This window comes from Apium graveolens, chromosome 9 (assembly GCF_009905375.1).
Source record: "Apium graveolens cultivar Ventura chromosome 9, ASM990537v1, whole genome shotgun sequence".
In the NCBI taxonomy this organism is placed as follows: Eukaryota; Viridiplantae; Streptophyta; class Magnoliopsida; order Apiales; family Apiaceae; genus Apium; species Apium graveolens.
Genome location: NC_133655.1, coordinates 123,560,636 through 123,632,724, shown reverse-complemented (window position 1 = coordinate 123,632,724; position 72,089 = coordinate 123,560,636). Strand labels below are relative to the sequence as shown.

The 72,089-nt window shown below is 35.3% G+C and overlaps 4 protein-coding genes, 1 long non-coding RNA gene and 1 other non-coding gene across 6 annotated transcripts; 5 read left to right on the top strand and 1 right to left on the bottom strand.

Moving 5' to 3' along the window:
* The first annotated feature begins 13,555 nt into the window (after positions 1-13,555).
* On the top strand, positions 13,556-13,662 carry LOC141688355 (small nucleolar RNA R71). Its single transcript, XR_012561801.1, has one exon. It is a non-coding gene; the product is annotated as a small nucleolar RNA R71 (small nucleolar RNA).
* Positions 13,663-40,361: 26,699 nt separating this feature from the next.
* Positions 40,362-44,128, top strand: LOC141685544 (uncharacterized). The gene is made up of 4 exons (XM_074490638.1): positions 40,362-40,401; positions 42,673-42,711; positions 42,791-43,702; positions 43,806-44,128. Exons 1-4 carry the CDS (start codon positions 40,362-40,364, stop codon positions 44,126-44,128), a joined length of 1,314 nt encoding a protein of 437 aa, XP_074346739.1.
* Positions 44,129-45,651: 1,523 nt separating this feature from the next.
* Positions 45,652-46,506, bottom strand: LOC141685543 (uncharacterized). The gene has a single exon (XM_074490637.1). The coding sequence runs from the start codon at positions 46,504-46,506 to the stop codon at positions 45,652-45,654; it is 855 nt and encodes a 284-aa protein (XP_074346738.1).
* Positions 46,507-50,969: 4,463 nt separating this feature from the next.
* Positions 50,970-51,770, top strand: LOC141685542 (uncharacterized). Its single transcript, XM_074490636.1, has one exon. It carries the CDS (start codon positions 50,970-50,972, stop codon positions 51,768-51,770), a length of 801 nt encoding a protein of 266 aa, XP_074346737.1.
* Positions 51,771-51,773: 3 nt separating this feature from the next.
* LOC141685541 (uncharacterized) lies at positions 51,774-56,429 on the top strand. The gene is made up of 6 exons (XM_074490635.1): positions 51,774-52,104; positions 53,748-54,141; positions 54,414-54,486; positions 54,966-55,099; positions 55,254-55,378; positions 55,516-56,429. Exons 1-6 carry the CDS (start codon positions 51,774-51,776, stop codon positions 56,427-56,429), a joined length of 1,971 nt encoding a protein of 656 aa, XP_074346736.1.
* Positions 56,430-60,347: 3,918 nt separating this feature from the next.
* On the top strand, positions 60,348-62,756 carry LOC141683158 (uncharacterized). Its single transcript, XR_012560139.1, has 3 exons — positions 60,348-60,925; positions 62,433-62,542; positions 62,620-62,756. It is a non-coding gene; the product is annotated as an uncharacterized LOC141683158 (long non-coding RNA).
* Positions 62,757-72,089: the final 9,333 nt, after the last annotated feature.

Sequence of the window (72,089 nt, the reverse complement as noted above, 5' to 3'; positions counted from 1 at the left end):
TACCCTGCTCACAGAGTTTAAGGAGAGAGCTGGCCCAAGTATTACTTTTGGAGATGACAGCAAGGGTTATACTGTGGAATATGGCTTGATTTCGAAAGATAATGTCATCATTGAGGAGGTTGCCTTAGTGGATGCTCTCAAACACAATCTGTTGAGTATCAGCCAGCTTTGTGACAAAGGCAATTCAGTAACCTTCAACAAAGAAGCCTGTGTTGTGACTAATAATCAAAGCAACTAAGTGGTTCTCACTGGTGTGAGAAGAGGAAATGTGTACCTAGCTAATTTCAACTCAACCAAAGCAGAATCTGTAACTTGTCTTCTCAGTAAAGCAAGTCAGGATGAAAGTTGGCTATGGCACAAGAAGCTATCTCATTTAAACTTTAAGACCATGAATGAGATGGTAAAGAAAGAATTGGTAAGAGGTATTCCTCTAGTGGAGTTTTCAAAGGATGGACTATGTGATGCCTGCTGAAAGGGGAAGCAGATCAAAGTATCATTCAGGAAGAAACTTGATTTAGCAATTGAAGAGCCTTTACAACTGCTTCACATGGACTTGTTTGGACCAGTCAATGTATTGTCAATCTCAAGGAAAAGATTTTGCCTAGTAATTGTAGATGATTTCTCAAAGTTCTCTTGGACATATTTTCTAAAGTCTAAAGATGAGGCTAGTGAAATCATCATCAATCACATAAGGCAAGTCAACAATCATCCCGATTTCAAAGTTAGAAGAATCAGGAGTGACAATGGAACTGAGTTTAAGAACTCTATCATGAGAGAATTCTGTGAAGAAAATGGGATACTGCATGAGTTTTCAGCAGCAAGGACTCCACAACAGAATGGAGTAGTGGAAAGGAAGAACAGATCACTTATTGAAGCTGCAAGGACAATGCTTGAAGAATCTAAACCCAACATATTTCCGGGCTGAAGCTGTAAATACTGCATGCTACACTCAGAACATTTCTCTGATTAATCAAGCAAGATGCATGACTCCCTATCAATTGCTCAAGAACAAGAAGCCAACTCTAAACTTTCTTCATGTCTTTGGCTGCAAATGCTATATCCTGAGAAATCAAACTGATTAAAATGGGAAGTTTGATGCTAAAGCAGATGAAGGAATTTTTGTTGGATATGCTGTTGGTAAAGCATATAGAGTCTACAATCTAAGAACCAACATTGTTGTGGAATCTATACATGTTGTGTTTGATGATAAAAAGATTGAAGGACTGGAAGATGGAGATTACCATGAGAGCCTCAAATTCGACAATGTTGAGATGGTTAGTGATGAAAGTGATGATGAGAGTGATCAAGAAACAGTGTCTAAGGATAATGCAGACAAATCTACCACCAATGAAGCACAAAACTCAAATCCTTCGAGTTGCATAATGCTTCATCCGTCGGAAGGCAATCTGTGTTATCCGTCGGAAGACAACCTGCCTCATCCGTCGGTACTCAAAATTCACCATCCGTCGGGTTATCAAAAGGAGCAGGAGGTCAAGACAGATCACCTACAGAAAATTCTCCTTTCTCAAATCAAAGATCCACAAACTCAGGGGGAGTTTCTAGCAATCAAAACTCAATCACACATCAAGACAATCATGAGGCCTCTTCATCTAGAGCTAATCTACCTAACAAAGGAAATGGATAAAAGATCACCCCTTTGAGCTTATCATTGGTGATGTTTCTTCTAGAGTTCAAACAAGAAGAGCAACTCAGGAAGAATGTCTATACATCAGCTTTCTGTCAAAGGAAGAACCAAAGAAGGTTGGATTTTAGCTATGCAGGAGGAGCTAAATCAATTTGAAAGGAATAATGTATGGAAGCTGGTACCCAAGCCTAAAGGAAAGAATCCAATAGACACCAAGTGGGTATTCAGAAACAAGATGGATAAAAATGGCATAGTAATTAGGAATAAAGCTAGATTGGTTGCTAAGGGTTATTGTCAGCAAGAAGGAATAGATTTTGATGAAACTTTTGCTCCTGTTGCAAGACTTGAAGCCATCATAATCTTCTTAGCCTATGCAGCCCATGCCAATTTCAAGGTCTATCAAATGGATGTCAAAAGTGCCTTTCTAAATGGAGATTTGGAGGAAGAAGTGTATGTTAGTCAACCTCCTGGTTTTGAAGATCCAAATTTTCCAGAATATGTCTATTATCTACTGAAAGCACTTTATGGACTGAAGAAAGCACCTAGAGCCTGGTATGACACTTTATCAAAGTTCCTTTTGGAAAATCATTTCACAAGAGGTATTGTAGATAAAACTTTATTTTTCAGAAATGTTAATGGCTCTAGTATACTTGTTCAAATTTATGTAGATGATATTATTTTTGGCTCTACAGATGAGATATTTTGCAAAAAGTTTGCCAAATTGATGCAAAGTAAGTATGAAATGAGTATGATGGGAGAACTAACTTACTTTCTTGGTTTGCAAGTTAAGCAAGTTAGTGATGGAATATTCATTAGTCAAACTAAATATATTTTTGATCTCTTAAAGAAGTTTGATCTAATGGATTGCACATCCGCAAAAACTCCCATGGCCACAGCAACTAAGCTTGAATTAAACACTACTGAAAAGTCTGTGGATATTTCAAGTTATAGGGGCATGGTTGGCTCACTTCTGTACTTAACAGCTAGTAGGCCAGATATAATGTTTTCTACTTGTTTATGTGCTAGATTTCAGGCTGATCCTAGAGAATCTCACTTGATAGCTATTAAAAGAATTTTCAGATATCTCAAGGGAACACCAAAACTTGGCATTTGGTACCCTAGAGATTCTGGCTTTGATCTAACTGGTTATTCAGATGCAGATTATGCAGGTTGTAGAATTGATAGAAAGAGCACAACAGGAACCTGTCAATTTCTAGGAAACAAGCTTGTGTCCTGGTTCAGTAAAAAGCAAAATTCAGTTTCTACTTCTACAGCTGAAGCTGAATATATTGCTGCTGGCAGTTGCTGTGCACATATTTTATGGATGAAAAATCAATTGCTAGATTATGGTTTGCAAGTTGAAAGGATTCCTATTTTCTGTGATAACGCAAGTGCAATTGCCATCACTGAAAATCCAGTGCAACATTCAAGGACAAAGCACATAGATATCAAATACCATTTCATAAGGGAACATGTAATGAATGGTACTGTGGAGTTACATTTTGTTCCAAGTGAGAAGCAACTTGCAGATATCTTTACCAAGCCACTGGATGAATCCACCTTTTCAAGGTTGGTAAGTGAGTTAGGTATGCTTAATTACTCTTAAATTTATCTGAGTTATTTTGCAAGTTGTAATGTAGCCAGAAATTTAGTTGATTTTTAAGTCTTGGATGAAATTTTGGCTAAGTCAAAATTTGCATCTCGACGAATGACCCTTATCCATCGAGTTTAGTCATCCGTCGATATACTACTTGCTAATAAAAGTCAATTATTTTTCTGGAATACTTTATGACTCGACGGATATCAGTTTATCCTCATCCGTCGAATTGTCTAAATCTCAGCCGTTAATTGCCTGAGCATTATCCATCGAGTATACTTACAGTTTGTAAGCATTAAACGACGGATAATGGGTGAAATTTTTACAGTTTACTTTTAAACGGCTATTTTAGGCAATTTCTATTGGATAATTTACTTTTCTTTATTATTGTTGTCAGTTATTTTTGAGATAGTATAAAAGCTTATTTCATTCCAATTATTATCTTTTATCATTCTCAAATTCAACTGCTGTTATTTCATTCTCTCTCAAGCAAATATTCTCTTTCTCTTCAAGCTTTCATTCTCTAATAATGGCACCTGTAGTAAAGATTATGTCTCAAACTGGGTTCATTTATGAGAAGAACAACTTCACTGCATTGGTCAATAAGGGTATTCAGCAATCAGAGGACTATCACAAGATGATGGACTTTGTGAAGAACTGCAAGCTAAATTATGCCATGCTGGAATCACCCACAATCTTCTGTGAAGTTGTTGAAGAGATGTGGACCACTGCAATCTACAACTCTACTGACAAGACCATCACTCTAACCATCAAAGGTAATGAGTTATGTATCAATAGTGATGTAATAAAAGCTTGTTTCAAGATTCCTAATAATAATGTGACTTCACCACACAATGACACTGATATTATCAATATGCTTAATTTCATGCATTATGCACTTCCTACTTCTAAACTGAGTGATATTAGAAGAATGGGTCTTAGGAAGGAGTGGAGTTTCATGTGTGATGTAGTTACTAAGGTTTTCTCTGGAAAAGTCAGTAATTTTGATTCTGTGAACATTTCCATGCTTAACATGCTATACATGCTAGTTACAGATAAATTATACAATTTCAGTGACCTTGTCTTGTTTGAGTTAGGTTTTAAACTAGGTGAGTTAGCTAAAAGAGAAAAGAATGTGTATTATGCTAGATTTTTCATGTTATTGGCTAACCATATATGTCAAGAGATTGTACTTGAGAACCCAAACAATAAACTGGCTTTTTGGGTTCAAGAGAGAAGACTCATTGCAGATTTGAACAGAGCCAACCATCACAGGGATGTGCCAATGTTCTATTTTCCTGTAATGCAGGCACCTTAGGTAAGTGAGGTAAGTTCATTCATCCCTACAACTGTTCCAACCTCCTCAAATTCTTTGAGTTCAGGAGTAGCTATGGTAACTGTGACAATGACCAAACGGTTGCCTACCAAAGCTGCCAAAACTACTGCTATTTCTACATCCAAATCAAAGAAAACCCCCTCTGGTATCTCTCAAAAGGTACCAGTTGAAAAATCCACCAAAGCAAAAGAGGGGAGTGTCAAGGAGGGTAAGTTAGGTGAGGAAAGGGGTGAACATCAAAGAAACCCCAAGAATAAGGATGGAGAGTTGAGTGAATCCCAGCCTAGCCACACTGCAGTTTCCCAACAAACTGCAGTGCTTTAAAAGGATAAAAGCTCACTTCTAGCTACATCCTCCCAAAAGGATGCAGTTATTGAACAAAGCTCTCAGCCAAGAGCACAGGCCAAAAGGGTTAGGGACACAAGCTCACCCCAAACTTACACAAGAAATAAGAAATCTAAAACCTCTGGGGATACACAGGGCACACACACAGTGCAAACTGGTGCTAAAGACACAGTCCCTGCACTCTCTCAAATTCAGTTTGATGTGGCTCCAATAAATGTGGAGTCACAGCCAAAATCTCTATTTATAGAAGCATCTGAAACACCATACTCACCAACAAACTCTCTGGAAGTGGATATGATAAACACTTCAATCCCTGATTCCCCTTCTTTAACTCTGTTGGGGAAGCCAACATCTATTGCAAGTGAGCATCATCTTTTAGATGATTTGTTGGCTCACTTGCCAATTCTTTCAGATTCTGTTGTGACATCTGTGCCCCAAATATCTTCAATCAACACAGAGTCAACAATAGTTTCTCTTCCCACCTCATTCATTTCTACTCTCTCGATGGATATTGCTCATCCGTCGAGTAGTGATTGTATCCCGACGGATAAGCCTAACAGCAGTTATCCGTCGGATAACATTACCACTCACTCGACGGATATCACTTATCCGTCGAGTATCTCTACACAACTTCAAACTTCAATTATTTCAAGTGCATAAGATTTAGTGGTTGTACAGTCACTCTTAGGACTGAGAGAGGAGAGTGTATTGAGTGAGAGGCTGGGTTGCTCCCAGGCAAAAGGAGAGGAAAAGAGTGAAAATCAGCAATCCATTTATTCAGGATTGGCAAAAGTGAGTGAGAGGAGTCCCACCTTAGTAGGTGAAGGTGAGGGTGTGAGGGTGGGGAGCCAGGGTGAGACCCTGATGCAACAAAAGAGAGATTATGAGAGAAAAGCAGGTACAGAAGCCATAAGGGTGGATCCAGCCATTGCTAGTGAGTCAGTGATTGTGGATGATGCTGAAAAGGAAAGACAATTTCAGCAACATTACAAAGCTGTAATTGATAACATTTCCTTGGATGCTGACACTTTTACTCACCCTGTGTCAGCCTATCAATTGTTGGCTTCTCAGGGCAATGTGGAGGCAGAACAGACTTTGAACTTAGTACACACCTCAGAATCTCTTCAAAGAGATAAAGCTGTTGTCAATAGGATGCCTTCTCAAGCTGGTGAGCCATCTGAAGAATTTGAAGTAGATTCTAATGATGATGACTCTATTTCTTTGGATGGAAGCATGAACTTAGGGGGAGATGAAGGCCCAAGTTCTGTTTCAAATTTACCTGAATGGGCATGGACAAAGGAATCTACACCAGGACAATATGGTGTATCTTTAGTTAAGCAAGTTATAGCTATTCAAAAGGCCCTTCAGGAAACTTCAGATGCTGGTACCAAGGCTATTCTTCAAGCTCACCTAGACTCTCTACATCTCATGAAGATCCAGCAATTAAGACAGAATCTGAGTGTGGATGAACTCAAAAAGGGTATAGCTGACTTGAAGACCTATAATTCTGAGAAGCTGGATTCAGTCATGCCATATGGTACCATGCAGGATCTATTACTAAGACTGAGGAGAGAATCAGATTCTAAAAAGAAGCTAGCCAAGGTGGAAGATAGAGTTCAAGTTATTGAGAATTCAGTGGCTACCCTTCTTCAAAATCAACAGACTCAGACAAATTTTCTCATGCAACTGGCTAAAGCACAAGGTCTAACTCCTCAACTTGATGATAACAAAAAGGGGGAGAGAGAACCAAGTGAGGGGGAGAAACTTCAAGTTCAAATCAGCAAAGTAATTGTACCTTCAATTACTGTCTCCAAGCCACCAGTTGCAGATGGTATAGATCTAATTAAAGCAGCAGCAGCAGCAAACTTGAAAGTTGCTGAAAAAGAAAAGTTGAGTTTGATCAACTGGGAAAAGATTGATGAGGAGATACATAAAAAGTTTGAACTTGTCAAGGAGCCAGTTAAGTCAGCCATCCATCACTCTCAAGTCAAGCAAATAAGTGTGAATGAGATGAGCATGAATTATCTGGAAAGAGGACAATCTTCCTGCATTCAAGTCTCCAAAGGCTGAAACAATTCTTAAACCAAGGGTAAATTATCCAAAATCATCTTTGAAGAACCCCTTGGACACTGCGTATGAGACACCCAAGCCTGATGAGAAGAAGCTTCTGTCAAGATCAATTATCTTCTATAAAGATCCAGCTGATTCAGCTTCAAAAAGGAGAATTGCTAAGATAGTCAGAAATGGAAAGGAAATTTGTGTGGTAGCTGGACATCCACAATTTGCTCAAGCAAAGAGAGAAGAAAAAGCCAGATTAAAGCAGGAAAAGAAGCAAGCTGCTCTAGATGCAAAGAAGTCTAAACAAAAGAAAGAGCATATTGCTATCTTGGCCAAGCTACAGGCTGTGAATTCATCTCAACAAATTCCCTCTCAACCATCTGAAGCTGCTGAATCAAAGAAGCAAATTGAAGAACAGAAGAAATCCCCAAGGAAGAAAGAATTGGCTAGAAGAACAAAAAGGAAACTGGATATTGTTAACAAGGAATTGGAAGATCAATTTCCTAAGGAACCCATACCAGCTTCAACTCAAGCATCAAAGCCCTCTGTGGTATTTGAAGACATAAGGGTGGTGGATCCCTACAGAAATATTCATGGTGAACCTATTGTGCCAAAGGATGAGCCAATAGAGTGGGATAACATACCAATTTCTAACTTCAGCTTACCAATCCTTAGCAAGCCAAAAAGGACAAAGTCAAGGGCAGTCAAGAAAGTGAAGCTGTCACCTCTCAAATCCAAATCAGTAGTTAAAGCTCAACCCAAAGTCAACAGGGGAGACTACTTGTACTTGTGTGACATCAAAGAATTTTCAGATCTAAATCTTTATCTGGATGAACTGGATGAAGTGAAGGGAATTGATGCATACAGGAACCTACCTGAAAGGTTAGTGTTCAAGTACAAAGGAGGAAGGGAGATTCAGTGGCCACTTCACAGGATTCTTCAAGAAAGCCAAGCTGTATTGATTAAAGTTTATTCATCCTTCAAGAAGAACTTTGGGTTCAATGTAACTGCAAGAAGACTAGTATTGAAGAAGAATGAAGAACTAAGGAGTATTAGAGCTAAAGATGCACTTCCAAAGACTCTAATCATCCCATACACAGGGAGAAGAGTGCATCTAAGGCCCTACTGGCTGATGGAGTTCATAGATGACAAAGGTGTGAGAAGATTCTTTAGGTTAGAAGACCAATTGAGTATCTCTAGCAATGAGACTCTCTTGGAAATGCAAGAAAAGCTAGATCTCTCAGAATCTGATGAACTGGAATTCCACAGGCAACTCCAAAATCAGATTGATGAAAACAACAGAAAGCTTGGAAGAAGATCCAGACCTTCAAGAAACTAGAAAAATCTGCTCAGGCTAGAGGAGCATCTTGAAAATGACTGTGAGCCAAACCTTGTACATTTCGATTATTTGAAGCACTTTCAGTATTATCTGCTTATCTTTAAAGCTGTATGTTTAGGATGTTTTGTTATCATCAAGTATCTCATAATTTATGGCTACAATTCCAGTAGACATAAATTGGGGGAGATTGTTGTGCATATGTTGTGGACTTGATGATTTCATAAACAAAACATCTAAGTAGATTTTACTTAGTGAAATAATGTAGCACTCGACGGATAAGAATTATAGTCCCGACGGATAACTCATTATAGTCCCGACGGATGTTAACTCATTATTCATCAAGTGAGTAGCTTATGTAATAATAAGTCTGTAACACAATTCTGTATACATCTTTGTATAGATTCTATAGTAGCCTATAAGTCATGTTGACTTTAACTAGATATGCATAATAGGTTGATTAATTTTATATAAATGATGTCTTGTAATTCTGCATGAGTGAAATGAAGTCAAGTGCCAAAATAGCTACCGACGGATGATTAACAAAGCCATCGACGGATGATCAAATGACTATCAACGGATGTTTAGTATAACAGTCGACGGATGATCAATAAAGCCATCAACGGATGTTCAGAAAGTCGACGGATGATCATATATCCAACGGATATTCATAAAATCCAACGGATGATCATATAAAGAATTCAAACAGCAGTTGAACAGTGAAAGCTAAGCACAGCCGTCGAGATGTATACAAATCTACTGTGGAAGCCCATTAACTGGGTAATAGAGGACGAAAAGTAGCAAAGCTTAAGACTGATAGTTTTTATATTTATTCAGTATTTTTGACTCTTTAATCTTGGTAATATATAAACCAAGAACGTAGCAAATAAAAAGTGTTGAGAAACAAAAACAGAGAAATCTTTGTAAGCAGAATTATTAGCATTTCCCTGTATTCTCAGCAGTTCAATTTGTAAGCAGCTGTGAGCATTCTTGCACACAGAGTCCTCTCGATATATAATATATATCTCTGGTGGAATTGTTTAAATCCACCAGAAAGTTTTTAAAGACTCTTGTTTTTAATTACTTATGTTTTGATTCAATTAAGTTTTTATTCCGCATTGTGCTAATCAAAACACTTACATCTATATTCGAGTTGAACATTTTTATTTCGAGAAAAAGGTTCAAGAATTCCATTCAACCCCCCTTCTGTAATTCTTGCTATATTTTTAAGGGACTAACACCTCTGGTTAGACCTGGAACTCAAGCTTGTCCTGGTCTAGCTGAAAGAATTAGGATATGAAACAAGTATGAGCGAAAGAAATGCTCAGCAAGCAGTAGATATCTTATGATTTAGAACAATAACAACAATATATCTGATGAACAAAACCAAACCACAATACCTGAATAGTATCAAAAACTGATATAAGTTTTGATAATAAATAATACTTTTATAAATCTTTTTGTTTTGGATCAGAATCCTCGGACGACGGTATGTTGCCGCCGGTGATCAGCCGCGGAGCAACACCGGTATGCCGAAGCATATCCAACTAAACAAACGGGGAACCAAAGGCACATATTGGCCTAACGAGGTATTATAATCAAGTATAATACATGGCTCACACTGGACCGCCGCCACGGCCTCTTACGCTACCATCCAATCCATAAAAACAATTTTCCGTCAAAGGAGTCGAATCAAATGACATCCTTAACCATATAACTCCCCACTTCTCATGGTCCCGAGTTATCTTAACAACCAATGGCGAAATAACTAGAACAATTAGTTATTCACTAATCTCAAATCAAATTTTTACTGTATAGAGTAATTTGTAGCGAAATGTCAAAATGTTTAATTATTCTGAACTTAGAATAGTATAGAAATTGAATAATAAAGTCAGAATTATCATCACTTGAACGATAAGTGAAGATATAAATGTTTGCAGAATAAGATTCATAGTAGTATCACTTGAATAATAAGTGAAGGTAGGTATATTTGCATTATATAATTCGAAATAAACATCACTTAAATGATAAGTGAAGTTAAGGTACTTGCCTGGTATGCTCAACAACTTCTTACTATTATTCTGGCTTATAGCTGCTGGCTACTATCCCCGTCTAACACTTGACCGCACTCCTTGCTACTTGTTTCAAGAAATAAAAGGACTAACTTAAATGGACAGAACCAAACTCAATCGACATAACTATACGTCTTGACATCTACCCGATCGTTTATAACTAAGCATGGCATTTTAAACTGTAAACAAATAGCATGCATATCACATAGCACGTAATCATGGTATTCGTATAACACGTAATCATATATTTCATGCAACATATAAGTCAGATCATTAAAAGATGTGTCTTAGTGCGTTCAGAATGAAAATCAAGCCAATATTAGCATTTACCGATCAAATACCGACTCAAACTGATACACAAATCAAATGACATTGCAGTACAAAAGAAATTAGGACTCAAAAGTATTTTTATTGAAAGCTCAATATTTTTCTGAGTCTGTACGCGTTCGTTTCGTATTAAACGGACGAAGGGTTTAATTATTATGAATAAAATAAGAAATAAATGGAAATAAATCAATTAATAATAATATCAATTGATTTTTAAATAACAAAATATAATTTTTAAAATCCTAAAATAATTTTTAGAAATTATTTGAATTAATTATAAATAATTTATATTTATTTAACTATTTATAAATAAAATTAACTTATTAAATGATTTTTTAATCAATTAATTGAATTCATAAATAATTAACTAAAAGAAATTATAAATATTTAAATCAAATTAGATTTTTGAAAATAATAAAAGAAAATAATTTTAGAAATTTAAAATAATTAAGAAAATAATTTTTTTAGAATTTAAAAATAATAAGTAAATGATTTTTAGAATTTAGAAAATGAATTTTAAAATAAAAGTAAAAAGAAATTACTAGAAACAGGTTTTGAAAATAAACTTTGGAGATTTTTGGATTGAAATCGGGTTTTACTAAAAGAAAACGGGTCGGGCTTCAAGAAAATCCGGGTTGCCAAGAACAACACACCGGAATTCTGGAAAACCCAGAATCCGGTGACTTTTCCGGCAACCCCGGAAAAGTCCGGCAACTCCCCGACGGTTCAAAACAGAATGGTTTCAACATAATTTCGTGCGGATTCTACTCAACATCTTCCCAGCAACTCCAAATCAACCATCCAACCTCAAACGATCAAAACCCACTCGATTACGGCGAGTTTAGCACCAAAACCGGCGAAAGTCCGGTGAACATCAATTTTGCTCAAAACTCAACAAAAACTTATGAATTCGGTATCAAACGAAAGCTAAATTCACACCCAGACTATCAATAATCTTATAAACATCAAAGGATTAATAACAACCCAGAAATTCGTTTAAAAAAATCCGACATACCCAAAATTCGGCTATAATCATCCTGAACTACATCATCACCAAAAATCATATAAAAAAATTATGTTAAACATGTTAAAGCTACTCATATCTTTAGAAACAATCAAAAATCAACTGAAATCACAAACCCAAATCGGGTCAAAATGATGAACATCGTTTTTGAGAAAGGAACAACCTTAATCCATGATTCTGGTACCAACAGATAGGGTTTAGCGAGAGCTTCAATTCGGCTATTTGAGTGTCCGATTTGGTTTACTAAATCGATCGAAATCAGGGATTGAAGTTGAAGAAGAAATTTCACCCCCAAAACCCAAGGGTTTGTTCTTGATTAAAAATTCTGAATTTTCTGAAATTTTTACTAATTAAAATGAATAAAAAAAATCAGTTCCACTATTTATATTATCTGAAAAAAATCAATACCCTAAAATCACTTAAGGGTGTTTTTATCCCTAAATTACAATAATTTAGTCCCAAAATAATAATTACGGGGAATAATTTTTAAAATGATAAAATACAAAATTAATGTCAAAATTCCCCAAAAATTACAAATAATTCGAAAATACAAAAATAAAGGGTATTTGAAATACGAATGATTTTATAAAAATAAAAACATGGATTTTGTGGGATCTGACGTCCCGGTGGGGTCCCGGTCCGTTGATTTTTGAAAAACAGAAACGATCCCTGAATTACCAGAAAAACCCGAAAACACCTAAAATACATTCAAACGCGCATAAATTGAAATAAAACAAGTACCTTAATAAAGACGCTAATAAATACGCGTCCCGATTACAGATAAAGTCATATATTTGCAGTTTAAACATATATTAATTAATCAAAAAAATTTATAGCCCGCACAGAAACACACATAACAGTTATAACACCTGGCAATAATCACTTTAAATTTATAAAACACATAATATTTATTTATTTAACATATAATATTCACATAATTTTCCCGGATATTACATATTAACCTCAAGAGGAGTGTGCTCAACAATAGTCTTCCTTGGTTCCACTTCTACTTCCTGTTACTTTACTTCTTTCTCAGCCACAGCTTCTTCAGTCAACGCTTGAGTTTGTTCGGGATTTTCAACCTTTTCAGACCTCAAAGTGATTGCCTTTACCTGCTCCTTAGTTTCCCTCTTTCCTGGAACTTCAGTGTCACTAGGTAGTGTACCAGGATGACGATTTAGCAAGGCATTGGCAATTTGTCCAATTTGATTTTCCAAGTTCTTGATAGAAACACCTTGACTTTTGCACATAAGCTTCAACTCCTCTAATTCAGATTTTTCATTAGCTTATTGTGGTTGCTGAAAACCAGGGGGGTTGTACTGCTTAGCTGGATACTGTCGATAAGGCTGTTGAACCGTATTTTGAGCGTTGTTCAAACTGAAATTAGGATGACTGCGGTTGTTGGGATGATAAGTGGCTGACACAGGTTGTTGTGAACGCTGAAAGTTGCTCACGAACTGAGCTGATTCACTAGAATTTGCGTACTGATCAGTCTCATGGGCACCAGCACAAAGCTCAGAGATATTAGCGATTTGATTAACTCCATAATTAGGTAAAGTGTCCACCTTCATCGTCAAAGCCTTAAGTTGGGCAGCTATAGTAGTTGCTGCATCCAACTCCAGAATTCGTGCCACCTTTCCCTGAGCCAGTCTCTGGGAAGGATTTTGATACTCATTAGCAGCCATCAGTTCAATAAGTTCATAAGTTTCATCGTAGCTTTTAGCCCACAAGGATCCTCCTGCTGCTGCATCAAGCTTGGGTCTAGAAGTAGCACCCAATCCATTGTAGAAACAGTTGATAATTATCCAATCAGGCATGCCATGGTGTGGGCACTTCCTTAGCATCTCCTTATATCGATCCCAAACCTCACACAGAGATTCTCCAGTTTGCTGAGCAAACTGAGTAAGAGCATTCCTGATTACAGCAGTCTTCGTCATAGGGAAGAATTTAGTGAGAAACTTTTGAGCAAGATCTTCCCAAGTGGTAATAGACCCTGCTGGTAGAGAATGTAACCCGCACTTAGTTTTGTCCCTCAGAGAGAACGGGAAGAGTCGCAGCTTGATGGCATCTTCAGTCACATCATTGAACTTGAAAGTATTGTAGATCTCGATGAAATCCCTGATGTGCATATTGGGGTCTTCAGTAGGAGAACCCCCAAACTGAACTGAGTTTTGTATCATCTGAATCGTGCTTGACTTGATCTCAAAAGTGTTAGCCCTGATGGCTGGCCTGATGATGCTTGACTGAATGTCATTGATCTTAGGCTGAGAATAGTCCATCAAAGGCTTGGGATTTTCTGCTTGATCACCCATCTCTACTAAAGCTGGTTCTTCGACTTTCTCTTCTTCTTCTACCTTCTTTTCTTCTTCAAAAACTTCCTTTCGAACCACCATAACTTCTTCCACGGCTTTATCCAGAGTTCTCTTAAGTGTACGCGAACGCGTATGTATACACCCTCGCTAGAGTATCTGAAATAAGCAAGCAAACGAATAAGTAACAATATCCAAGTCAATGAACTTTAACGACCACTGATGGAAAGAAAATGAACTATAAATTAACACTGCAGTCCCCGGCAGCGGCGCCAAAAACTTGTTAGTCGCTAAACACGCGCTAATAATACACACAATTATACGCGTTCACAAGTAATATAGAATCTTTTCTAGTTCGTTCCCACAGAGACTGACTTTGGTTAACTAATTAATTTACGCACTTAAGCAACAATGTATAGTTATTATTCAATGCTAAGACGATAACAAATTGAGGTTGTTTATAACTAAGAATTAAACTAACAATTATAACTAAGAAAATAAGATTGACTGAATTAATATATATTAAAAATATGGGATTTCAACTTCATTAAATATTTCATTCAATAGCCTTATTGTTCTTATTCTTAGCATGCAATGGTGATGACACTAATCAGATAACACGAAACTGATAAACGCCAACTTTCGTTGTACGAATACCATACTACCAGACATCCACAAAAGAGATAGAAGCTGAATATACACCAATTAAATTGAGACCCTATATGTCTATAGAATTTGACAACATAACAGTTTAAGCACAAGTTATCTATCTTGATTACATAGGGCAAGTAAGATGGTTAAAATTACCTACGAATCATGCATAACAAATACATGAACCTATGCTAGCATGGCAAGTTATAATCCTTAAATTAACTTTCGCTTCATTAAGAATTAACACACTATCTTATAAGTTCGCGACGCTCATAAGACAAATACGCACAACTAATACTAGGTTATCATACAATCACCACATACTAAGGCATCTAAACAAATTAACTAAAGAAATCCATAAATAAATCCGCTAGAACCCCAAGATAACGATTAGCCCATAATCGGACTCATCATCAATGTGGGTTCCGATGAAAGCATGGTATAATAAACGTAGTCTTTATAAAGAATAAATAAAACCAAGTATGAAATAAGAGTAAGGTTCACAAATAAGAAAACTAGCATCCAAGTAACAACTTAGAACAAAGATTCACAAGTAAAATTAAGATCTTCTTCGTCTTTATTGAATCGTGCTAACACGGTCTTCTCACGGTTCTCCTTGATAAGTCTCTGGCTTGATATATTATTAAAAACGGCCTAAAGTTATTTATATAGCAGCCCTAATCAGCAGAGAAGTCCATAAATCAGTCTTTTATTCAAGACAGGATTCTTGAAACCCAACCTGGCGCGGCCGCACGTTTGATCAGCGTGGGCGCGCTGGCTCTCTGAAGTTCGGGCGCGGGCGCGCGCTTGATCAGCGCGGCCGCGCTGGATTTCTGCAAAAACTTTTACTTCTTCTTTTTCTTGCAGATTTAAGCCGGTCTTATAACGACTCGTGTATTTTTTTATTTATTATTTTATACTCGGAAGTGTAATAAAAGTTTGAGTAAATAAATAAAAGTTGTGTATTGATTTGGTAATGGTTACTGATTGTTATTTAATTATTTATGATTTGTTGATATGTGGGATTGGAATTATGTGAATTATTGGTGAGTTATAGGATTTTATTTCGCTTGTAAAAGTGTTTTTATTGTAATTTTAATTCCATAAATATTTGGATTGTCTTTAAAATTGGTTTTCTAATTCTATAATTTTAATAATTATTTTTAGGACTTTATAAAATTGAGAAATCCATATTTTGTTAATTATTCATTTTTAAATGATTTTTCGAGTGTGTTAAATGCTAAAATCCATATTTAATTATGAGAATCTTTAAAAATTATGAAACTTATATTTTATTAAGTTTGTATTATTCTGAGGATTTTAAAATTATTTTGGAAATTTTTGGAAATCGTTTTACCCGCGCGTTGTTTCGTTATTGGTTAAAAAGCGGGTATAAAGCGTACCTTAAAAATTGTTTAAAAATTTCGAAATTTACGTTTTTATTTACTTCGGGATACTTATAATATTTTAGCACTATTTTCGTAATTTTCGGAGGTAGTTTTATTTGCACCTCATTCCGTTAATTTCGAGTTTCAGGTACAAAACAGACTATCAACCCTTCATAATTATCCCAAACTCTACGTGTCAGCATTTCAGAAAATTAGTACTACGTGTTGCAATTGTAGTACAGGAGAGAAAAAAAAATATAAATAAAGTAAAAACAAAACCCCCCCACCCCCTGTTCTCCCCGGCTCACTCCACCATATCTCGATTGTCTCTCTCTCGTTATCTCTCATCTTCGTCTCTCATCCTCTCTTCTCCACTCACAGTCTTTCTTCTCTCCTCCCTCCTGTTCTTTCGCCGCCCCTGTTCTTCCATTTCCGCCGCTTTTCGGTGAGCTTTCAGCCGGCTATTCCGGCGAGTTTTCTGGTTTCTTCTCTGTGGATGCTTATATATATGCATGTAGGTTGTATGTATATGTTTAAGTTGTGGTTACCTTTGGTTACCTTGTTTCTGTTGTGTTGCTCTATTTTGTGTGGGTGGTTCTGGTGGCGCGTGATGTACACGCGCGGTTAGGGTGTGTTGTGTGCAGTCTGTGTGAAATTCTGTTATTAATTTACTAATTAATTTTAATTCTTTCCTTGTTATGCAGGAATTGTTTGATAAATATTCGTGATATTATTAATAATTCGTGCAGGAAATATTTTGAAATAATCGGTAGAATTTATTTGGATACCCGAATATTTTAGGGCACCAATAAATTTTGCCGCCGTACCGCGATGACTCGTGACGAGCGGACGGTGGACGGTGATGACGATATTCTGAGTCCTAAATTTTATAAATAAATAAAATGATTTTTCATAAAATATTTCTGGATTTAAATAATTAATTGTGATTGGTGTTGGGATGTAAGTTGTATAAAAGGATGAAGTAATATTGTGAATTGTGTGATTGATGACGTCGATTGTAATCGACGGGTAGTTTTATAAATAAAAAAGATGCTGTCAAAATTTCCTAAAAATATGTATTCAAAAATGTACATAATTATATTTTACATATTACCCCTAACAATATTTCCGACTACGTGACTATGTGATTACGGGTTTATGTGTATAATATTGATACGAGTCGGGTTATCGAATTGAGTTGTTAGAATTTGAGGATATCAAGTATGTCGGTGTAACTGATTAGGGTATTCTGTATTTGTAGATTCCGAGCGAGTTTTCTCAGGACTAAAGTCAGCGTGAAAGCTACTTAGGGTTTTGTAAAGCGTTGCAAGGCAAGTACCCCTGACCATTCTTTTATGATTCAGTATATATGAATAACTAAATGTTTTACTTTCGTAATGGAACAGAAACATTTTAAGTTATGTATCCTCTGTATTTGAAAACGTTGTTTAAAATTGTGTTTTGGGAAAAAGTAACTTCTGAAAACACCTATCTCTAAACGTGATTTAAATGAAAAGAGGATTTGAATAGTGTGCTGTGATATAATGGATTTTGAAAAGAGATAGGTAAAAGTGATGATTTTGAAAACTGAATTAAAATGATCAGATATGGGATACGTTGGGGCCAGAGTAGGCCTATTGAGTTGGCGTAAGAGGCTAATTCGGTTGCGCGCACTGTATAATCGATTAGTCCAGCAGGTCAGATACCTAGCTAGTCTCTGAGTTCCGGAACAGGTAATTGAAATGGCAGTTGGAGCCATGAATAAGATCGCAGTTGGAGCCGTCTAGTGTTGATAGCCTGATCAGCTGTCTTCATATATCCATACGTATCTGATTTGGATTTTGTGATTCCTGTAAGAGTACGGGTAATTGGTACAGTGATTTTATAAAAGTGACTGGTATGCTAAAATTGGACTCTGGTGTTTTTACAGCACACTGCTACATTGTTTTAATGAAGCATGCTAGTTAACGATATCCAGTTTTTTTTCTCTAAATTTTGTTGTATAATGTTGATATCATAATTACAGTTTTGTTCCTATTATTGTTGCATTACTGATTTATCCTGTTATTCATATTTTGGTACTCTGAGCGATTATGCTCACCCTTGCAAACTGTTATGTATATTTCGCAGATGCCTAGAAGATCAGTCAGACCGACCTATGTTCCCGCCCCTTCTGGACCCGGCTCCTCTGAGGTAGTTTGTATCAGACCATGAGGTCTGAGGAGTTGCTGAATAAAGTTTGTGTGTCTTAGATGTTGAATAAAGAGTCTGTAATAATGAGAACCTGAATTATACTTGAACCTGAATCGGATCTTGGTTCGGGGTCAAGTTAGTATATTTTAATAATAATTCTGTTGTTTATATTTTTGGTAATTGTGTTTAGTGACGTCAACTCCTGACCCCGGGGTTGAGGCCGTCACAGTTGGTATCAGAGCTACAGGTTCAAGTCCCTGATTCAGGTTAGGAATTATCATAAGTAGGTGATAGCGTGAGTCTTTAAGTGTGAGTCAACAACTCATATAGAGGAGCAAACCTTTAGAGTCAGTCGAGGGTTCCGACGGCGTTACCCTGGCATCTATTAAATGTTTTGATAGAATTGCCTTGACCTGGTTGTGTCTTGCCTGTATATTTATTATGTTGGCAGTGGCCTATTGCGATCTTGAGTTCTCCATCTCGGGCTTCTGATTCGGATAGCTCAGATTCGGAGAAACCCCTTGATGCTGTTACCGAGGAGACCCCTATGCCTTCTCCCCTAGTTCCTTCTTTTGTACCTCAAGACATCCCTGGATCTGGTCCTCGTCCCCGTTGGGTACGTAGGTCTCTGTCTGCTGTCAGGGATTTCCCTCCCGGCTGCGGTCCCAGTTCTTCTATGATGAGACCTCCGGTACCTCCTGTGGCCCCTAGTGGTACTTCTTCACCGATCCCTTATCATGTCCATAGGGCGGTGAATACTTCTTTTATCAGAGAGCAGAGTCCAGAGTTTGCTGCTCAGTTGGACCAGGTACCTATTGCACCATTTCAGGGTATTTCTGCCCCTTCCCCTGAGGTGCGAGCCCGTGTGAGAGCATTGACCCAGATGGCTATCGAGATGGCTAGATCTGTTGACCATTTCATTAGTTCAGAGTTCAGAGCTGTGCAATATCAGGACCTAGTGAACTGGCTAGTGTTTGAGCTAGATTCCATTGGTGGCAGTGGTAGTGGCTAGACAGAGCTGCTATAGAGGGATGCAGAGCTCAGAGTGACTTCTAGGAGTTCTGTGGTTGTTTTCCTTGTATATGTACATTATGTTGTGATAGTTTGTAGTAGGCAAGGCTGTTATGATAGCCAATTTTGGTATGTATTCGGATGGTTCTTTTTAGTTGGATTTTCAGTTGTACTAGTGGATTCTGTTGGTTATTGTATTCCAGCTGCTTTATCTTATTGTTCAGTTTATATATATATATATTGTGTGTTGCTATTATTGTTGTTATTATTATTGTTGTTTCTGTTGCTGGCATTTTTGGATCATAATCATTCACTCAGGACAGATCCAATTTTAATGAGGGATGAGAATATTGTCTTAGTGGCAACGCTCTCCTGATTACATAAACATAAAGTGTTGGAGCAATCCATTTTCTTATATATGACTGTTATGTTTCAGGAGATGCCACCAAAGAGAAATACTCAGCCCAATAACGGGTCTGCTGGGGATCTTTCCGTGAGTGACATGATGAATTTGTTGCGTCAGCAGTCTGTACAGCTGGCCCAACAACAACAACAATTCTAGCAGCAACAGCAACAATTGCAACAACAACAACAACATCAACATCAGCTCATACAACAACAACAACAACATCAAATCCAACAGCAGCAACTACAAATCCAGCAGCAGCATGAGATAAGAGGGGCAAATCAGGATGTTAGTTTTAAGTTTTTTCAAGCAGTGAAGCCCCCAGAGTTTAAGGGAGAGGTAGATCCTGTTGCTGCCAGGATATGGTTAAAAGAGATGGAAAAGGCGTTTGCGCTCACCAAGGTGAGTGAGAATTTAAAGACTGATTATGCTAGTTATTTTCTAAGGAATGATTCGAACTATTGGTGGGAATCTACGCGAGCCCAAGAAGGAGAAGGTCCAGTACCATAGACCAGATTTACAGAGTTGTTTTTGGAGAAATACTTTCCAGATTGTCTCCATACTCAAATGGAAGTGGAATTTTTGGAATTGAAATAAGGGGATAAAAGTGTCACGGAATATGAAGCAAAGTTTACGGAGTTGGCCCGTATAGCACCAGAATATGTGAGTTCAGAAGCTCAACGAGCGAAGCGGTTTCAGCAAGGGTTGAAGCCAGAAATAAGGAGTGAAGTTGTAGCCTTACAACTCAAGACATATACTTCGGTAGTTCAGGCTGCCCTAGTGATAGAAAGTGATCAGAAATTAGCTGCAAAGGAGCATGGTGAGAAGAAAAGAAAATTTAAAAGTGGACCTGCTAGATCAGAGGCAGGAATAGCGAGTCGGAAGTTTCAGCGTTGGTTTGGAAGGAATAAGAATAAGAGGTTCAAGAGGCAGGATGTTCCTCAGATGAAACCCGGTACTACTTCAGTTAACTCTGCCCCGACGAAAATGAGTAAGCCAGTGACGGATTGTAAGATGTGTGGAAAAAAGCATAGTGGACAGTGCCGAGAGAATGTTAATTGTTTTAGGTGTGGACAGAAAGGTCACTATTCCACAGAATGTAAGTCTGAGATTCAAGGAGTTACTTATTTTAGTTGCGGCAAAGTGGGGCACATAGCTAGGAATTGCAAGTCAGTGACCCAAGGTAATGCGGGAAGTAGTGTGTCTCAAGGACCAGCAACCAGTACTGCGAGAGCTAGGACTTTTAAGATGACCCAAAAGTCTCCAGTTTATGACTCTGATGTGGTTGCAGGTACGCTTATTCTTAATTCCGTACCTGTTAACGTTTTGTTTGATTCGGGAGCGTCCAAATCTTTTATATCTATCAATTGTATGAATAAAATGCAGTTGATGTTAGAAAACTTAGACGAACCTCTAACTATAGAAATGGCTAATAAAGATAGAGTACCTGTAAAGCAATTTTGTCCTAGTTGTTCCCTAGAGATTTCAGGGTATATGTTCTATGTTGACTTAATACCTTTCGAGTTGGGAGACTTTGATGTTATTTTAGGTATGGATTGGTTGTCTCGATATAGGGCAAATATTGATTGTAAGAAAAAGAGAGTTGTTCTGTACACCTCAGATAATAGAAGGATCAGTTACCAAGGGCAGAGGCAAGATAGGAAGTTTCTCTCAGTAATGCAAGCAAGAAGATTGCTGAGACAAGGATGTGAAGCGTACTTGGCACATGTAGTGGATACGAAGAAAGAGACCTCTATTTTGGATGACATCCCTATAGTAAGAGAATTCCCTGACGTTTTTCCAGAAGAATTACCAGGATTGCCACCTGATCGTGAGATAGAGTTTTCCATTGACTTGATACCTGGAGCTGAACCAGTTTCTAAGGCTCCATACAGAATGCCCCCGATGGAAATGAAAAAATTGGCTAAGCAACTTCAGGAGTTATTGGATAAAGGAGTTATTCGACCCAGTATTTCCCCGTGGGGTGCTCCAGTGTTATTTGTAAAGAAAAAGGATGGAAGTATGAGATTATGTATTGATTACAGAGAGCTGAACAAGTTGACGATAAAGAATAAATATCCTTTGCCGCGAATCGATGATTTGTTTGATCAGCTTAAGGGAGCATGTTACTTTTCAAAGATTGACTTAAGGTCTGACTACCACCAATTGAAGATAAAGCCCGAGGATATCCCCAAGACTGCATTTCGAACAAGGTATGGCCATTACGAGTTTCTAGTAATGTCGTTTGGATTGACGAATGCGCCAGCGGCTTTCATGGATTTGATGAATAGGGTATACAAGGAGTATCTGGATAAGTTTATTATTGTATTTATTGATGACATCCTCATATATTCGAAGAATCCAGAAGATCACGCAGTGCATCTACAGATTGCCCTACAGAAGTTAAGAGAAAAGCAATTGTATGCTAAGTTTTCTAAGTGTGAGTTTTGGCTGACGAAAGTACATTTTCTTGGACATGTGGTGAGTAAGGAAGGTATCAAAGTAGACCCGGTAAAGATTGAAGCCGTAGCAAAATGGGAGCAACCGAAGACACCAACGGAAATAAGAAGTTTTCTTGGATTAGCAGGATATTATCGAAGGTTTGTGAAAGATTTCTCGAAGATTGCATCCCCACTAACCTAGTTGACCAGGAAGAATGAGAAGTTCGTTTGGACGGAAAGGTGTAAAGAGAGTTTCCAGGAGTTAAAACGAAGACTAGTGACGGCTCCAGTGTTAGCATTGCTAGATGAGACGGGAAACTTTGTAATTTATAGTGATGCTTCTTTGAAAGGATTGGGATGTGTGTTAATGCAGCATGACAAAGTGATTGCGTATGCCTCCAGACAACTAAAGCCTCACTAGCAGAAATATCCAGTTCATGACCTTGAATTGGCGGCTATAGTATTTGCTTTAAAGTTACGGAGTCACTACTTGTATGGTGAGAAATGCGACATTTATACAGACCATAAGAGCCTGAAGTACATATTCACGCAAAAAGATCTGAACATGAGGCAGAGAAGGTGGTTAGAGTTGATTAAGGACTATGATTGTTCGATTAATTATCACCCAGGTAAAGCCAATGTAGTGGCTGATGCCTTAAGTAGGAAGGAAAGGTTGAATATGGTTAAGATTGCGGAGGAATTGGCACGAGACTTAGAAAGAATGGAAATTGAAATTCGAGGATCTAACAGAAGTCAAGAGCAACTATATGAAATTACTTTCCAGCCAGCATTAATGGAAAAGATTAGAAGATGTCAAGAAGGAGTTATGGAACAAGAGTTGGATACTTTGACAGGAGAAGAGTTGTGCACTCAAAAAGATAGTCAAGGTTTGTATAGATTTTCGTCCAGAGTTTGGATTCCTAATATAACAGAATTGAAGAACGAAGTATTGTAAGAAGCTCATAACTCTAGGTTTTCTATCCACCCTGGTAGTACCAAGATGTACCAGGATTTGAAGAGAAATTTTTGGTGGCCAGGAATGAAGAAGGATATTTCCAATTGGGTAAGTAAGTGTCACGTGTGTCAGACGGTGAAAGCAGAGCATCAACGGCCGAGTGGATTGTTACAATCTTTGGAGATTCCCCAGTGGAAATGGGAAGAGATTGCTATGGATTTTGTAGTAGGATTGCCAAAGACGAGAGCGAATCATGATGCTATTTGGGTAATCATTGATAGATTGACTAAGTCGGCGCATTTCCTTCCGATTAATGAGAGGTATTCGTTGGAAAGGTTAGTTAAGTTATACTTGGATGAGATAGTTACCAAACATGGAGTTCTTGTTTCTATAGTGTTGGATCGAGATCCGAGATTTAATTCCTGGTTCTGGACTAAATTCCAAGAGTGCCTAGGAACGAAATTGAATATGAGCACCGCTTATCATCCTCAGACGGATGGCCAAAGTGAGAGAACAATTCAGACCATAGAGGATATGTTGAGAGTCTGTGTTCTAGATTTTAAGGGTAATTGGGATGAGCACCTACCTTTGATTGAGTTCTCGTATAATAACAGCTACCATGCCAGTATAGGGATGCCACCTTATGAAGCTTTGTATGGACGAAAGTGTAGGTCACCATTGTACTGGGATGAGGTAGGAGAAAAGAAAGTGTTAGGCCCTGAGTTGGTTCAGCAGACTAGAGATGCCATAGTGTTGATTTGGAAAAGATTGGAAGCAGCTCAAGATAGACAAAGGAAATACGCAGATTTGCATAGGAAAGACATGGACTTTGAGATAGGAGCTTTGGTGTTACTAAAAGTATCACCTTGGAAAGGGTTAGTACAATTTGGTCAGAAGAGTAAACTTAGCCCTAGATTCATAGGACCCTTTGAGGTTTTGAAGAAAGTGGGAAAGGTCGCTTATGAGATAGCGTTACCACCGCAGTGGCGGCAGATTCATAATGTGTTCCACGTGTCTATGTTGAAACCCTACGTCCCTAATTTGAATCAAGTCATAGAATACGAACCGATTGAGCTTCAACCAGATTTGTCTTATGTGGAATAACCGGTCCAAATTTTAGACCGTAAAGAACGAGTCCTTAGGAATAAATCGATTCCTATAGTAAAAGTTTTGTGGAGAAATCCTCGAGTAGAAGAGTCTACTTGGGAATTGGAGTCAGACATGCTTGATAAATATCCTCATTTGTTTAGTTCAATTAGATTCTAGGGACATAATCTTTTTAAGGGGGAAAGAATATAACGACTCGTGTATTTTTTTTATTTATTATTTTATACTCGGAAGTGTAATAAAAGTTTGAGTAAATAAATAAAAGTTGTGTATTGATTTGGTAGCGGTTACTGATTGTTATTTAATTATTTATGATTTCTTGATATGTGGGATTGGAATTATGTGAATTATTGGTGAGTTATAGGATTTTATTTCGCTTGTAAAAGTGTTTTTATTGTAATTTTAATTCCAAAAATATTTGGATTGTCTTTAAAATTGGTTTTCTAATTTTATAATTTCAATAATTATTTTTAGGACTTTATAAAATTGAGAAATCCATATTTTGTTAATTATTCATTTTTAAATGATTTTCTGAGTGTGTTAAATGCTAAAATCCATATTTAATTATGGGAATCTTTAAAAATTATGAAACTTATATTTTATTAAGTTCGTATTATTCTGAGGATTTTAAAATTATTTTGGAAATTTTTGGAAATCGTTTTACCCGCGCGTTGTTTCGTTATTGGTTAAAAAGCGGGTATAAAGCGTACCTTAAAAATTGTTTGAAAATTTCGAAATTTACGTTTTTATTTACTTCGGGATACTTATAATATTTTAGCGTTGTTTTCGTAATTTTCGGAGGTTGTTTTATTTGCACCTCATTCCGTTAATTTCGAGTTTCAGGGGCAAAACAGACTATCAACCCTTCATAATTATCCCAAACTCTACGTGTCAGCATTTCAGAAAATTAGTACTACGTGTTGCAACTGTAGTACAGGAGAGAGAAAAAAATATAAATAAAGTAAAAACAAACCCCCCCCACCCCCTGTTCTCCCCGGCTCACTCCACCATATCTCGATTGTCTCTCTCTCGTTATCTCTCATCTTCGTCTCTCATCCTCTCTTCTCCACTCACAGTCTTTCTTCTCTCCTCCCTCCTGTTCTTGCGCCGCCCCTGTTCTTCCATTTCCGCCGCTTTCCGGTGAGCTTTCATCCGGCTATTCCGGCGAGTTTTCTAGTTTCTTCCCTGTGGATGCTTATATATATGCATGCAGGTTGTATGTATATGTTTGAGTTGTGGTTACTTTTGGTTACCTTGTTTCTGTGGCGTTGCTCTGTTTTGTGCGGGTGGTTCTGGTGGCGCGTGATGTACACGCGCGGTTGGGGTGTGTTGTGCGTAGTCTGTGTGAAATTCTGTTATTAATTTACTAATTAATTTTAATTCTTTCCTTGTTATGCAGGAATTGTTTTATAAATATCCGTGATATTATTAATAATTCGTGCAGGAAATATTTTGAAATAATCGGTAGAATTTATTTGGATACCCGAATATTTTCGGGCACCAATAAATTTTGCCGCCGTACCGCGATGACTCGTTACGAGCGGACGGTGGACGGTGATGACGATGTTCTGAGTCCTAAATTTTATAAATAAATAAAATGATTTTTCATAAAATATTTCCGGATTTAAATAATTAATTGTGATTGGTGTTGGGATGTAAGTTGTATAAAAGGATGAAGTAATATTGTGAATTGTGTGATTGATGACGTCGATTGTAATTGACGGGTAGTTTTATAAATAAAAAAGATGCTGTCAAAATTTCCTAAAAATATGTATTCGAAATGTACATAGTTATATTTTACATATTACCATTAACAATATTTCCGACTACGTGACTATGTGATTACGGGTTTATGTGTATAATATTGATACGAGTCGGGTTATCGGATTGAGTTGTTAGAATTTGAGGATATCAAGTATGTCGGTGTAACTGATTAGGGTATTCTGTATTTGTAGATTCCGAGCGAGTTTTCTCAGGACTAAAGTCAGCGTGAAAGCTACTTAGGGTTTTGTAAAGCGTTGCAAGGCAAGTACCCCTGACCATTCTTTTATGGTTCAATATATATGAATAACTAAATGTTTTACTTTCGTAATGGAACAGAAACATTTTAAGTTATGTATCCCCTGTATTTGAAAACGTTGTTTAAAATTGTGTTTTGGGGGAAAAGTAACTTCTGAAAACACCTATCTCTAAACGTGATTTAAATGAAAAGAGGATTTGAATAGTGTGTTGTGATAGAATGGATTTTGAAAAGAGATAGGTAAAAGTGATGATTTTGAAAACTGAATTAAAACGATCAGATATGGGATACGTTGGGGTCAGAGTAGGCCTATTGAGTTGGCGTAAGAGGCTAATTCGGTTGCGCGCACTGTATAACCGATTAGTCCAGCAGGTCAGAGACCTAGCTAGTCTCTGAGTTCCGGAACAGGTAATTGAAATGGCAGTTGGAGCCATGAATAAGATGGCAGTTGGAGCCATCTAGTGTTGATAGCCTGATCAGCTGTCTTCACATATCCATACGTATCTGATTTGGATTTTGTGATTCCTGTAAGAGTACGGGTAATTGGTGCATTGATTTTATAAAAGTGACTAGTATGCTAAAATTGGACTCTGGTGTTTTTACAGAACACTGCTACATTGTTTTAATGAAGCATGCTAGTTAACGATATCCAGTTTTTTTTTCTCTAAATTTTGTTGTATAATGTTGATATCATAATTACAGTTCTGTTCCTATTATTGTTGCATTACTGATTTATCCTGTTATTCATATTTTGGTACTGCTGAGCGATTATGCTCACCCTTGCAAACTGTTTTGTATATTTCGCAGATGCCTAGAAGATCAGTCAGACCGACCTATGTTCCCGCCCCTTCTGGACCCGGCTCCTCTGAGGTAGTTTGTATCAGACCATGAGGTCTGAGGAGTTGCTGAATAAAGTTTGTGTGTCTTAGATGTTGAATAAAGAGTCTGTAATAATGAGAACCTGAATTATACTTGAACCAGAATCGGATCTTGGTTCGGGGTCAAGTTAGTATATTTTAATAATAATTCTGTTGTTTATATTTTTGGTAATTGTGTTTAGTGACGTCAACTCCTGACCCCGGGGTTGAGGCCGTCACAGGTCTTCGCGAGCTTTATTCCTTAGACACCAACCTAACACCATATTAGCATCAAATCAATGCTGAATCACCTGATTCTCAGATTAATGCCTGAAATACGAAAATACTAGAAAACAAATTAAAACACCAATAACTTGAATAGAAATACACCAATTCAAAGATTTATGGAGCGTAATAAAATGTCATAAATGCCACTCAACAAGGGTCACACGCAAAGAACGCTTGAAGGAGAAATAATTTAAATTATGAATTTAAATTAAATAAGTAATTTGTTTTATTTATGATATTAATTAAGTATGACTTAATTAATTAAATATTTAAAATAGATAAATTACTTAAACTAATTATAAAATAAGTTATTAATTAATTAAGTATGGCTTAAATAAATAATAAATTAGGATTTCGAATTAGTATTAATTATAATTAGATTATAATTAGAATACTCATTAATCTCTATATATAAACTCTTTGAGAGCTGATTTATATTTGAGGTTACATGATTTACAAAATCCATTCAAGAAAAAAGAGGAAGAGAGGCAGTGATGGAGTTTTCGGGTGCTAGCTAGTACACATCAATCTTTCAAGAAAAGCGTTTCTGTGGATACTGTAGAGCGTAGATTGCTAGAGCGGGATGTGTAGTGATTAAAAAGGTTTGGAACTCCATTAATCATCCATTAATGAACTCTTAAATCTTCTTTAAGGTAAAGATTCTTACTACGAATTAAATATCTATTTTTCCCATGGATCCTGCATAGGGTTTCTATTTTATTCTGATTTTAATTCAGTTTTTACATCATTTCCGTTACGTTTATGTTCTCGAAACCCTTCAAAACATTCTAACTATATTTGGTAGCCATCGAAGTAAGGTACTTAGAAGGGTTCAAACCCGGAAGGGTACCGACTCTGAAAAGCAAGTCATGATAAAATATGATATGCATTTTTGTATGGATTTGTGGGGATTGTTAGAAAAGGGAAAGTTTGAAACATGTTTTAGATATGTTCTTGATGTAATTTCCTAAAACTAATTGTTGGAGGTTGATTCGTTGTATGAGGACTTAAATTTTCATGTTTAGATTTAAGTCATTTTTTAGTGTAATCCATATAAAAATTGAGGTGAAGTTAGTAGCTTGAATGGGTAGTGTGGGTTTATCCCACATTGATTATGTAAGGAGGGGCTGTGTGCTTAATATAGTACCATGTACAAGAGTAGTATACAACTACTAAGGCATGTGGGTGTGCATGGTGTTATTGTGTGCTTCACGCGTGCACACACATGCGCGCCGCTGCCTCGCCACGACACAGGTCGGGTCGAAGGGCGATATGGGCAAATATCTCAACGTCTCGCGTATGCGAGACGACCTGGGCGAGGAATTTTACTGCTTGTTTAATTAAAATAATGACTAACTTATTATATTGTTTTAATATGAATATTGAATCTGTGTAACAGAGAATATAAGTAATTGCTTATCAGAAATTATAAAGTTTGTTTTGCTGGAATACTGATATGGATTTGCTGAGGCAAATACTGATGGGCTGATTTTACATTTTTTATTCTAAGATATATTTTATTAAATGCATATTAAGTTAGAATATTTATTTTAATTAATGAATATCTTCAGTTACGTTTTATTTTGTATTATATACGGAACTAAATATTTAGAAGATATATACGGATATCGCCGATTTGTGAAACCCTAGCTACTACTCTCTCCTTTTCTCTAATCCATAACGTACAAATTATAGCATAGGTTTTCTGGGCCAACTGAGGTATGGGTCGCTTTTGAATGCTACGCATCTATGGACGAATTATTATATATTTTTTTATCCTGGAAGCGATATTGCTACAACCCAACACAGTGTAAGTGGGGCAATAATCTCTTCAAGAACAGTCTATGCTTCTTGAAGGCTAGGCGACTCAGCTGTTTTTGGTTCTTCCATATTTGTTAAAACTTCTGTTAGAACTAAGTGTTCTATCATCTCTTTGCCAATTCAGTTACTGATTTATCTTCTTGTTTGCCTTCGTGTTTTGTTTCTTTATTTGGTTTAATTGTCTGTTCTTGCTTAATCCTGATTATATAAATGTCTCATTGTTACGCGTAGTGTTAAATAATTATACCCAACACGTGCAAACTGAGTTTCTCAAAATTCTGGTACAAAATTGGTTTTGAAATAAAATAGCGGGATGCAAATTGTATTTAACCAAAATAAAAAAGGAAGTTTTAAGCTATTTCGATTAGCAAGGACTTAAATAAACACCAAGAATTATGGTTATTCTGGTAACTATTTTCGTGTGTAAAGTACATTAAAGGTCCTCCTTCGAGTCTGAGTTTAACTTATAAAATGTTCTATCCCGATCAAAGCCCAAAGAAAATATGAATTGATGGTTCAGTTTTGTGTAGAATTAGATAATTGGTGATAAAATAAGCTAAAAGTCTTCACGTGATTGATCACAGGGAAGAGATTCCATGTCATCTACTACCCATCTTCTTCTCCTGATAACTCGGTTGAGTTCTTCTGTTGCCTTTTCAAATTTTCAGGTTTACATAAAAGTTATGATATTGCCCATTCCCTAGTTAAAGATAAGCTTCTAGTTCCACCGGCAAGGATGTCCTAATAAAGACACAGTTTTCTTTATTATACTCGACCAATAGAAGCATAGTTACTAAAACTTGAGCTTTTAGGTAATTAAGCGTTTAAATTAACAATTCAAAATATGAATATCTGGCATGGTGATATTCAAGTTTTTGTTTACCTTTTTTTAAATAAACGTACTTGCTCTTATTAAATCGAATCAATAAGTGATACATCAGAAATAATATATGGAGCTATATCAAACCAGTCCTGAAAGTCGGCCATGGAATGAGTAGTCCTTCCTAGTGTAAGAGCTGCAATATAAACCTATGAACATACTTAACTAGCACATAATCAAAGCGATTAAATAAATTGAGACAATTTAGGATAATTATGTGGAAAAAAAAGATCTACCCTTCACCCCATGACAAGCATCAGCTGGCATTTTGACATCTGTATCGAATATACACCTTTTAAATCCTAACTTTTTAGTACATGACGAAGCCTCTTTGAACCCTATTGCTTCCACCTCCCTTGGTTACAAGTTTGCTGAGATCGCGTGAGCTCTAGCACAAATAAACCTTTTAATTACAAATAGAAGTAAAAAATGGACCCTTGGCAAATTCTATATTTAGAAAGTTTTTGAATAAAACTGTTAGTTATGGTGGCCCGATTTATGAGGCCCAAAAGTCGAAGGCCCATAAGGCAACCATGGACCAACCGTTGGACTAGTAAATCAAAGAAAAGTAACCCCCTTCAACATTGATGTTCCTCCTAAACGTAACGGCCGAAGCATTTATATCCGAGGTTTGGATAAATACACCGATCTATACACACAATGATATACACAATTTTAACAACAATGGCATATACAATTTTGGTACAATCATAGCTCTTGTACGTTCCATCTTACTCATGAAAGGCCGATTACTGATTCTCACACCGCAGGTGAATCGGGGGGACAAACCCTCACATTCTTCTCCTTGCAGTCCGACCGAAGGACGCTCTACACGATCGAAGAATATTCTACCCTCATCAGAAATTTGGTCATAACATTGGCGCCGTATGTGGGAACGTACAAGTAAGCTTAAACCATAATTCGAATGATGGTCATGACTCTCGATTGAGGATGATCGTGGAAAAAAAATAAAAACTGGTTTCGACTCCGGATGGCTTTACGGCGTAGGAAAATATTGAAGGCCGAACGTCGTGTGTAACTATTACGCCCATCGCTTGCTGAGTTTAAATAACAATTAGGCGATCAAGGTTAAATACCAAAGTTTCGGATCAAATTGCCAAAAAAAAAGATGGGGAAATTCAAGTTATACATCATCGCGAGATCGATGCAACAAAAGGAAAAAGCTAAGTGAACTGACTTTAGTTTTTCTTGTATACCTAGTCACACATGTCTGCCATGATATATACATGAATTATGTAATACATACGCTCAATTTTGACAATCACATTTATTAATATGTGGGAGAGGTTAAAACTTTTTAACATGACATTGTTAACTATAAGAGGGAGCACCTGTTTTGTTTTCTGTGGAGTTTGTGTACAAGATAAATTTGTATGTATGTGTGCTTGACTTATAAATCAACTTCTGAAAAATAAAAGGACATCAAAAGAAAAATATGTTATCAAGTGAATTAACTTGAGATCTATTGGCATATTGATGCCTTGATCATCGAAATTTATGAATGCTCTTTGATGGATAACTCCTGAAACATAGACGAATAAAAACTAAATTACTAATCATCTTCATTTGATTTATCTATGAATAAGTTGGAGCTGTGAATCATGTATATGTGGCAAACATGGATGTTTTCCACGCATGATGAATCGCAATTGAAGGAAGAAAGTCATTATGAAAAATAGTGGGGACAAAAAACTTGAAGTCTAGGAAAAATATGAAAGGCCTGGTCAGAAAACTAAGGCTTAAAGTTAACAATAACAAAGCCTCTGGAAGCCCAAGCTCTCCACAAAATCAGCTCATGTTAACTCAACTTAAACAACTGGATAGAACCATAAAATCTGCTGAAAATGGACCTTAAAAGTTGCTGAAAAAGGGTTTAAAACCGGCAGAAAATAGACAGAAAAATCACCAAAAAATGCTGTTGAAGAAATCGCAGAAATCTGAAAACTGCGGAAGGCCTAACTTTGCAGAATAAACTTCTTTTCTCTGGAAATTTCTGGATATGAAGCTATATACCGTTGGAAAGATCTCGGAATCTAATTTTTGTGCAAAAAATGGTTCGCCAAACAAAATCTTCTACAGCGATCTATAACCGTTTTAGTGACAGGGCGTAAAGCTGTCCAGATTCTGGAGAAACTGCAGAAATGTCAAACTTTGCAGAATAAACTGCTTTTCTCTGAGAATTTATGGACAGCAAACTACATACCTTTAGAAAGATCTTGGAGTCTTCTTTTTTATGCAAAAAACGGTTCGTCAAATTAATTTTTTTACAGAAAGTTGCGATTATTTTAGTAAGGGGGTGTCAAACTGTCTAGAAGACTGCAAAGAGCCTAACTTTAAAGAATAAACTGCTCCCACCTATCAATCTCTGGGAAGCGAATTATATATCATTGGAAAGATATTGGAATTTAGTTTCTTATGCAAAAAACGGTTCGTCAAAAGAATATGTACGGAGAGTTACAGCTATTTTAGTAACGTAATGTCAATCTGTCCAGACTTGAGGAAATGCATTGTATCTACAAATTCGTGTGGCATTAAATCAATTAGCGACATAATTGAGACCAACAACAGAAAAAAAAGTATTAGTGCACACTTCACTTCCTCAAGGCAACCAAGTTCTTCGGAGCTTGTCTCGATCCGACCCAAGGTATATCTTCGGATTCAATACATTACTTTGTTTGACTATATTTATTTTAATCCAGTACATTCATTGGACAAGTTAATAAAATAAATAAATTAGCAAAACACCTTATCTAGGGAATCGCCCGAAGAAGATAAGGTCGTTCGTCTCTTACTTTTCTAGTATTATTTGACTTTGGAATGAAGACATATCTAGGGGTCATCCTAAGATGATAGATCCTTCATTCATCCTTCTTTAAAATTTAACCTGCCGCATGAAACACTTATCCAGGGGCCACCCGAAGAAGATAAGCCCTTCATCCTCACAATATTCCTTCATTCAGAGGGAACATTACGCATGACATTATCTCTAGAAAGGGGGCGAACGAATACCTATCTAGGGGCTACCCCAAGAAAATAGTTCATTCGTTCCCCCACTCCTTTCTAAGATTTAGAAACCGGACGAAACACCTATTTAGGGGCTACCCGAAGATAATAGATCCTTCGTCTCTATATCGCCTATACTTAGCATGTAATTTTTAGTAAGTCTTTAAGACACAAGACCCATCCCTCGGAAAAGGGGCAAATAAAGCTGAACATCCTTTCTGAACGATGCTCCTAGTCCCTCAAACACTCGGGGCAAAGATGGATGCTAAAACCTTAAAAATTTGCTGAGGTAAAACGAAAGCCGAAGATGCAATACAAAAGAGAACCAGTGTTAAGGCGAAATAAAAGCCGAAGATGTGATGAAAATTGAATCATTGTTAGGGCGAAGCAAAAGCTGAAGATACATAAATTAAAAAATATTGGGAGGTAAAATACCGAAAATGCGTAAATTAAATAAATTACGCTAGGTCAAAAACCGAAGACGCATAACTAAAAATATTTTAGGTAAACACCGAAGATGCGTAAATTAAAAATTATACTAGGTAAAATACCGAATATGTGAAATAGTTGAAATATAGAATGGAGACCGAAGATGCATAAAAATAAATTATGCTAGGTCAAAAATTAAAGTTCTGAATCCGAACTATTCAGTCCCAAAAATTATGCTAGGCCGAAGACACATATTTAATTTCCTAAATTACGCTAGGGCACCAAAATAGCCGAAGCAGCGTAAAGGAAGAAATTTTTATCAAGGCACGAAAATAGCCGAAGTAACGTAAAATTTCCTCGAAATATGCTAAGGCATAAATAGAGTCGCTTCATATTAAATCTATATTATCTAGAGATAAACATGCTTTTTATACTAGTTAGGGCGAACGAAAACCTATCTAGGGGCCACCCGACGATGATAGATCCTTCGTCCGTCCCTCTTTAAAATTTTTATCTCCCGCACGAAACACTTATCCAGGGGCCACCCGAAGAAGATAAGTCCTTCGTCCTCCCAATATTCCTTCATTCGCATGGAACATTACACAAGACGTTATCTCTAGAAAGGGGATGAACGAATACCTATATAGGGGCTACCGAAGAACATAGTTCATCCGTTCCCCCACTCCTTTCTAAGATTTAGAAACTGGATGAAACACCTATTTAGGGGCTACCCGAAGATAATAGGTCCTTCGTCTCTGTATCGCCTATACTTACCATGAAATTGACAGCAACTGTTTAAAAAACAAGACCCATCTTTCGGAAAAGGGGCAAACAAAGCTAACATCATTTCCGAACAATGGCCCTGTACTTCAAACACTTGGGGCGGAGATGGATGCCAAAAACTTATAAATTGTTGAGGCGAAATAAAAGCCGAAAATGCAATGCAAAATTGAACCATTGTTGAGGCGAAATGATAGACGAAGATGCGATGAAAATTGAATAATTATTAAGGCAAACCATAAAGCCGCAGATACAATTCGTTTTATTAAAATCGCTATGGTGAATGAATAAAGCCGAATACGCGATTCATTTTATTACAATTGTTAAGGCAAACCATAAAGCCGAAGATACAATTCGTTTTATTAAAATTGCTAAGGCAAATGAATAAAGCCGAAGATGCGATTCATTTTATTACAATTGTTAAGGAAAAAATGCAATGCAAAATTGAACCATTGTTGAGGCGAAATGAAAGCCGAAGATGCGATGAAAATTTAATAATTGTTAAGGCAAACCATAAAGCCGAAGATACTATTCATTTTATTAAAATCGCTTTGGCGAATGAATAAAGCCGAAGATGCGATTCATTTTATTACAATTGTTAAGGCAAACCATAAAGCCGAAGATACAATTTGTTTTATTAAAATTGCTAAGGCAAATGAATAAAGCTGAAGATATGATTCATTTTATTACAATTGTTAAGGCAAACGATAAAGCCGAAGATATAATTCATTTTATTAAAAATCGCTATGGCGAATGAATAAAGCCGAACTTTCTAAGGCAAATGACTGCCGAATATGCGGTTAAAATAAAAGACAGAAATAATGCTGACAAAAGATGAAAGATGCATTAAAATATAACAGCCTGAAGGCAGAAGTTACAAGCCCGAAGGCAGGAGATTGATAAAATAAAAATCAAATTCAGAGAGGTCTTCATCCTCTCCCGGAAAAAAAAATCGCACGAGGACCGTCTTCTACAGCACGAGCGACTAGATCTTCCATTACTTCTTCCAGAAAGAGCTTGTGATTCCAGGAAAGGCCACGAGCCTTGTTAATAACATAGTCAAATCCGAATGGAAACACCACTCTTTGGTTTGTTCTAGATCCTCTCCCAGCTTCCGTTTGTCTTTGATCTCCTTGGCTGAGCGTTATACGACAAGTGGCCTTAGGGTTATTACCCAAAAATGGGCCACACACATTGTCTATCGCCCACACACTAGTCCGACCAATAGACAGGGACATGTTAGTTATAGTGGCCCGATTTATGAGGCCCAAAAGTGGAAGGCCCATAAGGCAACCATGGGCCAACCGTTGGACTAGTAAATCAAAGAAAAGTAACCCCCTTCAACATTGATGTTCCTCCTAAACGTAACGGCCGAAGCATTTATATCCGAGGTTTGGATAAATACACCGATCTATACACACAATGATATACACAATTTTAACAACAATGGCATATACAATTTTGGTACAATCATAGCTCTTGTACGTTCCATCTTACTAATGAAAGGCCGATTACTGATTCTCACACCGGAGGTGAATCGGGGGGACAAACCCTCGCATTCTTCTCCTCGCACGTCCGACCGAAGGACGCTCTACACAATCGAAGGACGTTCTACCCTCATCAGAAATTTGGTCATAACAAAAACAATGTGTACCTCGTAGTGGTTCCATGTACGACCCTCTCGTCGATTATAAATCCGGTCGATGACCTTCATCCCCGGACCCCGGTTTCATCGACCCTTCTTTTTTAGTAACCTTAAATATTCAAAAATATAATCGCTTCTCAGTAGTGAACAAATGACAATATAATCATTTCCTTTAATTTCACTTAAAAAAAATAGCCAGTCAAAATCCCATATCTGCAAGGCAATGTAGCCTTTTAAGAAATGAAGAATATTATGCCAATACAAAATAATATAAAGAAAACAAAATTGTCACATGTGTTTTTTATCATACACAAAATATATAAATGTGCTAAATAAATGTTTTATTTAACTTTAAAAATAGTTACCTGCAGTCCGGAAAAAAAGAAGATAGTTACTTGAATATTTGTACAGTTAATTTAAAAAAATTGAATTCTAGATAGAAAGTTAGGCATAGTACATAAATGGATTATTATCTTATTTATTAATCATTTTTTAGTTTGAAAATATATCTCATATATTTTTAACATATTTTTTTATTATAAAAAGTAATTAAAATGTACATATATAATTTTTAAAGAAAATATTGAAAATAGAATCACTTATATATAAATAATCTATATTGGTATTACATATCTAGATAAGTTCGAATTATAATGAGTCAATGCATTTTTGTTTATTTCGAATGTGAAATCATAATTTGGCTCATCGTTCAAAAAATACTCGAAATTTGACTACATGACACAGCCGAAAAATATCGTCACATTCTACGTTTAGTAATTTTAAATTACAAGCTCGGCGAGAATATCTTACCAATAATGTGAATTTTTTTAATATCTTATGTTAGTATAAATTAATGTGTTTGAGGTTTTTATAGGATCAAGTCAATTGATTATTTGTATTAAAATTATTAACTTCACTAGTAGCGCATTATTATTTGCGGGACTTGTCCCGATTTTAAAAATATTCGAAATTTAATATGAGATCTCACGATATTTGTTAAAACTATAATAATATATTAAATCGATTTATTTTTCATTATTCACTTTAAAAAACTAGCTTTTTAGAAAGAATTCTTTTAGACAAGCAATATTCATTGATCAAGATAATATTGTACAAATATTTTAAATTATTTTAATATTTTGAATTATTAAAATAAAAGTTATATCGATACTATATATGTAGCATTTGATTCAATGTATTTTATACTATTTAGAGAATATATATATATATATATATATATATTGTTCAATAATTTGAAGGAATTAACTAGTTCAACTGATATTTATAAAAAGTTATTGAATTGAAAAATATTTAATTTTAGGAGAATAGTATACAGTGTTATCAAATTATTATATAAAGAAATATTAGAGTCGTAATGAAAGAAACTTAGAAACGGTTTAAATCACGATATAATTACAATTTTTCCTTCGAATTCTTGAAAAAAAATCATGCATATCAATAATAAATCTTTACAATATATAATTTATTTTTATGTTACAACCATGATTGATACTCGGTTGCGTAAAAAATAGATATGAATATTTGTCATTGATAATATGAATACCATACATAAATTATTACAATTTACTTAATACATAATTTTAATTTTTGAATAATTTTAAATACATGTTATTTAAGTAATCAATTGTCTCACTGGATGTTAATAATGTTTATATACACGTACATAAATAGGATATTTAGCATACAAATTATAATAAAACCATCGTAATTTACTAAAAAATGTAACATACGATAATTTGCATGCTGACACACACACATGTAACTTAATCTTACTTTGTTAACAGTATAAATAAAAAACTAACATTTGTCCATGCATACATAAATTGAATTTCAAAAACTAGCATTTTTCAGTAAATTCAACTTTTATATTAACAATAGTGTAAAATTTACATTATTGTATATTATGATTGCAAGTTATTCTGACTTCAGTTATGCATTCTTTTATCTTTTTAAATTGAGTAAGTTAATTGTAAGCTGGTAGTGAACTCAGTAATAATATAGACCAGTACATATAGTTTATTTAAATAAAATTAAAAAAAAATGGTCAACTCTGTATTCAACATATATGTTAATTTTTAGTTTTTTCTTTGTAAACATACTAACGACATTCTACGGATTAAGTTTAATCGTTTCGTTTTAAACGTACATTGACTACCATGTTTATATTCATTCATTAAATACAAATTATACAACACAAACAAGAATATATATATAGGGCTACTCCAATAGAAACCAATTTAGAATAGAAACTAGAAACCAAATAATTTTTTTTTACATTACTTCGATCGTTGAGAGATGTATAAAAATAAAGTGAAATCGGATTTTAAAAAAAAACTTACGGATTGACGGGAAAATCAAATTAAAAATGGAGGTGAAAAGCTGAAATTGGGTGTGGGAGGGTGCAGAGTAGTTGAGTGGGGTGATTTAAGGGGGGCCATTAGATTAGGTTGATCTAATAGCTTAGATTAGTTCCTAGTTTCTATTTTAATTTTAGTTTGTATTTGATCATTCCCCTATATATATATATATATATATATATATATGGTTAGGTTCTATATATATATGGTTAGGTTTCATGGAGTCACCTATTTCATTGGAGTCCTTGGAGTCCATAAATGTTCTGCAAGTAAAATATAGCTTAAATTGTTGTAAAACGTATTATTTTTCGAATGATATTCTACAAATATCACAATTTTATTAAAATCTTGCAGATTGCATAGATTTTACAAGTAGAACGTTGTAAAATATATTATTCTACAAAACATGCTTAGTTTGCAGAACATAAATGTTCATGTTGCAGAATATACATATTGTACTCGTAAATTTATGAGATTTGCATTATTTGATTGATGTAATGATATTTGTGAAACATGTTTTGCAAGATAACACGTTTTAGAAGATATTTTATTTGCAGAACATAGATGGACTCTGAGGACTCCAATGAAAATGTGGACTCCATAGAACTTTACTCTCTCTCTCTCTCTCTCTCTCTCTCTCTCTATATATATATATATATATATATATATATGAGCTACTCCAATAGAAACTAATTTAGAATTGAAATTAGAAACCAAATAATTTTTTTAAATTACTTCGGAATATAACACATATGGTATGCAAATCGATCGTTGAGAGATGTAGAAAAATACAGTGAAATCGGATTTTAAAAAAACTTACGGTTTGACAGAAAAATCAAATTAAAAACGGAAAAAAAGCTGAAAATGGGTGTGAGAGGGTGCAGAGTAGTTGGGTGGGGTGATTTAAGGGGGGGCATTAGATTAGGTTGATCTAATGGCTTAGATTAGTTCCTAGTTTCTATTTTTAATTTTAGTTTGTATTTGATCATTCCCCTATATATATATATTTTTTTTGCTTAATGAGCTATATTAGAAACGTTGTGTAATTTGGTAATGTCTTGTATGAAAATAATACACATTAATAAACAATTAACTTGTATTTGATATACGTTGGACGTTGTACAAGATTTACAAATAAGAAAACAACTAAGAACATTATAATTACATGATTTGTAAAATAACTCTAGAAAATGATTTGTGTCTCGCACGGGTTATTATGCTAGTTTACTACTAATATTACACCAGCATCAAAAGTAATTAAAATGTATAAGTAAATACTTCATCCATCACATTCTAATAGTCCACTTTGTTAATTTCACACATATTAAGAAATAGAAGATGCAATGTCCATTTTCTCGTTTTCAGACAATAATATAACTTAAATTTTATACATTACATTAATTACGCATACTCCAATAAAAAAAGTAAATGTACACGTGTATATATACACACATAAAAACTATAAAATAACGTGCATTTTGAATTTTTATACAAGGACATTTATGAGTAAAGTCTTTTAGTTAATATTGAAACTATAAAATTTGCATTGATTAAATAACATGACAGATATTTTGAAAAAAAATTATTTTACAAAATGGACTATTAAAATGGGATAAAGCGAGTATAATTTATCTATCATTTAAATAGGCTAACAACTCGTTTACATGCTCTTTTTATATATTAAAGCTCCCAAAAAATTTGTGTCTCCTAAAATCGAAACATTTATCCTCTTCTAAGCATATTTTTCTAAAAAATGAAGATTACATTCAATATATTTCATAAAACTTTTCCTAAACATAAGTAATGTCTCTGTTGAAATTTATGAAAAGAATAGTTTACTTTCATAAAGGGCCACGATCATTCCATCCGATTTCACATCTGAGGGACTTTTTAGTGATCCCATGCACATGAGTGATCCCATGCATATTTTTCATATAGTTATGATTTAAATGATGATTTTGATATACTAACATGATAGAAGAATCATGAGTTACAATTTTCAGTTTTAGCAAAAAAAACAAAGAATATTTTAGTTGCCATGACTTCTACAATTGTGTCCGAGTCCGCTTTTAGTGCAGGTATAAGAGTGTTAGACGAGAAGAGATCGAGTCTTGCGCCAGACGTGATAAAACTTTTAGTTTATAAAAAAGATTGGGATCAAGCCGAAAAAAGACAACAAGGAAGGAAAGAAGACCCTAATGATGAAGATGAACCACGGATGATAATGGATATTTCATCCGAATCGGGAACCTCAAGCGAACAACAACTCTAGAACAAATCGTTAATGTAATTTTTATTAATATTTTTTGTTTACTTAATTTGTAATTTTTTAATGTTTGATGTGGTTTGTTCCATTTTTTAAAGAGGAGTCCTCTCACATCATTTGTAATCTTTTTCAATTAATAAAATTTATACGAGATGTTGTCCTCTTTCAACCAAAAAAATCAAAATAATAAAATTAATCAAGTGTCTCATTTTAGGATTAATTGAATTTATATTTTAACCAAATAAGAAAATTTATATAATTATGAAGTATAAAATATATTATTTAACATAATTCTGGCTGCATAAACCAAATTAAAAAATTGAAGTTATTATTACTATTCCTGCTAGTCTCCTAATCTAGTATATTACTTATTTATTTCTATACAATTATTGCTATCCCCCTAATAATAAATCATGTTACCATATACAAGCCCTTTTTACATGTGCTACCCCAGGACTTGATAACTAATTACCAACCTTGCCATTAAATTCTATCTTGATGCCAAATTATCAGTACTATTCAAACTGTTTTTATTATTTTGTATAAACTACTATCCAAATGCATTAATTACAATTCATGCTTTACAGAAGTGGTATACTCCACAATTCCTGAACGAGACAAAGCAAGCCAGCTGAGTATGGCTTCCCTTTCCTATTTTAGGACAGACCAGACGCTTGAAGACTTTGAAACCCTCTGTGCAGTATACCACAATTCATGCATTTCTCCAAAGATGTTGGTCAGACCTCCTCTTTCTCTGTTGTTTACCATCCCCAGGTATACCTCTTATTCCCACAAACTACCTTATTCATCTATTTTGTCCTGATAAGTGAAGATAATCAAGCCCAAATTTTAAAATTTGAATACCAAATCACTTTACCAATATTCTAGCTCTATCCTCTCGGTCTCACTAATTTTTATTTTTTGAGATGAAGGAGGTGAAAGTTTTTTTATCGATTGTATCAGATTTCAATTCTTTACATTGTTCATTGCTTTCAATATTTTGATTTTATTAATATTTTGTTCTCATTGTTTTATTGAGTTCTTTGCAGATAAATTATAATCACCTGAAACTCGATAATTTCAGTTCCTAATGATTCCAGCAGTCTTACAGAAATTGAAGGTGACATACACTAACTTGATTTCCATACTAAAACTATTACACTATTTGTGTATTGTGCATCTGTTTTTGTTTATTTGTAGTAAGTAAAAGTAACATATTGAATCCAATTATCGACCTAACAACAAGCACTACAGTTGGTTCTTCTGGATATTTTACCACCCCTTCAAATAATAGTATGAAAGGGAAGTTTGGTCACGCCATATTATCTAAAACTCCTATATGGATGTTAGGAGCTGCAAGATAACCTCTCCGAAACATTTCTAATAAAATGACTGATCATAGAGGTACCTCAACTTATAGAAGTAAATGATATGTTGTGTGTTTCCCGAAATATATAACATTTTGTTTTTATAGGGACTACCACTGTTGTTAATCCATTAACAGAAAAAATAATTTCCCAGTCCGTATCTCTCACTTCTGTAAAAGAAAGTTCATATGTAACTCCTACATGTATTAGTGGTAGTGGATAAGATTCAGTGTTCAGTACTGAAAAAGGGTTGCTTTTAAAAGGTGCAGGCACAAGTTCAAGAATTTCTGAAGATAAAGGTATTATAGACTTGATCTTAACTCGGAATTAAATGTAGTTCAACTTACATTATTAAGAATCATGGTTCCTAATTTTTATACTTCATAAGTAACAGCTCCTACTGTAAGGAAGAAGTATAGGAGAAGAGTTCGACCTGAAGTTGTGTTAGAATCAAGTTCCCAACTATTTCATCCTAAGAGCTTAAACGTGGACGATTGTATAGGTGAGCAGATAATGTAACATAATTTTGTGAATCCTGTAAATTTAATCCTGAGTATTAGTTATTAAGTTATGAGTGCCAAATTGTTAAACAGAACATTCATCGATTGTAACTTTTCTTGAAGACGGTGGCGATGATCTGTTTAATGAAGATGATAATTTTCTCATGTATTTATTAATATCCTTTATTTTCTTCTTTCTAACTTTCTTTTTTGTAGGTTTTGATTATGACTTCTATGGATGTGATGAAGACAATGGTATTGTAAATATTACTGTGTTTCACTTCAAGTTTTTAAGATAATGTCTATGTTAAATGGTGCATTTTTTGTGGTACAGTCATTCCAGGTTACTGCTCTCTTGGACCACCTAATGTATTATGCGAGAAATGCAGCGCTGTAATGTGGAAAGAAGAACGTGTCAATAAAAATGTGAAGCATGGTAAACCAGAGTTCTCCCTCTGTTGTTCCAAAGGTCAGATCAGTTTGCCAAAAACACCTCCAACCCCTTCTTATCTAATGCAAATATACAATCATCCTGTCAAAAGTAGACTTTTCAAGAACCGGATTCGTTTGTATAATACGATGTTCGCCTTTACATCAATGGGCGGCAAAGTTGACCACTCAATTAATAATGGTTCCTCCCCTTATGTTTACCGTCTAAATGGTCAAAACCACCATTTATTTGGTTCTCTTATCCCTGATGATGGTGGCGACCCCAAGTTCTGTCAATTATACATATACGACACTGAAAATAAGGTTGAGAACAGGTTGTGTTGGGTTAATGTTAAAGATGGGAAATTAATTGAAGAAGAAATTGTGAAAGGTTTTTTGGGCATATTAGAAAAGACAAATGAATTGGTCAAATACTTTCAGATGGCCCGTGACAGGTTTAAAGAGCAGCCAGTGCAAGATCATAAGATTGTTATGAAAGTATGTCGCTCCGTAACTGGTCGTGAAAATTTCATAGGTCCATCCAATGAAGTTGGTGCAAGAATGGTTGAAGATTTAGAAGACACCTGCGGTGAACGAGACATAATTATTGAAAGCAAAACAGATGGTCTACAACGTATATCAGACATTTATCCTAAACTAATGGCTTTACAATACCCGTTGCTATTTCCTACTGGTGAGGATGGATATCATGATGATATTCCTTATGTAAATACCTCTAAGTATGCTGGAAAGAAGCGTAAGAGAATTACAATGAAGGAGTTCTACTCTTACAAATTACAATGCCGGCTTAACGAAAGTAATTTCAAATTTATAATGCACATATGTAGTTGGACAGTTCTAGCTAGCTATTCTGCAGATTTATGTTAATTTAAATCATTTTTGTTCTTGATTTTATGCAGGCAACACTCCCCGATTAGGTGGAAGACTTTTCCAACAGTATATTGTAGATGCCTTTTCTGTCATTGAGCAGTCCCGTCTTTGGTGGTTCCGTACTCACCAGACCACGCTGCGAAATGATTTATACAGCAATATGCAGAAAATGTTACGTAACGGGGAAGATAATACCTCTAATGTTGGCAAACGATTTATTTTACCTGCTAGCTTTCTTGGTTCCAAGCGATACATGCAGCAGAATTTTCAAGATGCCCTTGCCGTTTGTCGTTATATTGGGCACCCTGACATTTTGTTAAACGAAAATACAACTTATAATAAGTTATTTTAATATCCTAAAAAAAATAACAAAATTATAATATAATATCAAATTTTCACAATTTGGAGCCCATGCGTAGCGGGCAAAAATCCTAGTATAGATATGTACGGTACTACTAGACTATAGTCTACAGCTATATATGGGGCCATAACTTGTTTTCCAACTCACACATTTTGTACCAGTTGTTAAGCATATATTTCTTTGCTCTTCTCGGCCTACTTTGCATGAACAAAAAAATTGATTTGGTAGCAGCCCGCACAGCCCGATTCGCAGAGTCCGCACAGCCCGACAACCCTTATTATCCGCATGCGATTACGATTCTTATTTCTCCGGTTCAAACCCGGTCCAAACCCGATTCGCTTCTTCACCGGGCCGGTTCAGTGTTCAGATTTCTAGTGCCCAGCCTGTGTGCAGTCTGGACCGGACTGCACCACATGGACTGCACACCTGGCTAACACTAATCACATGATAGATGAATGTTGGTGGCTAGATATACACAGCTAATCAATTTTCTCGCAGAGTGATTAGGCATGTGTCAATTAGATATATATCCAAAATATTCAATTCACTCAAAATAAAATCAAACTCAAAGTTTCAAGGGTTAGGGACGGGGATATGAAGCACAAAATTTTTAATACATGTTAAGGGGGATTATATAGATGACATCGTTGTCCACGTGGAATAAAAACATTTCAACAAAAATGCATGTTACAGAATTATATATAGAATAGAAGATTCAGTTCTACATATGTATGGGTGGTGGCATCACAAACCTGCCGGAAATGGCCATGGTGGTGGGGACTCCTCCCCATCTTTTCCGGTCATCAAACTCCCACAAATACATTAGCCTTTCCAACCCCAAGCTACCCACAACATCAATTCGAACCATTATTTATCAAACCAAAAACCCCCAATCTCAAGCTTAAGAACCCTAATTTCTAAAGTTGGGTATAAAGAGCAATTGAAAAGAATCAAGAGCATCTCTCTGTCTCTCTCTCTATGCTCCCCTCGAGATCGACAAGACACATCGATCGGGATGTTGGCGAAGGAGAAGATCCTGGTGGTGAGGAGAAGACATGAATGGAGCATGGCGAAGTGGTCGTCGGAGGGAAAAAAAACGAGTGTTGTTGTTGGTGTTTGGACTAATAGAAGAAAGAGAGAAAATATAGAGAAGTAGTGAATAAAATGAGATACATACTTCTATTTTATTTCTAATAACCAATGTGTGGTTTTATACACTAGAAAATACTAAAACTCCTAAAAATAGAACTTATCTTATCTACTAATTATTTGAAAAACACCTAACAAAGTAATCAACAAATTTTCAAGAAAATAATTCAAATAATTTTTAATTATTCTCAACACTCCCTCATAATTCAAAATTCTAAAATTAATTCGATGATGTTGTACTTCCCACCATCATCATTGTTGTTGGAGCCCTTCTCTCCACAGTTTCATTAGGGAGCCCTTCTCTCCACAGTTTCATGTTGATGCACTTCTCACCAACGTACACATTAGAGCACTTCTCTCCAATATCAAAAAAGTTCTTCATCAAATACTTGTGTCTTATTGACACTTTCTTCCGTATTGACTCTACAATACTTTTGCACATGTCCAAACCTCTTGCATTCAAAGCATTTAGGCATTTCCTTGTTCCAACAATCTTTTTCTTCATGCCCATTCTTCTTACAATGACCACATTGAGTAAATTTTATTTTTTGCTTTTGAGTTTTTGCCAAAAAAGCTCCTTCAACCGCATTTTCAGTTTCTTTGTTTGTCATCGCTCTTCTTTGTTCTTGAGCTTGCAGAGAATTAATTAGTTCGGATAAAGATAGTTCACTTATATCTTTTGAATCTTCAATAGATGAAAGTTTTGACTCAAACCTTTTAGACAAACTCACAAACAGCTTCTCTACAATTTTGCTATCAGGTACATCTTCTCCCATCAGCCGCATTTTGTTAACAACACCCATCAAAGTATCATAATAATCTTGTATAGTGTCTTTTTCTTTCATGGCTAAAGTCTCAAAATCCCTTTTGAGATTTAAAACTTGCATCATCTTTATTCTTGCGTTGCCTTCATACAATTCTTTTAGCTTATCCCAAGTCTCTTTTCCTATTTCACAAGTCATAATTCTTGTGAAAATCGATTCTGACACGGCCGTATGAATAATTGATAAAGCTCTTGGACCCTTACTTGACTCATTTTCGTGAAGCTTGATTTGATTTAGAGTAGGATTGTCGGTAAGAGGTTGTATCTCCCTCTCACTTTCCACCCATGTCCATAAACCCAAACCTTTTAAATGAGTTTTCATCTTAACAAACCATACTTGATAATTTTCACCATTAAAAAATGGAGGAGAAAGATTTGGTGTTTGATTTGAAGACATGGCTATGTTATATCACAGACCCTTAAGATCAATAAGGCTCATGATACCACTGTTGGTGTTTGGACTAATAAAAGAAAGAGAGAAAATATAGAGAAGTAGTGAATAAAATGAGATACATACTTCTATTTTATTTCTGATAACCAACGTGTGGTTTTATACACTAGAAAATACTAAAACTTCTAAAAAATAGAACTTATCTTATCTACTAATTATTTGAAAAATACCTAACAAACTAATCAACAAATTTTCAAGAAAATAATTCAAATAATTTTGAATTATTCTCAACAGTTGTAAGGGGCTACACCAATTTTGGTGAAGATGAAGCTTATACTTTTGCTTTTGCCGCATCAAACGAAGCAGCATGACGGATTTCTCTTCAAAAAGGTATGGTTAAACCTATTTCTTTCTGATTAGATTAGCTAGTTATAGAGATTTGTATATCTACTGTTATATTGGTTTAAGTTTGGTTTAGATATAGATTAAGAGTAAAAATGGAATTCGAGTTTGATTATTCCATTTAGTGGGGTGTTTTGTTAAATCCCTCATAGCTGAAAATGTCCTATGGACTTTGTAAACATTCGAATGATTGTCAATGGTGTACTTTGCTCTTCAATAGTGGGGCTAATGAACAGGCGGTTTTGCTCCATCACTGTAAGGATCTAAAACTCTACTCAGTACTAATACGGATCAACAGATTTTTGTGTGGTAAAGTGTTCTTAGTGGTAACAGGTTTAAGTTTTGTATTATATTAAGTTAAGCCAATAGAGGTAAGTACTCAATAAACGCAAGTTCAATTTAGCTTAGGTAGACTTGTTGGATGGATATTGGTGTAGTTGTTGTTATGTTTTGTATTTTGGATGAAATGAATGTCTCTATGCGATGTTGAGCTCTGCTCGTGCTGGCTATAATGTATGGTCTGGTTTGTACCTGTAAGAGGTGATATGTTCAACGATAAGGATAGTTTTGTGCCTTTAAGGGTTGTACTTTCAAGAGGTTATATGTTATCGTTGATGATAATTCTGTGCCTGGAAGGGTCAGTACCTTTTAAGAGGTTAAGTGTTATCGCTGGTGATAATTTGTGCCTTTAAGGGTTTGTATCCAATATTGGAGTTTGAGAGAACCTAGCCTCCTCTGGTTGTATAGAGAAATGAGAAGAACACGATATATTAAGATTTTAGGAGGTTCACGTTTTCTTTTGTAATTATCTCCTCTACTAAACAATTGTTATGGTCCATATTATAAATCCTTGTAGTTTTATCAAATCCCAGTTCAGAGCTAATAATTTTATTTTATTCATTTCAATCCAAAGTTTTTATATTGAGTTTTCTGGAGACAAACCAATTGTACTTAGTAAAGGAGATAGAGTAAGTGGTGGCCTTAGGAAAAATAAAATTTTTGAAATTCCTGCTAGTGTGGAATTTGGAAAATAAACATTTTTCAATGATTAACAATTTATAATTCCTTAATTGACTCTCCTTATTAATGATAATAATTTTGTAACAGACATTTTTCATAAAAGCTCGAACGCTAAGATTGTAATATTATTGGAACCAAAATTTAGACTATAATAAATAATAAAAGAAAATTTCAGTTTGATATTTAAAATAGGAAATAATGGGGGTTACTATGAGGTTCGGTAGTATAAAGGGAGGAAACTATTAATATTGACGGGGTAGAAACTATATTAGGTATGTTTGAATGTCTAAGCGAATTAAGGATTTTGAATGGCCAAGAGAGTGATAGAAAGTAGTTATTAAAAAAGCACTATTCATGTTGTTCAAAAAAACACTATTTATGGGATATAAATGTTTGAATTATTAATTTTAAAATCATGGAACAGTTGTAGGATTATCCGGCTGGTTTCAAGAGGAAATATAAATGTAGAAGGATTTTATGGAGATCTTAATTTAATACCTGAGTGATTATTTATAGAAAGAAAGATAGAATTGATTTTAAAGATATGTTGATTATGATAACTAATAGACGGCCTTCCAATTATAAAAGATTCTGATACTAAAACTAATAGAAGAAGATCAATTACCTTCATTTAAGCCGAGAATGTTGGTCTGAACTAATAGTATATTTGAAAGCAGTTATTGAACCAAGAGGCAAGTAATTATGATCTAATTTGGTTTAACCATAATTGATACTATAATCCAAAAAATTAGGATTAGAGCAGTGTAGGCATTTTATAAATAGACCTCTAGTTCCACTATTCTCCCTGTATCAATCTCTATTACCATCATACCGGCCTGTATAAAAATATTACTTGTCCCATGGAGAACACACCACTTCTTGCATCTGAAGAAGCAGTTGGAAATGTGCAACTGAAGTCTAAGGAGCTGGAGGTGATCACCGATCCATCTTTTGAGATTGATGCTAAAATCACAGAGTGACCGAAGGTTATATATGGACGAATGCTATCAGGAAGAGCTGTAAACAAAGAGGCGCTAAAGAATATGTTTGAAAAAGTTTGGCAGAACAAGGCAGGTGTGAATGTTGAGGATTATACTAATGGTATTTTTATTCTTACGGTTAGATCGGAAGCCGTTAAGAATAGAATAATGAAGGGGCAGCCATGGAATTTTTACGGGAGCTATTTTATACTGTTGGAGGCTGATGCAATGGAACAAGTAACAGCTGAATCTTTCCAAAAGATTCCGTTCTGGGTTAAAGTGCATGGAATACCCCCGGGTCTTCTTACAAGACCCTATGGAGAAAGGCTGGGAAGGAGATAACTAATTCCATGGGTGATTTTATGGATTTTAATGTGTAAACTACAGGCGTAGTTTTATGCGATTAAGAATGGGCTTGGATATTTCTGGACCTCTCCTTAGGGGAAAATTTCTGAAGCTTGGGAGGCAAAAGAATAATATATGGATCTCCTTTCGCTATGAGAGACTATCTAAATTCTGTTATTTCTGTGACCATCTAACTTATATTCAGAAAGACTGCGTGTCATATGTAGAAGAACTGGAGAATGGCCACAACCCAACCCTTCAATATAATGACTCGTTGAAAACTACTGGATTAAGCCATGTTGCCGTTAATAATGGGATTAGTGATCAGAAGTTTAATAAGAAGCAGATTCAATATGATGCAGATGCTAACTCTCAAGCATACCCTAAGGCACTCTCAATGGACTCAGCAACTAAGAGATTGAAAGTGGGAAATATAGGTGATATAGATGAAAAGGCTTTAGCTATTTCAAAGATGAAGTCTCATAATGACGGTGATAAAGGCGGAATAGCTGAGAACGTAAAATATCAAAAGGACGCTACAGATGGAGCAAGTAACAGTCGTCCAATTTTAAAAAGTGTTACAAAGGGATAAAATGAAGTTCTTCCGCCCCCACTACCAGCGAGCAGCCAGAACGAAGACGGAACCAATTAGGAATGAAAAGAATCCCAAATGGAAATAATTACTAGAATAAAGATAATAAGAGGATGGAATATAAGACTATTAGATGGTTTTATTAGATGTTTATTTTATTAAATAAGGATGTTGGGTTACGATTCTATTTATAAGAAAGAGAGTTGAAGTATGTATTTTTATGCAAGAGAAAGTTTGATGGATTTGGTATTGTTTAAACAGCATGAATGGTTGAATATTTTATAATTATTTTGTGATAAATTTATTTCCTCTTTTATAATGAGTATTTCTTTATATGAAAAGAAGTAAAGAACCAGTGAGACCATATCTTAAAGAAAATGCTTCTAATGATTGAATTTCAAGATCAAGTATAGAATTGAAATCCATAAGGAATATAACGTAGTTAGGAACGTTAAAAGAAAGTGGAAAGTAGGAAAAAAGAGGCAAGGTATTGTAAAAATTAAAATTTGAGGAAAACATAAGGAATGTGCAATAATGGTAATATTTCCTCTTTCTTGTAATAAGTATTTCTTTATAGTAAAAAGAAGTAAATAATCAACGGTATCATATCTTAAAGAGAATGCTTCTATTGATTGAATTTCCAAGATCAAGTATAGAATTGAAACCCTTAAGTAATAAAAGTCAGGAACGTTAAAAGAAAGTGGATAGTAGGAAATGAGAGGAAAGGTACCGTAATAAATCAAAATTTGAGGAAAGCACAAGGAATGTGCAATAATGGTTCTTAATAAAATGTTGTATTTAAGGTAGGAAGAAAATATGGAAGCTTATGGGTGTTAATGGTATGTTTCATTACAAACTAAGAATCAGGGACTCAGTAAGTGTTAAATAATGATATAAGCAGATTGTATAGAATTTAAATAAGTGGAACATAGAAAGAAAGGAAAATAATAAATTTAGGAAATTAAGTAAGATTTCACATTGTAAATCTCAATCAAGTGGGGAGGATTTTAAGGACCAGACATATGAGTTGATTGATTAGTAGAAACCAATAAAAAGAAGAAAAGCAATAATAACTTGGGTGAATTGTTATTATAAAAAATCACTTAGACGCCTAAAAGATTTCTATATGAATGGCTATAATAACTTGGAATGCAAGAGGTCTGAATGGGGAGGAAGCAATAAGGCAAGCAAAACTGTTGGTCAAGTACCATAAACCAAATCTACTCTTTTTAATGGAAACGAAGCTAGCTGATGGTAAAGTAAATATAATTTGTAATAAACTTGGTTTTGAACATGGATTCGAGGTCCCAAGAACTGGATTTGGGGGAGGATTAATGGTTCTATGGAAAGACAATGTTGAAGTTACATATTTATCATCATCACCTAATCATTTTAGCTGTTTCTTACGATTGGATAATCAAGCAAGAGCATGGCACTTTTGTGGATTCTACGGGGAACCAAAGGTAGCCAATAGGCATTATACTTGGAACTTATTACAAAAACTCAGGTATACAACTACTGGACCATGGCTTGTTATGGGTGATTTTAATGAAATTTTGAGTCAGGATGATAAGGATGGAGGGGGAGTGAAAAGTGAAGCACAAATTAAAGCTTTTCAGCTCTCACGTGAGGCGTGTGATATACAACCTCTAGATTATAAAGGTGATCATTATACATGGGTTAGTAAAACGGATGATGGAAGTTTAAAAGAAAGATTGGATTGGGCAATGGTTAACAAAGAGTGGGTGGAGTGGTTTCCAGACAACCATCTAGTGCATCTTGATTTTTTTCAATCTGACCATAGAGCTCTTTATGTAGGCTTCCAAGACGGGTCGAACCTTTCAAAGCTCAGTAGAAGACGAGCTAGGTTCAGATTCGAAAATATGTGGATAAGTGAACCTGACTGTCAAGAGATCATTAAATCCAATTAGAAGATGGCAGATCAATCAACTTTATTATCGACCATTAACAATATTAAGCAGTGCTCTCTTAATCTGGCCTCATGGAGTCGAGCAAAGTTTGGATCTTTGACTACTGAAATCAAAACAACACATCAACGAATAGTAGCTATTCATATTGCTCAAGATCAATCAAATGATAACGAAGAGCTAAAGGTTATGGAGCGGAAACTGAATGATTTTCTATATAAAGAGGAGGTTTTTTGGAAGCAAAGATCCAGAGAATTATGGTTACAAGCTGGAGATCAAAACACAAAAAATTTTCATCAAAGAGCTAAGAAAAAAAATAAAATAAACTCTATAAAAGGTATTTTGATTACTTAACCGTTAATTAGTATCCTAATTATATTAGTATCGTAGTTAATTAAAATCCTATTTAAATTAAGTATATAAATTGATGGATTATGCAAGAGAAGAAAAAAGCTTTGATTTATAATAAAGTGGTAAAAATGAATAGACCATTTAGTTCAGAAAGATGCTAATAACTATAGTGTGTGGAGCATATTTCCTGGTTCAATTTGGGTATCCCTATACAGGTAAATTGGTAGAAAAATTTAAAAACTAAAGAGAATCAGGGATGAAATTTGATTGATTGATCCAACATAAGAGAGTCGTGTATTCAAGTTAGGTAATTGAGTAATACTCTATTTTAAATGGTTAGGTTACATAATTATAGAGTTGATGAAAATGAGTCTTGTGGTCATCATGGAATACTTTGAGAGATAAGTAGTAGTAGGCTTATATATATACAATGGTAATAGGAACCTAAAATCAAAAGTGACTTTGTTCAGGGAATGTTGGATATAAAATCTAGTAAAGGAGCAAAGATTAAGGCAGTAGGGTTTGTCGAAGGACAAATTTTCTTAAATATACGGCTTATCAAGTATACTTACTTTAACCGACAAAAAAAAAGTATACTTACTTTAATAGTTTAAATGAAAGTTCTAATTCAGAGTAATATACGGACTTAAAAACTATATTAAAATTTGGCTACGAAAATAGAATAAAAAGATAACTTTAAAGAAGGGTAAATTTAATATAAATTTATTATAGTTAGATTAACTTGACTGATGGAACGTAGTATTTCTCCATAAGGTATGTGTATATATATATATATATATATATTTATAATCTTGGTTATTAAAATCGTTGTAATAACTGACAAATCTTGTAAGTTAGATTAATTATAACCTTGTTAGTTCTATCGAGGTTGGATAAGTTTAATTTCAAATAGTAAAATACGTTGAGAATGTAGGATTTCTTGATTCACCAGAGGTTATCAATTCTATTAAACTCTATTATAAACAAGATTATATCGGAGATTTGAGAGTCTAAGTTTAAAATAATTAATTTCATTTTAGGCTCTATAACAATTTGAATACGATATCCACATGAAGGAAAAGAAAGGTTATCCAGACTCAAAATTCACATAAGAATTTGACTGATCTATATGCTATAGAAAAAGGATACTGGAGTTGGTAAATGTAGTAGAATTTTCTGTATAATTTTAGAATTTTAGCTAAAAGGGACGTTAATAATAAGAAAGAAGATTCTTTAAATGTGCATTACAATTAACCTGGGTTAGGTTTAGCAACATTAAGTAATTATGATGCAAGTATGATCTACCAACCCAAGTATGTGAGTATTACTTTAACAGTCCAGTTGGTTGATGACAAGGATAATAATTTCTATTAATAGGAGCCGAGTAGACAAGGATTATAGGAGTTTGGATAATGTAATGGGGGAGTCTGGTTCCTAGAGATACGGCTAATTATCAAGTTAGATTACCTTGAAAAAGAGTTATAAATGTTGATTATACTCCTGAAGCTTATATTGTTAGTAAGAATCTCAAATATGTAAAACTAAAATTCACACTTGTTTCTATTAGGATAGAACAAATAAAATGAAAAACAAAACTAAGAAAGTTACTTATCAATATATTTATTTCAGGACTGCTGAATGAGGAAAATGAGTGGATCCAAGATGAGGATGGGGTCAACAAGATTATCCAAAAATTCTACCAGAGTTTGTTTACTTCCTCGTCCCCGAATGTTGAGAAAATAGAAGAATTGCTGGGTGCGGTAAACCCAATAGTGACAGAAGAGATGAATAGAAAACTGGAAAAAGATTTTTCTATGAAGGAAGTTAAAAACTCTGTATTCTCTATAGCTGCCGACAAAAGTCCAGGACCTGATGGTATGAATGCTATGTTTTATCAACATTTCTGGGACATAGTAGGCATGCTTGTTTCAAAAGCAGTTCTGGACTGTTTAAACGGGGAAGCAGATTTGGTTTCAATAAATGGTACTCTTGTCACCCTTATTTCTAAAGTCAATGAACCAAGGTCAGTGGGGGATTTTCGACCGATTAGTTTATGCAGTGTGCTGTATAAAGTTATATCGAAGACCTTAATCAACAGATTCAAACCGATTTTACCGTTTATTATTAGTGGAACACAAAGTGCTTTTGTTCCCGGGCGATAAATAACGGATAATGCATTAACAGCTTACGAATGTCTGCATCACTTGAGATTAATAAAAGATGGGAAAAGATGTTATGCAGCGATGAAGATGGACATGAGTAAAGCATATGATAGGGTGGAATGGGTTTTTGTAGAAAAAATGATGCTAAAGATTGGTTTGTCAGGGCAATGGGTGAAGAAGATTATGAGTTGTGTGACATCAGTGAGGTATTCGTTCCAAATAAATGGACAGAAACAGGGTGAAGTTTTTCCATCTAGAGGATTGCGTCAAGGAGATCCCCTCTCACCATACTTATTTCTAATTTGTGCCGAAGGATTCTCAGCCTTATTACAACAAGCAGAAAGTATACGTGATATTCTGGGACTAAAAGTAGTAAGAAGTGCACCTTCCATAAGTCACTTATTTTTCGCAGATGATAGCTTGCTTTTTCTTAAGGCTTCCAAAAGATCTCTACAGTCTATCCAAAACATCTTCTCTCTTTACTCCCATTGCTCAGGACAGGTATAATTTAATCTAACACGTTGAGTCAGTCAGTTGATATTTAGAGTACCTTGAATTTAGTTTAGCGCGGGTAAAACTAAAATGATAACTAGAGAAGTGTTAGAATCTTTATAAATGTCCTTGATTTAAGTTATATGGTTCACTGTCGGAAAGACAAATATATGACTGTTTCTATTGTCTATAGATGATAAACTTTAACAAATCAATATTGTTCTTCTCCCCGAACACCACAGAAGATATTCGCTCTATCTTTGTAGATGATTTAAATATGCAAACAACTGAAGTGATTGAAACATATCTTAGGCTGCCTATGATGGGGTAAAAATAAAAAAGTGCTTTTTAGATCCATAAAGGATAGAATATGGGGACGTTTGCACTCTTGGAGACCCAATCTTTTCTCACAAGGAGGCAAGGAAATACTTTTAAAATGTGTTATTCAAGCAATGCCAACATATTTTATGGGTTGTTTTAGAATTCCAGAAGGGCAATGTCAAGAATTTGAAAAGTTAATGGCTCGCTATTGGTGGGGGTCAGTAGAATCCAAACAAAAGATCCACTGGAAAGCGTGGAAGGATATCAATGTTCCAAAGAGTGAAGGTGGATTAGGCTTCAAAAATTCTCTCAATATAATCAAGCGTTACTGGATAAACAAGTATGGAGAATATTACAGAATCCAAACTCTCTCATCTCACAGGTTTTACAAGCAAAGTACTTTACAAATTCGGGTTTTTTAGATTCTAAAGAGGGAAGTTGTCCTTTGACATGGAGGGGTATTTGCTGGGGGAAAGAGTTACTAAAAAAGGGTTTAAGAAAGCGCATAGGTAACGGACAAGATACGAACGCGTTTAATGATCCTTGGTTGCCAAGACCACCATCATTCTTACCGATAACTAAATATGTCAATGATAATTTGAAAGTCTCTGAACTGATCCAACTGCCTGGTATGTGGAACAATGGCCTAATTCAACAAATTTATTTGAGTCTGGATGCTCAACTTATTTCAATAATTCCCCTAAGCCCACTCGATCATACAGATTTGTGGATGTGGCATTACAGCATGAATGGGAATTATTCAGTCAGAAGTGGATATAATTTAGCATTAAATGCTAATACAACTAGTCATTCTTCTTCTGACACACTTTCATCATGGTGGAGAATGTTTTGGGAGATCAGAATTCCGAGAAAAATCCTAATTTTTGGGTGGAGAGGATTTCAAGAAATTTTGTCGACAACCAAAGGACTATTACGCCGGCATATAACTAATCATAGCAACTTCCCGGTTTGTGGATTTGGGGAGGATTCAAATGCACATGCAGTTTTTTGGTGCCCTTTTGCACAAGAGGTGTGGGAATCCTTTGAATATCCTTTCATGAGAGGGGGTAAAGACGACATCTCTTTTAAGGAAGTGTTATTCTATGCTTCTGATCTTTTAGAAAAAGAAATGTTTGAGAGGATGTTAATCATTGCATGGGGGATATGGACCGAACGAAATAAGAAAACTCATGGTCAGCAACAAAGATCAGCACAACAAATTAAAATATGGCTAACCATGTATTATGAGGAGATTAGAAATGTGAATGTCCCAGAAAGAAAAATGTTGTTGAAAGAGGATTTGACACAAGAAGAGCAAGTAGAAGCAGGTCTCTAAGACCTAACATTTTTTGTGGAAGCTTCGATATCCACGTCTTCGGGAATGGTAGGATTGGGAGCTGTTATCTTTAAAGCAAATAAAAAGGTCCAGTCATCTTTGTCAAAACCACTAGAAGGTAACTTAAATGTATTCCATGCAGAAGCATCGACGCTCCTGGTCGGGCTACGTTGGGTACAAATGATAGGACTTCCTATTAAGTTCTTCTTTTCATATTCTTTATCTCTGGTTCAAACGCTGAATAATACAAACGCTTATCATAACGAACTGGGTATCTTACTGTCAGACATTAAAATACTATTAACTGAATTCCCGGAGGCATCGGTCTCCCTTGTCAATCGTAGTTGTAATGTGGTAGCCCATAATCTCGCTAAACAAGCACTGGAGCTAGAAGCTGAAGTCTCATGGGTGGATGATTTGGCTCAACATACTGAAAATCAGAATTAGTTTCTTTCAAAGGTAATTCCTAGTAGACAAATATGATAAAAAATGAATGATTTTTATGACATTAAGTCATAAAATAGTCCAATGAATTATTCAATATTTTGTTGATTACAAATGAGTAATAATTGTAAAATAAAAGTTAATATTGTTTCAAGGCGAATTTTAAACTTGGAGATTATGAGATTGACTGGAATACAGGTTAACACTAGAGGAAGCGACAAAGGTATGGAGCGTACTGGAAATTTTCATCAGGGCTAGAGGTTTGGTTTCTAATTTATGTCTTACTAATTTTACTATCTTTAAGTTGTACACGAGGCTGTAACTGGTTGAGGTTTTATAACTGCAATTTGTATATTCTCTATTGGTATATATGTCAATTGAAAGTGCTTAGGTTTTCACCTACTTCATCTAAGGAAATTAGGTAAAATGAGTTGAAGAAGACTAATTTTAACTTGGGGTATAGGTACATGCCTATTATTTGTGCTTGAAATTATCAATTACATAATTTAGAACATGTCACTCTATGAAACTACCATGATTGTTATATATGAACTGATAAGTATGTTTGGCTTAGAAACCTCTATATTTGGAAATTTTGAAATTGTGGCGGTCTATATTCTGCAGTATTTAATGGCTTCATGTGCACTTGACAAAGTTTTATCTTCCTTTCTTTTTCAATCAAAATTTGTCTAGAATTTCAAATTAAGATATCACACTTTGTTCCCCTTTTGAGTATTGTGAAACCTGTAATTTATGGCAAGTGTGTCCTGATATTCTCTAAGGATTGTATTCTCTAGAAGTAAAAGAATTTTGTGTAAACTTATTTAGTCTTGACTGTAATTTATAGAGCACGAAGTTTCCGATACTTAACCATACTTTCTTGGCTAGAATCACAGAGCACGAAGTTTCCAGTGTCTAGCATGGAAGCAGAAGATATAGATTGATCAAGTCTCACAACATCTGTAGTTGAGTCTTGATATTGTTGTTGTGGAAGGAGCCTCCCATCAATACTTAAACGCAAAGTTACATCGTCTGAGACAGGGGGATTATCTTGGTTGGCTGGCCAAACTACCGTCTTATTCACATCAAGTCCAGCAAGTCAAAAGCATAAAAGAGCTAGTCTGTTCTCTAAACTTCAACAAATGCTTAAAAATCATATGGCTAATGCCCTTATATCACACATATACTATGAAACAATGCATATGAATCTAGAAAGTTTTATGGGCTAATGTAGAATTCTTTTTTTCTCGTAGAAAGGACTTTAATAGATCAGTGTATAGGAGATATGTTACTAAGTTGTATATGTTCCAAATTTTGTGCTACTTACTTGGGAATGATTCGTCTTCTACAAAGGACTGAAAAAGAAAGGCTCCCAAGAGTCCAGTCAGGATGTAACTATAACTGTGATAACCAAAATTCAAAGAAATTTATAGAGCTTTTTTAGTAAAATTTTCTACTCAGGGCACTGGAAAATGTCAATAACATGAAATTTAACCTGTAGCAGCCTTCCAATTGGAGAATACTGCAGCTACTAAAAAGGCCAGTGAAATTTGCAAGTTGACTAGATCAGATAAAACACAAATCGAATGTTGTAGTCGTTAAGGGTGAAGAACTTCAATCCTACACTAAGAATGAACTTAAACAACAAAGGTAATATAGTAATCAAGATTAATTATCGGGTCAGATGCATATTATTGATAATAATCAATATCATTTATTCCACTGCACAATCCTCCTTAAGTTTATATTTCATTTGTATCATTAGGCATATGGACAACATAGGAAATTCAAAATCAGACTAATTTTAAATTTAGTTAGAATTTTGACAGGATCATATGCATTTGTTTCCTTGGCAGTGCTAGCCACTTTCAGCTAAGCATCAGAAATTTCATGATTACTAATTTAGTACTACTACACTGTGCCATATTTTACAAAAAATACCAACTCATTGAAATTACAAATTTATGGATTGTATAAATCGAGTTTTATTTACTGGATATAATAATAGGACAATTTTAAAACCCTTTTATGCTGGTACAAATTATTGAATGTGGTGTCTATTTGGAAGTTCTGTAATTATTCCAAAGTTATGCAGAAGTTACTGACATTTAACAATAAATCACAACCTACTTTTAAGTTTTAAATAATTGAGATTAAAAACCAATCTATTTACTAATTAGTTTATCTCTAACCAAAGGATTTCCCTTTGGTTAGATGTTATATTATGTTAATTTCACTAACTATTTTAATTATGTTATTTAATTTTGAAAACTGAATAAATTGAATTTACGTGTCAATAATGGTTAAATGACTGAATCTGTTGGTTATATTTTCAGGTTTGGCTTTTGTACCGAATGGTAGATGAACTGGTCACGAAAATCAAAGATTTGGATCTTCAATAAGTAGTTTGCTCGAGCTTTTACACCAGATAAGTAATCTTGCTTTTATTTAGTTATTTGGGTGTTTCTCTCTTCAGACCTTAAGGCGTTATTGTCTAAACTTCCGGGGCCATCATGCATGACCTTCGGTTAGATGATAAACTTTATTGTATGAAGGAAACTCCTTTTCTTTTTCTTATTTTGTATCTCGGTACAATCTATTCTTCGAGATTGCATATCTCACCGACCAAAAAAAAAGTTCTAATTCTAAGGGGTCATTTGGAAAATCTGAATATCTTATTTCTGAATGAATAATATTTCTGAATAATCTGAAGGAATCAAAAATCTGAATACTGAATGAATAATATTGTTTAGTAAAAAATTATATCTTATCTGGATGCCATTTGTTTCAAAAAACATTACATCTAATTTGAACATATTTTAACGGACAAAAATGTAAAATTATAACAAGTAGTTATTATGTCATAATAAAACTAAAGTGGAGTACAAAATTTATGAACTCGGTGAAAGTTTCAAAGCAATTTGATCACGTAAGCTACTCATGAATTGTGTTCCTTGTGAAGTTTGTTGTGATTCATCTTCTGCCTCTTCTACCATTTATTCATTTTCTTCTTCATCACTGTCACTCGAGACATTGTTGTCACATTGATCAAATAATCCATCTTCTAATTTTTGCAACCTTATAAAATTATGGACTGCAAAACATGTAATGACGATATCTCTTTGCGTCGAAAACGTGTAAGGAGGCATTTGTTTTAATACAGGAAATCATGCTTTCAAAACACCATATGCACGCTCTATAACATTTCTCAATTGTGCATGCACATAATTAAATTTTTCCTTCTTAGTCAAAGCACGCCGTCCCCGAAAATCAGTTTGCCAATATCTTGTGTTTTTATATGGAGTTAGAAAATCACGAGTGTTTGCATATGCAGCATCACAAAGATAATATTTATCTGCAATTAATATAATAATATATTTTGATATTATTAATATGAAATATTTATTAAAAAATTAGATTGTAAAGCATATAAAAAGATACATACTTATGGTAAGGGAAAACTGGAATCAGTATTAACCCACAACTTTTGTTAATATTCTTGAATCATGTGCAACTCCTTTCCATCCTGCCCAAACAAATGTGAATATCATATTGAAATTACATATACATAGTACATTTAGATAGCATTCACCCCCTCCTTATCTTATTAATAAGTACAAGAATAAAGGTAAGGTACACATACTCCTCGGACAATCAAGAATAGGGATGATTTAAATAATATCAAGAAGTTCTGCTATCCCAAGTCACAAACCTCTTCGTCACTCTCATCTTATTAATTAGTACAGAAGGATACATATATATATGTTAAATCAAGAAAATTTAATTAAAGCTTGACAGAATCTTATATGCAAGTAACACTAATTCAATTGATTAAACTAAATAATCAATTTGTGCATTGCAAAACTTCGTCATGCATAGCAGAACTAATAAGCGAGCGGTCGCAGAAGCAGGTGGAATATTAGTAATTCAGGAAACGTTATTATCTCCTAGCCCAGATGTTGCTGCACAGGCAGCAGTGCTCGGCAATATTCTATTCTCTATTCACACACTTCAGGAATATGTATCAGATGAGCTCATCAGATCTCTAACTGGTAAGTTTCCGATCCAAGTAGTTCAATTGTTTAGATTATTATGGTTTTTCTTCTGCGAGTTCTGGTACATATATCTTCACATTATTTTATATCAAAGTTGAGATACTAAGTCATATTGCCATACGCAAATAAAACACCAGCACCTTGCTAAATCCAGTGGTTACATATATCCACCTTTTTCTTGTATACTTTAATTTTATATTGCATAGACAAACAAAGAGGTGTATAGTTGATTTTAAATTTGACAACCAAGATAGTTCAGTATACTACAGATAAAATTTTGTGAACAAATAATGTGATTCACACATACACCATCAAAGTTAACTTCACACATACACCAGCAAGAAACAATACTTCATCAACCAACATAGTATTAAGAATGAAATATTTTACGGAATTTCTATGAAAAGGATGATTAATTCATGCATAAGGATAACGTGTTCGGAAAGTTCGAAGTAGTTGAATAGGAGGATTATTATGAGTATAGCCCTCGGGAAATTTACCATACATTCACCGTGAGAACGCAGAAATATTGCGTACATTCACCGTGAGAACGCAGAAATATTGCTTCCGGTGCCTGTAAAAGACACCGGCACTAACTAAACAGAGCCAGAAAAGTAAAAGAACAAACCAAACAAGGTGAGAGGATCAACTCAATCTAAGATGAATTTTTGTAAACTTAAGTTTTATACATAGAACACTAAACACAGAAGCAATCCATACTATTTAGAACACAAATTCTGAGCAAACAAACTCGACAAAGCTGATTCAAATTTACGAAAAAACTGGAAGGCAACTACATAATACTTAAAACTAAAAACTAATCTTAGGTAGCGATCACATTTGTAACTGAGCTAAGGGCCTGAACATGTGCCTTAACTACTCATGCCTTTCACCTAGACACTCAATTGAATCTAGTTCAATAAGAAAGATACCAAAACAATTAAATAATGATAAAGAACCCAGACAATTAATCAAGCAGATGATAAAAACTAGAAAATCGAGTAATTTTGTATAGCTAATGTATGGATTGTACCTTGTTCGGTGTGCAGAGGTGTTCTTCGCGGAATAAAATACCTAACTAGAATTGGGCCTATGTATATATATATGAATGGTTTCAGATAGAATTTTAGATATGAATGATTCAGGGACATAGAAGATTCGCTCAGCTGCGGAGCAGGAGCCCAAACAGCATGGACAAATAAGAATCGCTTGGTTAAAGCCCGTTCAGCAGTCTTAAGTCTTTATCAAATTTTAATTTTCTATCATTCTTTTATTCTTTTAAAAAATATCGGATATTATATATTGGCCTATTGGTGTTTATGCATACAATATGGTGCATTTTGGTTGTAGTTCTTTGTGACTACTTACATTGTCGAGTAGAGACTGCTGTAATTCCTGCAGGCTAAGCTCACAAATCTATCTGTAGAGCTGGATTCTCAATAATTTTTGTATTAATAAGAGTACTTACTTTTTGTAACCTTCTGAATATCCCTTTGTATTCCAGAAGCTTCTTTCTTCTGGAGAAGCATCGAATCCATATAATTTGCAAAATCAGGGCATCAGGACAGGAGACTATTGTGATTGCTGATAGTTGAATACAGAGTATTGTCAAAGGTAATCATCACATCTTAATTCTGAACACGTTTAGCCTCTGCCTTTAGTCTCATGAGACTCTGAAATAATGTGGACAGGGAACTTGGCCAATGGATCAACCAACAAGGGAGACACTTAGTACAAGTTCATTGACGTTAAGAAGCATATGCCTAGAGGGATTTCAGCTTGGTACAGTCTGCGTGCCTCAATTGTCCTTGATAAATTTAGAAGTACATGTTTTTGATTATCACTACACATTTCATTCCCTCGTCAATTCCTTTATATTCTGGAAGGAATTTCATATGAAAACTCACCAATACTTTTTATTAATATTCCACATTCATATTAAACTCACAAAAGAAACAAAAATGAGTGTAGAAGCTAACTTCTAATCATTTCCTTTTCCGGGCCCTCAAAATTTATACACCACAAACTCATAAACGTTGTTTTATTTTTTCTATGTTGTTCTAAATATTGTTGATTTTGGGCCTAAGTCATATTTATTTAGCAACTCGCGTGCCTTTTTTCTAGTTGCAGCTTTATTTGGGCTTTAAAATTTATAGTGTCCGGAAACTGTGGAATTAGGAGACACTTCAATTAACATAAATAAGATCCAAAATCCAACATTGTTGGTCAAGCAGTTTCGAGCTTTGTCCCAAAGAGAGTTGCCAATATTAGGATGGATGATCTTTTGGAAACTGATTTTGTTGGAAGAAGTTTAGCGTTCTGTATTAATTGCAGTGGAAAAGCAAAAACGAAAACATTTCACAGCTAGGGTAAGAATTATTACTTGTACAGCTAGGTGAACTCTGATTTTGATTTTGTTACGGTATAATTAGAAGTAAATACAAATTTATGATTGCTATTTGTTTACTGATTGCTACTAGTTTAGACTTTGTTAACTTAAAAGCTCCTGATTTCCTATATAAAATATAAGTTCTCGAAATTGAATGAAGAACAGGCGGCAGGCAGGGTTAAAGGGAAAAAACTTCAAGCTAGTGCCTAGTAGTCGCCCTTAATGAATATACTATCAGATAACAGATAAACACCATAATTCGACATTTCAACCTTGAAATAAATTTCAAATGAGGTTGAAAATGAGATATAGTTAAAGTCATTTCAATCCTTATCTATGAATGCAAGCAAGATATATATAGGCGTGAATGCATTTGTCATCTTTGAACTTGTTGAGCCAAAGCCATTCAATTCTTAGTGGAAACCTCCGAGGAACAGCTAGTCCTCCTTTAGTGTGCCTGCCATTGAAGCCAAGGGAGACAAAACTAACCACGGGAGACAAAACTAACCACCAAAGTGTGTAACCCACTGCCAGCCAAGAAGGCAAAAAATGATCCGATACCCTATTAAAATCTACCTGAATAGAACCACCACCTACTAGGACAGAGTGTTGACAACTTAACATCCTAGTAGAATTTCTCTAATTCTATATATGACAGTGTAAGTCTAAGAATGAGATGAGTGAATCCATCTGAAACAAAAGGAAGGAGCATTACATGACTTGATAGAGTGGATTGATTTTAGAATCGGATTCTTATCTTAATTTCAAACAAGAAAACTAGCTTGGCAAATTGTTCTATTCCGACCAAAAATTTAACATAGCATTCAGTAGACATAACATTATGAGAGAGGTACAACCTTAATTCTCTCGTACATCTTTGATCGTCTATATATCAACAAATAATATCTTACTAATTTTCTAAGTTTCTCTCAATATACTAAAGAGCCTATAATTGATTTCCCTTATGCCTGTTTATATATATATATATGCATCATGTTGCATTTTGTCGTGATATCGAGTATTACCTAAACACAAACTCTCGCCTGGTTTAAATGTGAGTGGTATCTGATAGCCTATAATAATATAGGCCCAATAACAAAAACCCCGGGCCCAATTACAAGAGCCCAGTGAGTATTCAGCTTTAACCTTGAGGGACTCAGGACACATGGCAACATCACCATCGTCTAGGTGTCCAGGATCCAGAACGTTCCTACGGTCCAGATCCGGTAGTACGACTTGCATGTCGTCAATCTTTGTAATCATAAATCTCAAATGTAACTCGAGTTATTCTTGTAAGTTCATTAGATTAGTTTTACTTTCAATCATGTAATGTAATTGAAGACTCAAGAAGGTTATCCAATGGAGGTGATACAAAGAAGTCTAAATAAAGAAGAAGACTTATGTAATAAGTAGTTGTATTTATTTTCATCACCATATTAGATTGACCTTGATCTTTATCATGAGCTTGATAAAGATCACATAGGATGGGGCCATAACCAAACACATTTACTTTATTGCACTTTACATTTATTTGTTTATTTAATTTTATATATGAAATATATGCCTATGTTTATCATGCGATGATAGATTTAGGTGAACTTAAATCAATATAAGGTGTGCTCTAGAAAATCTAGAATAGGAATCGTTTCTTGCCTTAACAATAAATATTATGAATACGATCATGAGATTCTTGTGTTTATGAAACACGTAATTGAATATGAATTTTCAATATTGAGAGAAAGGATGATTCTGTCAACAACAGATTTCTATCTGTAAGAAAGGGTTATTAAGTGACGCCTCTTGACAATGCTCCACCCAATCTGGGAATCATCTGATTATCGATTATTGATTTGAAATATTTAATTTAAAAGGAAGAATCTCTTTATAATATGATTATGATTGTAACGTAATATAATCCCTCTAAAATTAAATAATATCAAGTAGTAATTGGCCAATGACACAAGGGGCTTGTGTCGGTCATAGCCTTCCAACATGGTAGAAAGTGGTTCTTATTTTTAAATCATTGTCGTTTCGTGCTACAGCCGAGGGCTTTGATTTCGAAATAAGAAATACTTGTCTATTACATAGAGATGTGTACATTGAATTAGAATCTAAAGGTCGGTACGTGCTACAGCCGTGGGCCGTTGGAGACTGATTCAATTGTACGAAATGTTGGGTTAGACTTGACTTAGAATATTGAGTTTATCGTGCCACAGCCGTGACTCAATTATTCAAGAGGCTAAACTTATATTAGGGAATAACATAAGATGTAATTGACAAGAGTTGTCTACCTATTGAACATCACATGACGTTTCGTGCCACAGCCGAGGTTGTGTGATGGAATGTAGGATCCATATTCCCACTAGCATTATGAATGCTTAATTTTCACTTAGAGGGTTGAATAAATTAGATAAACTAGTGGGAGACACTTATGAATAAAGACCCGATTCATATAGTGTTTTGAAATGAAATTGAATATTTGCTAAGTGTTGTTATGTGTTTATCATTTACAGATTTACTATATTCGTCATGTCTTCTGCACTATCACTCCGAAGCATACTAGATGCTCACAAGTTGACTGGTCCTAATTTAGCTGTTTGTTTTCACTGTAACAAGTTGGGGCACTGGAAGAGGAACTGCAAGGTTTACCTTGCAGAATTAAAGAAGAAGGGTAGTGAGACTACCATCTCTGATTCAGGCATGTTCATGATCGAAGTTAATATGTCACTAGGTCAAATTTCTACTTGGGTATTAGATACCGCCTGTGGTTCCCATATTTGCAATTCGTTGCAAGGACTAAAGGGAAGTAGGACTCTTGAAAAAGATGAGGTGATTCTATGTATGGGCAATGGAGCAAGGGTTGCGGCCATATGTGTAGGATCATTTAGTTTACATATGCCTACGGGCAAGACTATTATTTTGAATAATTGTTATTACGTCCCCTCTATTGTGAGGAATATTGTTTCTATTCCTATGTTGGATGTGGATGGTTTTTCATTTATTATTAAGAATAATGAATGTTCTATCCCTAGAGATAATGTTCTTTTTGGACGTGGCATTTTAAATAATGGTCTGTATGTATGTGACGTAGAGCATGATTTACTTCAGATTGAACAAACTAATAAAAGAAAACGAGATGATGAAAATCTGACCTATTTATGGCACTGTAGGCTAGGTCATATTAGTGAAAATAGACTGCGGACATTGCATAAGGAAGGGTTACTTGACCCCTTTGATTTTGAATCATATCCTACATGCGAGTCTTGTCTATTAGGTAAAATGACCAAATCTCCATTTAGTAGACATGGAGAGAGGGCTGCAGATTTGCTATGATTGGTACACACAGATGTATGTGGACCAATGTCTACGCAAGCCATGGGTGGATTTTCGTACTTTATTACTTTCATAGATGATAGATCTAGATTCAGATATGTGTATTTGATGAAACACAAGTCTGAAGCCTTTGAAAAGTTCAAAGAATATAAACATGAAATGGAGAAACAAACCAAACACAGTATTATAACTCTTCGATCAGATCGAGGTGGTGAATACTTGAATGGAGAGTTTCTAGATTATCTCAAAGAAAATGGTATAGTCTCCCAGTGGACTCCTCCATATACTCCACAGTTAAATGGGGTATCTGAAAGGAGAAATCGAACTTTGTTAGACAGGGTTCGGTCCATGATGAGCTATGCGAATCTTCCAGTATTCCTATGGGGTTATGCATTGGAAACCTCAGCATATTTACTGAATAAGGTGCCTTCCAAATCTGTTCCTCAAATACCATATGAGATATGGAAAGAAAGGAAACTGAGTCTTAAACACGTTAAAATTTGGGGATGTCCAGCTTATGTCAAGAAAGTTGACCCAAATAAGCTGGAATCTCGATCCGTAAAATATAATTTTGTGGGATATCCTAAAGAGACTTTGGGGTATTACTTTTACACTGATCATCGGGTGTTTGTCTCCAGACATGCTACCTTCTTGCAAAAGGAGTTTATCCTTGAAGGAAACAATGGGAGCAAAATTGAACTTGATGAAGTTCAAGAAGCACAAACTACTAGGGATCAAGTGAAAACACCTGTTCAGACTGAACAACCTTCTGTGGAACAGCCCATTCGTAAGACAGGGAGAGTGTCTCGCCAACCTGAGAGGTATTATGGCCTTGTCATTGAGAATGACAATGAGTTGTCAATCATTGATGATGACGACCCTGTGACCTATAATGAGCCTATGAGTAGTGTTGACTCAGAGAAATGGCATAGTGCCAAGAAATCCGAAATGGAATCTATGTATGTCAACCAAGTATGGACTCTGGTTGAGGCGCCTGAAGGTGTTAAGCCTATTGGGTGCAAGTGGGTATACAAAAGAAAGATTGGAGTAGATGGCCAGGTGGAGACCTATAAGGCCAGGCTCGTGGCAAAAGGATTCAAACAAAGGCAAGTGATTGACTTTGATGAAACTTTTTTCGCCTATAGCCCTGTTAAAATCAATTCGAATTTTGCTTGCGATTGTTGCTTACTACGACTATGAGATCTGGCAAATGGACGTGAAAATGGCCTTTCTCAATGGGGAACTTGAGGAGAAAATGTATATGACACAGCCAGAGGGTTTTCTTTCCAAGGGAAATGAACACCTAGTGTGTAAGCTGCTGCGAACCATATATGGTTTAAGACAAGCTTCTCGTAGATGGAACATCCGTTTTGATGAGACAATCAAAGAGTTTGGTTTTATCAAAAACATAGATGAACCATGTGTCTACAATAAGGTTAGTGGGAGCGCGGTAACATTTCTTGTATTGTGTGTGCATTATATACTTCTTATCAGAAATGATATACCGATGCTACAATCAGTCAAAGTATGGCTATCAAAGAACTTCACCATGAAGGACTTGGGAGAAGCATCCTACATTCTTGGTATGAAGATCTATAGAGATAGATCTAGAAGAATGATAGGTCTTACCCAGGGTACATACATCCAGAAAATGCTTAAAAGGTTTAGCATGGAAAACTCCAAAAGAGGTCTCATACCGATGAGCCATGAAGTGTCCCTTTCCGAAAAAATGTCTCTTAAGACACCTAAGGAAAGAGAGCGTATTAGTAAGATTCCTTATGCTTCGGCAATAGGATCTATCATGTACGCGATGTTGTGTACAAGGCCTGATGTTGCTTATTCAATTAGTGTGATGAGCAGATATCAGTCCAATCCAGGTGAAGACCACTGGAAAGCAGTGAAAAATATCCTTAAGTACTTGCGAAGGACTCAGGACATTTTTTCTTGTTTTTGGTGGTGAATCTGAGTTGAAAATAGAGGGTTATACTGACTCTAGTTTTCAATCAGAAAGTGATAGCAAATCCATGTCAGGGTACGTGTTTACTCTGAATGGTGGTGCGATTAGTTGGAAGAGTTTCAAACAGTCTACAATGGCTGACTCCACAGCGGAAGCAGAATATATAGCTGCAAGTGAGGCTGCAAAAGAAGCCATTTGGATGAGGAAATTTTTTTCTGAGTTGGGAGTTGTTCCTAGCGTTGAAGAGCCTATTGTGTTTTATTATGATAACAACGCAGCAATAGAACAAGCCAAGGAACCTAGGTCTCATAGAAATTCCAAACATGTCCTGCGGCGCTTTCATCTGATTAGGGAGATTGTTGAAAGAGGAGATGTTAACGTCGAGAGAGTTGACACACATAACAACGTAGCAGACTCACTCACAAAGCCACTTTCTCAGAGTCACTTTGATCGTCATAAAGACAAGATGGGTATTAGATACTAAAGTGATTGGCTTTAGTACAAGTGGGAGATTGAAAGAGATATGTCCTAAGTCCAATCATGTATGAGGATTTAGGAATAACTTTTATGTAATCTGTTTTGATTTCATTGATATTAATAAAAGACTTGTTTTTTTTATTGCGGCTCTATCTATTTAAATGTTTAAATAAGATATACCACAGTTTAGAGTAAAGCTTTTTATGGATTGTGATGAGATTATAATAATGAGACCTAAAAGATTGTAACTCTAAACTTAAATAGTTCCTAGTCGTAGGATTACTAACTAGTAATTAATAATCCGCAAAGATCGGTACATACTATGTTTGCTTCATTATGAAGGATGTTTGTTCTCATAGATATTTGTGTGGTAACACTATAGCTAGTATGTAGGTGCTTATTATATAATAAATTCACTGAACATGACTCACACAGCTGAACAACTGATGAAGTTCACTCACGTGTCAGCAGTTGTTCACATAGTGATAGTTGTACAAGTATCCTTAGACTTGAGGTCATCATAGTCATCTTGTGTACACTGAACTATGCTTTGGTTTAGTTCTTAGTCTCAAGGGACAATTATAAGGGCTCTACTGGGTATAGGAATTTGTACACGAAGATAGTGTATGATCAATAAAGGATCTACCCCTTCCAGTGTAGGAAGAGAATGTTCAATGCTGATCCACTTATGTTAGTTCAGGAATCTCTGGCCAGAGTGAATGAAATTAGAAAGGAGTTTCTAATTTACATTAAATAGAACTAAGCATAGTGAATGGGAAAGCAAGTGATTAAATAAGATAGGCTTGACACAAGTTCCATGCCTTGTATTTAATCGTGACATTGCAGGGTAGAAGGAATTAATTGTACGGTAACTACTCACTGAATAGGTTCCTGGTATTCTAAGCAGTGAATTCGTATTATCCGGATAGTCGCGATATGCTGAGAAGTATCCCTCACGATGTAGAATAAATATGATTAATTAATTAATCATATTTAATGAATTGGAGAATTTATATAAATAATGATAAAATAGTTTTGTTATTATTTATTTCTACTACCGGCTTAATATTGAACCTACAGGGTCACACCATAAAAGAGAATGATTTAATGGTGGAGGAATTAATTAATAATGGCTGATAATTATTTATTTATGAAATAAATAATTAATTGGTAAATTTAATAATTAATTAAATGAGATTTAATTGATTATAAATTAATTAAGAAAAGGTTCTTAATATTATTAATTAAGAATTTAATTTTTGGAAATTAAATCAAGTGAGAGAATTATTTCTAAAGAGTTTAGAAAAAGGATTAATAATTAAAAGGTGTTTTAATTATTAGTGAGAATAATAAAGGGTTAATAATAATAATATTTTATGGGAAAATTTTCAGCTGAAAATTTTGCCTATAAATATACTATTATAAACCCTATTTTTGCGTCAACCAAAAAGATTTACAAAACCCTAATTCTCTCCATCTCCTCCTCCTTCATTACATCATTTTCTTGGTGGATATCGGTGGAGTGTTTCACACTTGAGGAGCAGCTACTAAGGATCCCCGTTCATCATTCTTGGATCGCTATTAAAGACCTCCATCTTTCCATTAACGTAAAACTTCTTAAGGTAAACATACTGAACTACGAATTAAATATTATTTTTTGCATGGATCCTGCGGAGGGTTTCGGTTTTTTTTTTAAGATTAAATTTACGTTTTCGCTGCATTTATGTGCTAAAAACCCTTCACGGAAGACATGTCGGGGATTGATGAATCCGTGGCCATGCACAGCCTGGACGTAGATCCAAAGCAACAAACAACCAGGCTGAATATGAAGCTCTCCTTTCGGACTCAGGTTAGCCAAATCCCTTGGAGTAAGGAGTTTAACCATTTATAGTGATTCTCAGATTGTGGTAAGGAAAACCAATGGTGAATATATCACAAAAGATCCCAAATTGGCCCGGTATCAGGAGATGGTTAGGGCAATCCTGGAAACCATCCCGGACTCAACCATCTTGCAGATAAACAGAGAGGAAAATGCGAAGGCAGACGTACTGTCCAAACTCGTCCAGAATACTTCAGATTTAAGCAGCTCGGTTTACTTCGAGGAGCTCGGAGCCCCCAGCACCGATCGGCCCGAGGTATTATGTATTAGTAGCCCAGATAACTGGATGACTCCTTACATAGCCTATCTTAAGGACGGAACCCTTCCGGAAGACCAGAACAAAGCACGGTAGCTCAAGTATAAGGTTGCCCGCTTCTTTTTGGAAGATAATCAGCTATATCGGTGAACTTTCTCTGCCCCGACTTTAAAGTGCGTTGATCCGGATGAGGCAGATTATTGTCTCCGGGAGGTGCACGAGGGAATCTGTGGGGATCATTTAGCCGCTAAAGCTCTAGCCTACAAGGTCATCATACAAGGCTACTATTGGCCCACAATCCACGCTGATTCAGTTGCCTATGTGAAGAAATGCAGCAAGTGCCAAAAGTTCATCAACGTGTCGAAGCAAGGTTCAAGCCTTCCCGGGTCTGTTCTCTCCCCGATCTCATTCGTTGTCTGGGGAATTGACATCATGGGCCCTTTCCCTCGAGCAAAAGGGGGTCTTCGTTATGTGCTGGTAGCAATAGATTATATGACTAAGTGGGCAGAAGCCAAGGCTATGAGAACCATCAATCAGCAAGACTGCATCAAATTTGTGGATGCGATTGTGATGAGGTTCGGGATCCCAATGGTTTTAATCTCGGACAATGGATCGCAGTTCGTGGGTTCGGATTTTGAAGCCTATCTCAAAGAGCTCGGGATAAGGCACAAAAAAGCATATGTGGCCCATCCACAAGGAAATGGACAGGTCGAGGTCACAAACAGAACCATACTCCGAGGTCTGGAAAAGAGACTGGAAGACTCTAAAAAGAACTGGCCGGATGAACTCCCGAAGGTTTTATGGTCATACAGAACTACCTCCCGGACGGGAACCGGTGAGACTCCATTCAAGCTTGCCTATGGTACCGAG

Bases quoted from the DNA above. Each gene is read 5' to 3' on its own strand.
- LOC141685544 (XM_074490638.1), top strand. From the start codon at position 40,362: ATGACTTCTACAATTGTGTCCGAGTCCGCTTTTAGTGCAG. The intron at 40,402-42,672 runs GTATAAGAGTGT...TCTTTTTTGTAG, and splicing joins CGAGTCCGCTTTTAGTGCAG to GTTTTGATTATGACTTCTAT. The intron at 42,712-42,790 runs GTATTGTAAATA...TTTGTGGTACAG, and splicing joins TGGATGTGATGAAGACAATG to TCATTCCAGGTTACTGCTCT.
- LOC141685543 (XM_074490637.1), bottom strand. From the start codon at position 46,506: ATGTCTTCAAATCAAACACCAAATCTTTCTCCTCCATTTTTTAATGGT.
- LOC141685542 (XM_074490636.1), top strand. From the start codon at position 50,970: ATGGCTATAATAACTTGGAATGCAAGAGGTCTGAATGGGGAGGAAGCA.
- LOC141685541 (XM_074490635.1), top strand. From the start codon at position 51,774: ATGGCAGATCAATCAACTTTATTATCGACCATTAACAATATTAAGCAG. The intron at 54,142-54,413 runs GTCAGTGGGGGA...GGGTTTTTGTAG, and splicing joins TCTAAAGTCAATGAACCAAG to AAAAAATGATGCTAAAGATT. The intron at 55,379-55,515 runs GTGGATTAGGCT...CGGGTTTTTTAG, and splicing joins CAATGTTCCAAAGAGTGAAG to ATTCTAAAGAGGGAAGTTGT.